At 41.8% G+C, this 72,089-nt stretch overlaps 1 protein-coding gene across 1 annotated transcript; it reads left to right on the top strand.

The window, feature by feature from the left end:
- Window positions 1-29,701: 29,701 nt before the first annotated feature.
- Window positions 29,702-71,253, top strand: LOC139381848 (uncharacterized). Its single transcript, XM_071125663.1, has 8 exons — window positions 29,702-29,818; window positions 37,225-37,336; window positions 37,845-38,034; window positions 39,718-39,780; window positions 39,862-39,969; window positions 46,092-46,220; window positions 64,467-65,911; window positions 66,002-71,253. The coding sequence occupies exons 2-7, from the start codon at window positions 37,236-37,238 to the stop codon at window positions 65,199-65,201; spliced, it is 1,326 nt and encodes a 441-aa protein (XP_070981764.1). The 5' UTR covers window positions 29,702-29,818; window positions 37,225-37,235; the 3' UTR covers window positions 65,202-65,911; window positions 66,002-71,253.
- Window positions 71,254-72,089: the final 836 nt, after the last annotated feature.

Raw genomic sequence — 72,089 nt, 5'->3', positions numbered from 1 at the left:
TGCTTAACACCCGTCCGTCCTACAATCTAAACTAGATGCCCTCAATCGCTCACAAATTATCAAGGAACCCACCAGGTACAACCCTAAATTCGTAAACATGGACACCGTCATAGATATTATCCTGACCAACTTGCCCTCCAAATACACCCCTGCTGTTTTGAATAAGGATCTCAGCAATAACTGCCTCATTGCCTGCATCCGTTATGGGTCCGCGGTTAAATAACCACCCCTCATCACTGTCAAACGCTCCCTAAAACACTTCTGCGAGCAGGCCTTTCTAATCAACCTGGCCCGGGTGTCCTGGAAGGATTTTGACCTCATCTCGTCAGTAGAGGATAACTGGTTGTTCTTTAAAAGTAATTTCATCACCATCTGAAATAAGCATGCCCCTTTCAAAAAATGTAGAACTAAGTACAGATATAGCCCTTGGTTCACTCCAGACCTGACTGCCCTCGACCAGCACAAAAACATCATGTATTGTACTGCATTAGCAAGTTGCAATATGGTCAGGAACCAATACACGCTGTCAGTTAGGAAAGCAAAGGCTAGCTTTTTCAAACAGAAATTTTCATCCTGTAGCTCAAACTACAAAAGGTTTTGGGACACTGTAAAGTCCATGGAGAATAAGAATAGCTCCTCCCAGCTGCCCACTGCACTGAGGTTAGGAAACACTGTCACCACCGATAAATCCACAATAATCGAGAATTTCAATAAGAATTTCTCTACGGATGGCCATGCTTTCCTGCTGGTTACCCCAACCCCTGCCAACAGCTCTGCACCCCCCACAGCTACTTGCCCAAGCCTCCCCAGCTTCTCCTTCACCAAAATCCAGATAGCTGATGTTCTGAAAGAGCTGCAAAACCTGGACCCGTACAAATCAGCTGGGCTAGACAATCTGAACCCTCTCTTTCTAAAATTATTCGTCACCATTGTTGCAACCCCTACTACTAGTCTATTCAACCTCTCGTATCGTCCGAGATTCCTAAAAATGTGAAAGCTGCCGCGGTCATCCCCCTCTTCAAAGGGGGTGACACTCTAGACCCAAACTGTTACAGACCTATATCCATCCTGCCCTGCCTTTCTAAAGTCTTCGAAAACCAAGTTAACAAACAGATCACTGACCATTTCGAATTTCTCCGCTATGCAATCTGGTTTCCGAGGTGGTCATGGGGGCACCTCAGCCAAGCTCATGGTTCTAAACTATACCATAGCCTCCATTGATAAAAGTCAATACTGTGCAGCTGTCTTCATCGACCTGGCCAAGGCTTTTGACTCTGTCAATCACTGCATTCTTATCGGCAGACTCAACTGCCTTGGTTTCTCAAATGACTGCCTCGCCTGGTTCACCAACTACTTCTCAGACAGAGTTCAGTGTGTCAAATCTGAGGGCCTGTTGTCTGGACCTCTGGCAGTCTCTATCGGGGTACCACAGAGTTCAATTCCCGGGCCAACCCTTTTCTCAGTATATATCAACGATTTCGCTCTTGCTGCTGGTGATTCCTTGATCCACCTCTACGCAGACGACACCATTCTGTATACATCTGGCCCTTCTTTGGATACTGTGTTAACAAACCTCCAAACGAGCTTCAATGCCATACAACACTCCTTCCGTGGCCTCCAACTGCTCTTAAATGCTAGTAAAATGAAATGCATGCTCTTCAACCTGCTCGCCCGTCTAGCATCACTACTCTGGACGGTTCTGACTTTGAATATGTGAACAACTACAAATACCTAGGTGTCTGGCTAGACTGTTAACTCTCCTTCCAGACTCATATTAAGCATCTCCAATCCAAAATTAAATCTAGAATCGGCTTCCTATTTCGCAACAAAGCCTCCTTCACACACGCTGCCAAACATACCCTTGTAAAACTAACTATCCTACCGATCCTCGACTTTGGCGATGTCATATACAAAATAGCCTCCAACAATCTACTCAGCAAACTGGATGCAGTCTTTCACAGTGCCATCAGTTTTGTCACCAAAGCCCCATATACCACCCACCACTGCCACCTGTATGCTCTCGTCGGCTGGCCCACGCTACATATTTGTCACCAAACCCACTGGCTCCAGGTCATCTACAAGTCTTTGCTAGGTAAAGCTCTGCCTTATCTCAGCTCACTGGTCACCATAGCAACACCCACAAGTAGCACGCGCTCCAGCAGGTATATCTCCCTAGTCATCCCCAAAGCCAACACCTGCTTTGGCCGCCTTTCCTTCCAGTTCTCTGCTGCTAATGACTGGAACGAATTGCAAAGTTGGAGACTTATATCTCCCTCACTAACTTTAAGCATCAGCTATCTGAGCAGCTTACCGATCGCTGCAGCTGTACACCGCCCATCTGTAAATAGCCCATCCAACTACCTTTCTCATTCTCATATTGTTTTTATTTACATTTACAGGTACAAAAGTATCTATATCCACAGTAAAAACGAGTCCTATATCGACATAACCTGAAAGGCCGCTCAGCAAGGAAGAAGCCAATGCTCCAAAACCGCCATAAAAAAGCCAGACTACGGTTTGCAACTGCACATGGGGACAAAGACCGTACTTTTTGGAGAAATGTCCTCTTGTCTGTTGAAACAAAAATAGAACTGTTTGGCCATAATGACCATCATTATGTTTGGAGGAAAAAGGGGGAGGCTTGCAAGCCGAAGAACACCATCCCAGAAAGCATGGGGGTGGCAGCTGTTGTGGGGTGCTTTTCTGCAAGAGGGACTGCTGTTGGGAAACTGTGAAGCACGGGATGGCATCGTCATGTTGTGGGAGTGCTTTGCTGCAGGAGGGACTGCTGTTGGGAAACTGTGAAGCATGGGGGTGGCATCGTCATATTGTGGGAGTGCTTTGCTGCAGGAGGGACTGGTGCACTTCACAAAATAGATCATAGGAATGAAAAGTGTGTGGATATATTGAAGCAACATCTCAAGTCATCATTCAGGAAGTTTTAGCTTGGTCGCAAATGGGTCTTCCAAATGGACAATGACCCCAAGCATACTTCCAAAGTTGTGGAAAAATGGCTTAAGGACAACAAAGTCAAGGTATTGGAGTGGCCGTCATAAAGCCCTGACCTCAATCCTATCGTAAATGTGGGGGCAGAATTGAAAAAGCGTGTGCGAGCAAGGAGGCCTACAAACTTGACTCAATTACACCAGCTTTGTAAGGAGGAATGGGACAAAATTCACCCAACTTATTGTGGGAAGCTTGTGGAAGGCTACCTGAAACATTTTACCCAAGTTAAACAATTTAAAGGCAATGCTACCAAATTCTAATTGAGTGTATGTAAACTTCTGACCCACTGGGAATGTGATGAAAGAATTAACATCTTAAATAAATCATTCTCTCTACTATTATTCTGAAATGCCACGTTCTTAAAATAAAGTTGGGATCCTAATTGACCTAACACAGGGAATTTCTACTCTGATTAAATGTCAGGAATTGTGAAAAACTTAGTTTAAATATATTTGGCTAAGGTGTATGTAAACTTCCGACTTCAACTGTACATAGGTTGACACAAACAGTACAAACATCTTCTGAGCATGACTACTAATCTTAGGAAAGTTTTGTTCATTGAGAGATGCATAGAACCTCGTCTATGACGTTGTTTTGAATAGTTCTCCAATCACTGCATTAGACTAAAGATCGATAAGCTCAAGTTGTAGGTCAGTGGAAGTATTATCAACAAGGTGAAAGAAAGGAGAGGAAACCAACCGCATGTCATTTTCCAACACTCTGATATCCTCAAAATGAATAGTAAACTCACCATTCAAAGCATGCAGCAGTGATGTATACTTGTCCCGCTGGTCATCTGAAGGGGAACAGACTAGTAGTGTCAGAATATGGGTGAGATTGTTGGCCTCTACTTGGCAGGTAAGGAGGAGTAATATTCCCTTGAAGGCTTTGACAAGGTTGTAAGCACCTTCCCCAAACTCAGCCATTTCACGTTTGTGTGGTAGGGGAGATCTGAAAGACACGACTATCTCTTCCAACAGTGAGACAAACTACCTGTGGTTTAAAGATTTTGCTCTTATGAAGTTTACCACTTTAGTGACTGTATCCACAACATGACTCATTTTCACAACACATTTACAGAGCAAATCCTGATGAATAATGCAATGCAGAAAAATATTTGTCTGATTTGGGTTCAGCTCAGCTACTTGATCTTGTATCCTTTTCAAATGGACAATGTTTTTTCCTGTCAAGTTTGGGCACTCATCTGTGGTCACAATGAATAACTTTTCAAAACTCAGTCCCAGCTTTTCCACACACTTATTAACCTCCAATGAATATTTCCCTGTGGTCGTGCTGTTCATTGACTGAAACAAGCTCCTCTGTCATTTCAAGTCTGGGGTTATGCCTCATAAGAATATCAACAACTGTGCCGTGTCACGTGCATCACTGCTCTCATCCAGGGCAAAGGAGAAAAAGGTGAAATCCTTTACCTTGTCTTTCAACTGTCGTTCCATATTCTCTGCGACGTCCTCAACACGCCGTGTCACTTTTCTTCTTGACAGAGAAATATTTTCAAACAGCTCTTTCTTGTCAGGCAAAGTATTGCTGCAGAGTCAATTAAAAATTATTTAATGAAATCGCCCTCAGCGAATGGCTTGCTATGTTTGTTGTCCAGTCCTCTGGCAGTCTCTATGGGGGTGCCACAGGGTTCAATTCTCGGCCCGACTCTTTTCTCTGTATATATCAATGCTGCAGGCGATTCCCTGATCCACCTCTACGCAGACGACGCCATTCTGTATACTTCTGGCCCTTCCTTGGACACTGTGCTGTCTAACCTCCAAACGAGCTTCAATGCCATACAATACTCCTTCCGTAGTCTCCAACTCCTCTTAAACGCTAGTAAAACCAAATGCATGCTTTTCAACCGTTCACTGCCTGCACCCGCACACCCGACTAGCATCACCACCCTGGATGGTTCCGACCTAGAATATGTGGACATCTAAAGTACCTAGGTGTCTGGCTAGACTGTAAACTCTCCTTCCAGACTCATATCAAGCATCTCCAATGTAAAATCAAATCTAGAGTCGGCTTTCTATTCCGCAACAAAGCCTCCTTCACTCACACCGCCAAACTTACCCTTGTAAAACTGACTATCCTACCGATCCTTGACTTTATACCACCCACCACTGCGACCTGTATGCTCTAGTCGGCTGGCCCTCACTACATATTCGTCGCAAGACCCACTGGCTCCAGGTCATCTACAAGTCCATGCTAGGTAAAGCTCCGCCTTATCTCAGTTCACTGGTCACGATGGCAACACCCACCCGTAGCACGCGCTCCAGCAGGTGTATCTCACTGATCATCCCTAAAGCCAACACCTCATTTGGCCGCCTTTCGTTCCAGTTCTCTGCTGCCTGTGAATGGAACGAATTGCAAAAATCGCTGAAGTTGGAGACTTTTATCTCCCTCACCAACTTCTAACATCTGCTATCTGAGCAGCTAACCGATCGCTGCAGCTGTACATAGTCTTATCGGTAAATAGCCCACCCAATTTACCTACCTCATCCCCATACTGTTTATATTTATTTACTTTTCTGCTCTTTTGCACACCAGTGTCTCTACCTGTACATGACCATCTGATAATTTATCACTCCAGTGTTCATCTGCAAAATTGTAATTATTCGCCTACCTCCTCATGCCTTTTGCACACAATGTATATAGACTCTCTTTTTTTCTTTTTTCTACTGTGTTATTGACTTGTTAATTGTTTACTCCATGTGTAACTCTGTGTTGTTGTCTGTTCACACTGCCATGCTTTATCTTGGCCAGGTCGCAGTTGTAAATGAGAACTTGTTCTCAACTAGCCTACCTGGTTAAATAAAGGTGAAATAAAAAAATAAAAATGTTTAGTAACTTTGTGGGACAGTACATAGCTAGCTCTCGCAATTCCGTTGTTTGCTGAATGCAGTTAGGTGCAGCGTCTGGTTGCTCCTCTGTATAAAGGTGAGACTCTTACAAACATGTACATGTACATGTCGGTTGTTTGTGCTCTAGGACACCCACAGGCCACACAAGACTAATCTGAAGGTCCCCCAGTACCAGTTGAAAACATGTATGGAACTACAGTTTAAATGGAGACTGTTTAGTCCCAAAAATAAAGGGTTAAATACATGTAAAAAAAAGCATATATATACAGTACAAGGCAAAAGTTTGGACACACTTTTCTTTATTTTGACTATTTTCTACATTGTAGAATAAATAATTAATAATCAAAATTATGAAATAACACATATGGAATCATGTAGTAACCAAAAAAGTGTTAAACCAATCAAAATATATTTTCTATTTAACATTTCCCAAAGTAGCCACCCTTTGCCTTGATGACAGTTTTGCACACTCTTGGCATTCTCTCAACCAGCTTCACCTGGAATGCTTTTCAAATCATTCTTGAAGGAGTTTCCACATATGCTGGGCACTTGTTGGTTTCTTTTCCTTCACTCTGCAGTCCAACTAATCCCATTCCATCCCATCGCAATTGGGTGTGGAGGTGTGCTGGATCATTGTCCTGTTGAAAATAAAATGATAGTCCCACTAAGCTTAAGCCAAATGGGATGTCGTATCGCTGCAGAATGCTGTGGTACCATGCTGGTTAAGTGTGCCTTGAATTCTAAATAAATCATTGACAGTGTCACCAGCAAAGCACCGCCACACCATCACACCTCCTTGTGCAAGCTTCACGGTGGGAACTACACATGCAGAGATCATTATTTCACCTACTCTGCATCTCACAATGACACAGCGGTTGGAACCATAAATCTTCAATTTGGACTCATCAGACTAAAAGACAGTTTTTCACCGGTCTTATGTCCATTGCTTGTGTTTCTTGGCCCAAGCAAGTCTCTTCTTCTTATTGGTGTCCTTTAGTAGTGATTTCTTTGCAGCAATTTGACCATGAAGGCATGATTCAGAGAATGTCTGTTTAGAGTTATCATCTGATTGAAGCTTTACCACATTCACCACAGCTAAATGGTTTCTATCCTGTGTGAGTCAGAATATGTTTGTTTAGAGTCATCTTTTGATTTAAGCTTTCCCACATTTACCACGGCTGAATGTCTTTTCTCCTGTTTAGAGTCTTGTTCTGATTGAAGTTCTTGCCACAAATGTGGCTGGTGCAGGTTTTCTTAACGTGACAGCATCGGACATGCTCCTTCAGTTTACAGGTGGAGTTGTAGTATTTTTTGCCAAAGTGGCATTCGCTGGGTCTCTCCTTGGCACGTGCCTCTGCAGGTCAGTTTCCAGAGCAAATGTTTTGCCACATTCATGGCAGCTGGGTTTGGAAGGGTGTTTCTCCTATTGTGGGTGAGGATCAAATGGTTTATCACTGCTTCCAGATGAGCTGTAGCTGGAGGCATTCTTTTGATTATTTGGAGGGTCACAGGGATTGTCAAAACCCTTTAGTTTGGTCACAGGGCCAAAAGGTTTAAGATCCACTGGATTAGAGTCACTCTCTGTTCTTTACAATCTGGGTTTGAGAAAGAGTCAACGACTGTAGTGGGTCCTCTTGATCACATTACATTTTCACACAGGGAAGCTTGCATATGAAGTTTTTGTTATCAGAGAACTCTTGAAGCTCCTCTTCCTCCTGACTGGTCCTGTGATCCTCTTTTTGCTCTTTAACCTGTATGAGCTCTTGGTCCTCCTGCCGCAGACTGCTGCTCAACTCCTGCTCACAGTGCTACTGCTCAGGAGCGACAACCTCTTCAGAGACATGGAAAGAAAGCTACATGGAGTCCTGAGGGAACAAGAGAAGCAGAGGTTATCTATACAGCCTGAATGCACAATCTACTTTCAAAATGGCTTTTGTGACACAGACAACCTTTTAATCAAAAACCATTTCTTATCCATTGATGAAATGTTGATAATTGTACTGCCCTACCAAGCACAAAGGTAGTAAGTGCTCATTCTGCCTCTATTGTATTGTGTTTTGGAGAAAGTGGGAGTCATAGTAGCAGTAACTGCAAAAAGTTACTGTGAAACCAAGGTAAATAGCAGTAACTATAATTTTATTTTGACAGCGATACAATTGAACCTGTATGACACTGACTGACAGATACACACACACACATACAATGCTAATCTAGCAACACAACATCATGGCACAGCATTCCCGGGGGAAAATGATGGTTGAACTTGCTCTGAAACGCCGACGTTGGTAAGAACTAGCTAGCTAAGTAGATCAAAATGAAGTTAGCTATCTAGCTAGTGAGCGAGCATAGACTAACCTGCTCTCATAAGAGGAGATCCACAAATGATACTAGCTTCAATCTATTAGCCGTATAAATAATTATATTCTGAAATGTTATCTGATGGTTTCTATGAATCATTACACCATACACACGATTTCTAGCAAGTGACTTCAATACTAGGTTTTATTTCTGTAATGTCCATCCATGCAATTTGTTTTATTTGTAAATAAAGATGCACAGCTTAGAGCCTTTTTGGGAGAAGGTATGAAATGAATAAATTAACTGATTTATGACCATGAAAATTAACATGATAATGTTTTAACAAGTTAAAATCAATATTGATTATATCCTATAATTATAGAATAGAATAACTGAAAAGGATTATGATCATGTCTGCACAACACAAAATGTCAATATTAATAATTATCATCCCTGACAGAAAATATTCATTAGGGTGCATGTTCCTGATTATTTTCTCTATTTATTTCAGTTGATTGTGAGGGCCACATTCCAACAAAAATTCCTGATCTGCCCCCTTCAACTGAAGTCACAGTGTCAACACTATTTGAAGAAATAGAGAACCAGTGGGTGGTCTCTGACTCCTTAGACATCAGTCTACTAGATGAGAAATCAATTGCCGATGAGGATAATGAGGATTATCATCCACCTTCAGAGTTGGATGTTCCAGCACAAGTGACATCTGAGTCCATAGACAAAACTCCAGATGTACTATCAAACAAGAAATCCAATATTCCACCAATGGGTAAGCCATGTGGTCCCAAATACAAGAGGCAATGTACTCAGAATATTTCAGAGGTTAAGCAAAAGGAAATATGGGAAATATATGGGAAATAACAGTATTTGGAGATGAAGTATAAGGAGAAGAGGACATGGATCTTCCACATGGTGGCACAGCAATCTAAGAGAAATATCACTGCTGGCGCTGACAGTCGATGCAGCAGGTCGTTGGTGTACCATCTCCCAAACCAGAGCGGTTCTGCACAACAAAGTGTTTTTTCTGACAACATTGGGCTACCACCCCAAAAGTGACAAGCTGATTGTCACGATGATGGGCAAGTCAATCGGCACCAAACTGATTCCACCAAAGGATCATAGGGGAAAGAAAGCTTCAGCGAGCAAATTGAACATGAATCCAATCCTGTTATACATTGAGTCCTTCCATCCCCAAATCAGCCACTACAGAAGAGAGCGCACCTCTACCTACCGAGTGACGTCAATATTCGGTTCATGCATAATGACTACAAGGAGTAGAACAATGATGCCAGCTGCGTTTACGAAACCTACTGTATCGCAAGGCAGTAAAGGGAAGGAACATCAGCTTTATGAAGCTTGGAGAGGAAGAGTGCAAGCCATCATCTGAAGATGGAGCACATGGAGAATGAGGCCATGGAAACCCAAGCCTGCCAAGCCACTAACATCACTGGTGAGTGTTGTCAATGCTGACTCAACTTTTATGGAGGAAATCACCCTCAAGTTCTTCGAGCCGGGACACACCTTCATGAGTGCAGACAGTTTCCACCATGGTGTGGAACAGGAAGTTAAAGCTTGACCTGGAGATTTGGCATATGAATTCATATGTGGTAGCCACTTCCATATGTGGTAGCCGCTTCCAACGCAGGCAGGTTGGAGGTTGTTGAAAATAAAAGAAAAAGGAAAACATCCTGGCATGTAAAGCTGGCCATTATTCCATCGTGAAGCTGAAGATGGCAGCAGCACCAAAGATGGCAGAGATGGCTGAGATCCAGGTGAGGCGTGGATCCAGGAAACTCTTCTATGAAGTCTCCCATGAAGAAAAGGACTTCACAGAGCTTGACTTTATCATGAAGAAAGTCACTCTAGAGACACCCTCGGCACTACAAACACAGGATAGAGGGATAGAAGAGTGGAAGAAGATGGACATCACCAAGCTGTGTTCTCTGATGCCTGCAAATCGAAGGCAGTTCTGGAATGCCTTGGCTTTGCTGAGGATGAGCACTGAAGATGCTTTACTTAAAAATGAAATGTTACTTAAATTAAATGTAACTATTCAGCATTTTATCAATTGTAGCTAAATGTCATTTGTGTCCTCTTATTAATATTATGATAATGTAAATATGTTTAAAATGAATTCTTAAAGCTGTTATTTATTCGAAATTGTCTATGTAAGATTGATAAATTGATTTAATGTTTTTATTAATTAGCAATCTCATTGTAATATTTTTTTAATTAGTATTACCTTATCTCATACTTCTATCATATTCCATCATTTTATATTACAAGATAGGTAATCATTTAATTTAATTAAAACAATTGCAGGACTGCTTTTCACATGTATTCTTATAACAAGACATAATGTGACTGACGCAGAACCCACATCTCCATGTAAACGCAACTGGTATCTTAGTGGAAGACACACAAAGGATGGCTTCAACTCTGTTACACTGTTAGTAAATACACTGCTCTTTTATTAATAGCATAAATGAGAAGTATAGTAAACTAACAAATGAAAATGGCAGATGCTGCTCTTTGAGTTATTACCCTTTAATTTTATAACATATCATGCCAAGGAAGAAGGCAGTGACTGCAGTTTAAGGCTCAAAGGACATGTCAGGGTCAATATGAATAAAAACTGTACTCATAGTAAGGCAACATCTCCAATGATCTTCCTAGAATTAATTTGGCTGGACAATTAAAACATGTTGAAGCCATTTTTCTCAGTTCCATGCTATGAGCCAGCAGCATACCACCCTCCATCCTGGTCCAGGACCAACCCATAGGTACTCCTACAGTTGAAGTCGGAAGTTTACATAAACTTTGGTTGGAGTCATTAAAACTCGTTTTTCAACCACTCCACAAATTTCTTGTAAACAAACTATACTTTTGACAAGTCGGTTAGGGCATCTACATTGTGCATGACACAAGCAATTTTTCCAACAATTGTTTAGAGACAGATTATTTCACTTATCATTCACTGTATCACAATTCCAGTGGGTCAGAAGTTTACATACACTAAGTTGACTGTTCCTTTAAACAGCTTGGAAAATTCCAGAAAATGATGTCATGTCTTTAGAAGCTTCTGGTAGGCTAATTAACATCATTTGAGTCAATTGGAGGTGTACCTGTGGATGTATTTCAAACTCAGTGCCTCTTTGCTTAACATCATGGGAAAATCTAAAGAAAACAGCCAAGACCTCAGAATTTTTTTTTAGACCTCCACAAGCCTGGTTCATCCTTGGGAGCAATTTCCAAATGCCTGAAGGTGCAATGTTCATTTGTACAAAAAATAGAAAGCAAGTATAAACACCATGGGACCACACAGCCATCATACCGCTCAGGAAGGAGACGCGTTCTGTCTCTTAGAGATGAACGCACTTTGGTGCGAAAGGTGCGAATCAATCCCAGAACAACAACGAAGGACCTTGTGAAGATGCTGGAGGAAACTGGTACAAAAGTGTCTATATCCACAGTAAAAACTAGTCCTATATGGACATAACCTGAAAGGCCGCTCAGCAACGAAGAAGCCACTGCTCCAAAAACGCCATAAAAAATCCAGACTACGGTTTGCAGCTGCACATGGGGACAAAGACTGTACGTTTTGGAGAAATGTCCTCTTGTCTGTTGAAACAAAAATAGAACTGTTTGGACATAATGACCATCATTATGTTTGGAGGACAAAGGGGGAGGCTTGCAAGCCGAAGAACACCATCCCAACCGTGAAGCACGGGTTTGGCAGCATCATGTTGTGGGGGTGCTTTGCTGCAGGAGGGACTGCTGCACTTCACAAAATAGATGGCATCATGAGGGCGGAAAATTGGGCTGTACACTTTCCAATAGTCTCTCATTTACAATTTGACAAGCATTTGATAATGATGCGCGGAAGGTCGCCGAGTGGTTAGAGCATTGGGCCAGTAACCGAAAGGTTGCTTGATCGAATCCCTGAGCTGACAATATAAAAATCTGTTGTTCTGCCCCTGAGAAAGGTAGTTAACCCATTGTTCCCCGGGTGCTGTGGATGTTGATTATGGCAGCCCCCCACACCTCTCTGATTCAGAACTGGGGACATTTACTTTTCATCAGCCAACAAGATCATTAGGCCTAACGAACTGCAAAATCACGAGCCTATGTCAGTCTGAGCTCTCATGAAGTGTTTGATTAGATGTTTGAATAGATTCGCATTGATGTCAATGTACTAGGCAGTTAGCAAGTTTGGTAGCCTACTAATGACCATCAGCAGCGTCAGAGCTTGGAGAAGCCTAATTACCGTGACTAAACGGTCATGTGTGCCATCATGCGCTATCGTACATAAATTTATTTTGTCCCCCTACACCAAACGCAATCACGACACACAGGTTAAAATATCAAACCAAACTCTGAACGAATGACATTAATTTTGGGACAGGTCGAAAAGCATTTAACATGTATGGCAATTTAGCTCGTTAGCTTGCACATGCTAGCTAATTTGTCCTGGGATATAAACATTGAGTTGTTATTTCACCTGAAATTCACAAGGTCCTCTACTCCGACAATTAATCCACACATTAAACGGTCAACTGAATCATTTCTAGTCATCTCTCCTCCTTCCAGGCTTTTTCATCTTTGAACTTATATGGGGATTGACATCTACACTTTCATAGTATTACCACGACGACCATCAAAACATATCGTCTTTCAATCACCCATGTGGGTATAACCAATGAGGAGATGGCACGTGGGTACCTGCTTCTATAAACCAATGAGGAGATGGGAGAGGCAGGACTTGCAGCGAGCTCTGCGTCAGAAATAGAACTGATTTCTATTTTAGCCCTTGGCAACGCAGATGCTCGTTGGCGCGCTTGAGCAGTGTGGGTGCAATAATGATGGATTTCTATATTTATTTTGCGACGCTCACGCACTCGACGTGTCTGGTCTGGTCAGCATGTTACTCTCCCTAAATCTCTCTTTTGTGCCCAAGTCAGTATCATCCTACTGTCCTTGGAAGTGAAGTTGTGCTCTCATGAATCTCTCTAAAACTCTTCGTGCTCAAAGTGACCCTCTATAAGTCAATAAGCCCTTTGCAGCAATGGACGCTTAGATTACCCCACATTACACACTTTATAGAACCACAGAGAAGGGTCATATCCATTTGGCTAGAGCCTGAGAATTGGGTTTGGGGGAAATGCATTAGTTCAAGAGCAGTAAATGAGTCGAGTAATTGGATTACAAAGGAGTGCTATCATTGTAGAGGTAGAGGGCATATTTTATATCTAAAGGACAGGCTAAGTGCTTTCCATAAAGAACTTCAGTGTAGGATAGGGTCATCATAATGCCATTGTGGAGGCGTTGCAGAGGCACACTCACACATATGGTTGGTTAGTCCAACTTTATTCAGAGATACTGCAGTGGTCTTGTATGAAAGAAACAATTTAGAACTCTTAAGTATCTCACGCTGCAGTAAGCCCTACTGTGCTACATTTTCTTTTCTGGGAATGATTGTCAATTAGAGTAAAGATCTATTTAAAGAGCTTGATCTGTAGGTAGATCTGAAGACTCTATTGAGAGTTATTGTAAACATAATGTACATGTAGTGAACATGCCATGGTATGTCAGAGGATATTTCTGTGACAGCTACTGATTTGAACATTTCCTGTTTCGGACTCATCCCAGCATACTGGGAACATTCCCAGAACATTAGTTAAGATTCCCGTTAAGTTCTAGTTAGGGTTTTAACATTAGGATGATAACATCCCAAAAACATTCAAATAATGTTTTTGATAACAATATTCTCCTAATATTCACACAAATCTGTAACAACCACCACTAAACATTTCCCAAAAGTTCTCATTAGGTTTCCAAGTAATTTATTAACACAATGTACCACTAATGTTTTTCCCAGCAAACCAAAAGTTCCCAGAACATTCCTTATGTTGCGGCAAATGTTCTCATGTCACAAAAGCTGTCTAGTCATGTTTATGATTATGCAAAGTTTACATAAAACAATTCCCCAAAGTTGCAAGGACTTTCCCAGAACAGAAATTATGTTTATTTGCAATGTCATTTATTGTGATATTCATGAAGGTAGCACAGAACATTTTATAACATTCATAGAATATTGGTTTTAGATTTAACATTGCTCCATTGATGTTCATACAATGTACATTTGACCTTGTCTTGTAGGTGCTCATAAATGTTTTATTTAATTATTTTACCTAATATTACCACAACATTCTCAACATATAAATGTGTAGCTCCTTAAAGCAGATTGGAATACATCCGCATTATGTTTCTCTCCAGATTTGTGGATGTATTGTAGGCCCACTAGAAGCTGATAGACACGCCATTTTAGATTAATTCATTTTAGATTCATTCATAGGACATTTGTATAGCATTTAATCATACAAACAAAATGTTTACACTTTGTGTTGACAATCTGCAAATGGGGTTTGAACCTGCAATGTTTTGTTCGTAAGCCAGGGTTTAAGAAGGAATGTCTTCTTAACTGCAATTGTTTCTCAAGTGTAGACTTATGAAGAAAGTTAAAACCTCTTAAGTCTACCCCCTCCTTTTTCGAACATTCTGTTAAAAATCGCGCAACTTTTCAGCGTCCTGCTACTCATGCCAGGAATATAGTATATGCATATATGATTAGTATGTGTAGATAGAAAACACTCTGAAGTTTCTAAAACTGGTTAAATCACGGCTGTGACTATAACAGATCGTGTGTTTCATTGAAAAGCGCAAGAAAAACTGCTCTCTGAAAGCTAAAAATTATTTCCATGCGTCACTTTCATGGGTTGTTAAAAGGGCACAAAATTAATTATCGACCTGCATGCAATTCCTACAGATTCCACACGATGTCGCCATTGTCGTCATTTTCAAGGGACTTTTTCAACTAACTGGATTCCATTTCTTCCGGTCTCCACCAGGATGTTTTGAATGTGCACATTGGCAGCCATTGATTTGAAAACGAGGAGCTATTGAATATACATCGCCCTGTAATCATTTTGATAGATTATAAACGTTTACTAATACCTAAAGTTGGATTACAAAAGTATTTCGAAGTGTTTTGTGAAAGTTTATCGTCGACTTTTTTAATTTAAAAAAATGACGCAGCGTTTAAAAACAATGTTTTTTTCTGAATGACACAGCTTCCATAGAAAGCTATTTTGGGTATATATGGACCGATTTAAACGAAAAAAAGACCCAATAGTGATGTTTATGGGGCATATAGGAGTGCCAAGAAAGAAGCTCGTCAAAGGTAATGAATGTTTTATATTTTATTTCTGCGTTTTGTGTAGCGCCGGCTAAGCTATATCTTTGTTTACATCGCATTCAGGCATTTTGAGGTGTTGCATGCTATCAGATAATAGCTTCTCATGCTTTCGCCGAAAAGCATTTTAAAAATCTGACTTGTTGGCTAGGTTCACAACGAGTGTAGCTTTAATTCAATACCCTGCATGTGAATTTTGATGAAGGTTTGAGTTTTAACGAGTACATTTAGCATTTAGCGTAGCGCATTTGCATTTCCAGGTGTCTACTTGAGACATCTGCGTCTCAAGTAGGAGCAAGAAGTTTTAAGCAAAGTTGCTATTCCTCAAAAAGCTTATTGAAAATATTTCTCCTTTTGCAAAACAATAAGAATAAATTAGATTCTTGAAAATAAATGTATTGGAATGGTTATTGGACATATTTAGGGCAGTGAGAGAATAAGCTAATGAAAGCAATTTAACAATTCACTCACAGACTTCATCTGAAAGTTTCAGTGTTGATTCTTTTAAAACCAAGAACATGTTTTAGAACAGTAATTTCAGTAAAAAATATGCTAGCTAGATAGCTACAGTATCTCAATTTTAAGAATAAAAAAAATTAAAATAAATGATCCTTTATTTAAATCATTAAATCGTAAGATATTGTTAAGGAATTGCACTTTACCGCCTTAGTTTTATTACGCAAACTTAAGAAGCTTATTAACAAAAAAATACGTTTGGAAGTGCAATTCCTCAACAATATCTTAAGATTTAATGATTTATTTACGAACTTCTCAAATAACTTATCTTCTTAAGGTGTTTGTTGCTAGTTAACCGTTTTAGCTATCTAGCTAGCAATGGCAATCATGTTTGCATATTGCTTACTTTTCTAAAACATTTCCTTGATCTAGGATAACCATGTCAAGCGTCTCAAAGTAGGAATTATGTTGGATGCCAAAAAAAGTATATTTACATTTTTACACAATGTCGTTTTTTAGGGTTATTCTAAATTCTGCATTTGACTGGATTTAGACTGAACATCTGGACGAAATGAAGACATCTATTTTCATAGTTATTTTCATTAGAAACATGTTTAAAGAATATGTGGGATTGAACCTGCAATCTTCAGCTCTGCAACCAGATCATTAACCCTCTGCGCCACCATGGAATACGTGTGTGTGTGTGTGTGTGTGTGTGTGTGTGTGTGTGTGTGTGTGTGTGTGTGTGTGTGTGTGTGTGTGTGTGTGTGTGTGTGTGTGTGTGTGTGTGTGTGTGTGTGTGTGTGTGTGTGTGTGTGTGTGTGTGTGTGTGTGTGTGTGTGTGTAAAATATGGTCAATAAGGGCACAAAACACAATTTGAGTTATTCAGATGTTCCCATCTTCTTCATATGCTGTTTGTTGAAATTAGTTGAGATTGATATTGAAATGGCTGCATTGGTCCTTTAAATCCCCAAAATGTTATTGCATTGAACCTGGATTCGTTTTTGTATATTTATTATGTATCATAATCTTTCAGAATGGGTATTGCATGAATTTGTATGTGTTTTGATTAACCTTTTCACACATACCAACAAATGGGTGTGATCATTCTACAGTGGTCCCTGGAGCATACGCTCAAACCAGTGTGATTAGAACGCTTATTGAGAACGGCCAGTTTCGAATGATGCAACAATCAGCATTTGAGCTGGCCACACTGTTTTTTTCGCAGAAACATTTTGCACAAACACAGTCCTTACAAAGTTATGTCCAGAATGTGACGAGTTTATTTTTGGATGCAATGTTCAGACATTCACAGGAGTATCTATAGCATAGCACAATCATCCAAACCAGAAAATGTAGGCTACATTTGTCCTAGCGCTAACTGAGGAAAGATTGACATAACACAAGTGGTCATATTTATATAACTCTCGGCTGACAGAAACTACAATATGAATGAGCTAATAGCAATTACTATTTATAATTAACCACATCACGGGTGAGCTCACCATTGATCAAATAATTGAGTGAAACATTTTCTAGAAATTGAAAGTAATCCATCAATGGGTAGTTTGTGCGCACAGCCATACTTGTTTTTTCGCATCAACCAAAGATAATAAGAGCAGACAAGATGAGTTTGGGGTCTGTTTACATATTTGAATGCATGTTGAAGGGGGTGTTAAGCATGTGTTCCGGAAGTTTACCCGAAAGATGAGTGAACCATTCCTTCACCTCATTATGACATATTTGGTCTGACAGACGTTTACGTGACATCCAGAATGCATTGTATAATGTCAACAAACATGGCGCCACACATATCTGGCAAATAGCTTAGCATTAGCTCATTATAATCAGAACCACCTTCAAGAAAGTATTTTACACACATCATAGGTTTCCATTACAATCTATGCAATAATCAGAATGCATTATTTGTCACCAGTACTTGAAAACATGCGAATAAAACTGTAAATACATTATGCTCCATACATACATCGATACATACATACTGTATGCACCTACAGTAGAAACGACAACACAATATACATAAAATAAAGAACTTACTTTGATACTTTGAACTTACTTTGATTCTATGTGAATTAATGAGGAGGCAGAACACACCTCAATTCAAACTGTTGTTAGAAAATACAACTTGTTAGAAAATCATTTTAAATTGACAAGTTGAAACATAGCCTATAGATAATTAGCAGGCATCCCCCATCATAGCACTGAGACTGCACTTGTGAAGGTGGTAAATTACCTTTTAATGGCGTCAGACCGAGGCTCTGCATCTGTCCTCGTGCTCCTAGACCTTAGTGCTGCTTTTGATACCATTGATCACCACATTCTTTTGGAGAGATTGGAAACCCAAGTCTACACGGACAAGTTCTGGCCTGGTTTAGATCTTATCTGTCGGAAAGATATCAGTTTGTCTATGTGAATGGTTTGTCCTCTGACAAATCAACTGTACATTTCGGTGTTCCTCAAGTTTCCCTTTTAGGACCACTATTGCTTTCACTATATATTCACTATATATTTTACCTCTTAGGGATGTTCGAAAACATAATGTTAACTTTCACTGCTATGCGGATGACACACAGCTGTACATTTCAGTGAAACATGGTGAAGCCCCAAAATTGCCCTCGCTAGAAGCCTGTGTTTCAGACATAAGGAAGTTATTTTAAACTCAGACAAAACAGAGATGCTTGTTCTAGGTCCCAAGAAACAAAGAGATCTGTTGAATCTGACAATTAATCTTGACGGTTGTACAGTCGTCTCAAATAAAACTGTGAAGGACCTCGGCGTTACTCTGGTCCCTGATCTCTCTTTTGACGAACATATCAAGACTGTTTCAAGGACAGCTTTTTCCATCTACATAACATTGCAAAAATCTGAACATTTCTGTCCAAAAATGATGCAGAAAAATGTATCCATGCTTTTGTTACTTCTAGGTTAGACTACTGCAATTCTCTACTTTCTGGCTACCCGGATAAAGCACTAAATAAACTTCAGTTAGTGCTAAATACGGCTGCTAGAATCCTGACTAGAACCCCAAAAAATGTATCATATTACTCCAGTGCTAGCCTCCCTACACTGGCTTCCTGTTAAGGCAAGGGCTGATTTCAAGGTTTTACTGCCAACCTACAAAGCATTACATGGGCTTGCTCCTGCCTATCTTTCCGATTTGGTCCTGCGTACATACCTACAAGTGCGCTACGGTCACAAGACGCAGGCCTCCTAATTGTCCCTAGAACCTTTAATCATAGGTAAGACATTTAAGTTGTTTAGCATAGTCCATTTGTAACTCCACTCACTACTTGAAGCTGTAGAGTCTGTCTATTTGTGTTGCTGGTATTGGCTAGCTTAAAGTTTCAGTCAGTAGCTAGCTAGCACTCACTCATGAGGATGCTTGTAACGCATGAAAGGGGCATGAGGGAAGCCCTATAATATAATGTTTTTCTAAGTAGTGAGAACACTTTGGAGCAGGCAATTTTGAAAAGTAATCTTTAGACATGTTTTTACTTTTATTAAATGTAGTTTTGTAACTGACTAAAACTAGCAGACAACAACAAAAATGAGTTTGAAAAATATAGTTTTTGCTGTGAGCCAATGGGGTAACCTACAGCGCCATCAGAAAGTATTCATACCCCTTGACTTATTCCACGTTGTTGTGTTACAGCCTGAATTCAAAATGGATTAAATACATGTTTTTCTCACCCATCTACACCCAATACTCCATAATGACAAAGGAACATTCACCCTCTTCTTGGTAAGCAACTCCAGTGTAGATTTGGCCTTGTGTTTTAGATTATTGTCCTGCTGAAAGGTGAATTAATCCACCAGTGTCTGGTGGAAAGCAGACTGAACCAGGTTTTCCTCTAGGATTTTGCCTGTGCTTGTTATACCCCTGAAATGGGGAAATATAGATATAAATCACACGGAGGTATAGCTTCGGCTTCCTGTCACTTGTAATGATGGTTGTGATATTCAGTGTTGGAATGGTTAAAGATGATAGGCAAAGGTTACCCTATTTTTAATCTTAGTTTTTCTACAACAGCAAAATTCAAAAGACCTATGAAATCGTGACTTGTCCAAATAATCAGTGATGAAAACAAGCATCCTAGAACAATGCTCCTCATTAGTTGTAGTATCCCCGCAGACTGTTGACAGATGCTACTATACCATTTATGCTATGTGCGTCTGTCCACAGAGATAATTAGCTCACAGGCTCATTTTTGTACTGTTGAGAACACAAGCAGTGCTCTCTTTCACAATTTACATTTGATCCAGCTATTCCAGTCAGGAGATATCCTGCCCTTTGTCTGCCCATTAACCCTGCATTCAGACACTCGCGGCATAAACCTTCCAATAAGCAGAATCTAATCATAATCTGCAATGACTACCCTGAAGAGTGGTAATTTTTTCCGCTTTGCCCAGCTATTTTCTCTTCTGGTGACTTGTTTTCTGCTTCCCTCAGCCAACCCAAGCCAACCGGAATGTGTTAGAGGGACAGTGGTCAGGCGAGATTGGTTTAAATTCATGCACATTTAAAATGGGAAGAAGTGGGACATTAAATGCACGCATTCAGTTGCAGAAGCGGAATCTGATACTAGTGCGTAAATACGAGGTGAGAGCAGCAGAGGTTGGTCAGGATTTATGCTAAAACAGAAGACAAGAGGAGTTAAGACATCTCTCGAACTACAATACATTACTTGAATCGACTACAGTATTTATAGACAGGGCTAAAGTAGTGAGAGTATTTGGTGTGTATGATCTGATACTGTGTCTCTGTACTTGGCCTGATGGAATTGGGCCTTTCATAATTACAACACCTCAAACATCTCTGCCTCTTCTGTCTATTTTCATCCTCCTGTCATCTTGCTGCTGATGCTATGTAGATGAGCAAGAGAGTGAGTCCTATTCCTCTCTCTTTTCAAAATCCTATCTACTGTAATTGAGCCGTACAACCTGGCCACAAGCACCATTCTGCTTTGCCTATCTCACTCCTTTATTTTCTACGCTTTTTCCCTCTTCCTTTCCCCCTCTCTCTTCGCATTACCCTCTGGCTTCATTATGCCTCCTTCAACCAGGTGCACCATTCTTTTCTCTCTCTCTCTCTTCTCCCCCTCACCTTCTGTAGGTATGTTTGTTTGTTTCTGAACACCATTCTTTCCTTGTGTAGAAAGCTGAATACCTCTCAGTCTAGTGAAAAATGTCTATATTAACATCAGCTAAGGTGGAGATTTCTGGTGCAGTTGAGAAATCAGTTGCCAAGTACCAGGAGGAAATATCTCGATATAAAGAGGAGAATGAACGGCTACGGAGACTGCTGTGGATTATTTTTGTTAACCTTTATTAAACTAGGCAAGTCAGTTTAAGAACACATTCTTATTTACAATGACATCCTAGGGTTAACTGTACCTTGTCAGCTCGGGGATTCGATCCACCAACCTTTCAGTTACTGGCCCAACGCTTTAACCACTAGGATACCTGCCGCCCCTATGTAGAACTATGCAGAACAGGGTTGTACGTAGATATACTACTATCTAGCTACAGTTTTACTCAATTTACAAACTGTTTACAGTTACCAACATTTCATAAATTCTTAAGAAATTGTTTCTGATTTAAAAAGTTGCCTATGTCACAAAAGCCACTTAGAAATTGTGCACTTATGCATGTCTGAAGGCTGTATAGATAACCTCTGCTCCTCTTAGAATAATTAATGTGGCAGGTTAGGATAACTAGTTAGGAGAAATAGAAGGCTCCACCTTCCCCCTTCTATTGTTTAATGTCATGTTTGGATGTTTGTTGTCACTGTGATGTTTTCTTTGTAAAGTGAAAATAAAAGAGTGAGCTAACAAAAGCCGTCATATTTATCCAACTCTCGGCTGATATAAACCATAATATGAATGAATTAGTAGCAATTCATATTCCCAATTCAGCACATCACTGGTGATCTTACCAGTGATCAAAATAATTGAGTAAAACACTAAAAGCCGAAAGTAATCCCACGATGGGTAGAGATTGTGCATGCCGCCATGTTTGTTTTACTGCGTCAACAAAAGATAAGAAGAGGTGACAAGATAAGTTGGATCTGTTTGCAGTATACATGTTAAAGGTGAAGGGGGCGAGTCAACTACCATCATTCACTTCCGGAAGTTTACTCGAAAGATGAGTGAACCATTCCTTTACCTAATTTTGCTATAACATCTTTGGCCTGACAAACGTTTACGCGATGTCAACAAACATGGCTCCACAAAAAGCCGGCAAATAGCTTAGCATTAGCTCATCATAACCAATACAACCTTCAAAAAAGTATTTTACACAAATCATATCTGTCCATTACAATGTATACAATAATTACAATGCATAATGTGTCACCAGTACTTAAAAACATGAATAAAGAAATTATTACCACACAAACCATTTTCTGATAGTGATTTATTGATAGTGCCATGTACTGGTGTTATGATACTGTTGCCACAGATGTTTTTTTTAATGTTTCTACCATTGTGGCTAGAGTAGCTTACAAGTACTCTATCTGGTGGTTGACAACTGTAGCTGTTGTAACTTTAATGTGTTACAGAGTTAAGTTAATTAATTGAGCTGTATCTAAATACATTTCTTTACAGTAATTTACATATGTAATTGTATTGGTTAGTATTGAATTACGCTTTTGACCGCAAGTTCCAGAATGCCTTGTGACAGGAATGAGAGAGAGAAGGCGCCAGTTATGCTCAGGTGTAAAGTGATTAAGCTGACCTTTTCACTAGCATCTTACTTCCATTTCTCTGTAGGATCTAGTTGTTAAATGTAACGTGAACAAGTATTATTACTAAAATAAGCTTTGATATCAAACCCGACGTCCCGAGTCATTACTTTGAAGACAGTTATTTTAAAATGTTGGAATTGAGTACATTGTTGGAATTGCTATCAGCTAAGGAGGACAGTTTGTTTGAACTTCATCGTGGAATTGAACAGTTAAGCATTCAGTGTAGACATTGCATGCTAGGACTACTTTAATACACATATACTCTAAGTGAATTTGGCCCAATACTTTTGCTCCCCTAAAATTGCGGGACTATGTATAAAAAGTGCTGACATTTCTAAACGGTTCACTCGATATGGATTAAAATACCCTCAAATTAAAGATGACAATCTGCACTTTAACCTCATAGTATCATTTCAAATCCAAAAAGCTGGAGTACAGGGCCAAAACAAAAAACAATGTGTCACTGTCCCAATACTTTTGGAGCTTACTGTATCTTTTGTGATGTTCCCACCAGACTGTTCCCATAACCTAACGAAACATTCTGGTAAACTTTAAAAAACAGACAAAATGTGTTCTATGAACATTCTTGCAAAATCAGGTGAATTATTTTGCACCTTAAAAGAGACATTGTAGAATAATCTGCACAACTGGACAGTTTTTGTATTTTGGGAACATATATTTTGTCATGTCCCCAGACTGTTTCCACAACCTTATGAAACATTCAGAGAACATTTAAAGATCAGGCGAATATTTTATACAACAATTCTATAATCAGTTTTTGTGTTATGAGAACATTTGCCTTGACCACAGAAACAATTTTGTCAATTTTAAACAATGTCTTAAGCCCCTCTAGACTATAGTAGATATATGTGTGTTTGTATTTGTACCCACAACTGCCTTATTGATCAATAATATACCCAAACCTTTGTATTTTATATTGGTTATAGTTTCCTTTTGCATTGATTACATTTCTGGGTAAGGCAGACTGAAGCTCTGGATGTTTTTTACAGAGGTCTGGGTTGTGGGGGACAGCTACACAATATAATGATCAAGCTAGTTTGGGTCATATGAGGTAAGATGTGTGGGCCTCAGCTAACCTCAAATTCATATCTGAACAGACATAATATGATTATGTTTTTGAACAAGTTGTGTTTGTTTGAAGTTTCAGTTCAATTGAATGGGGGTTGAATGGGCCATGGCTTTTCCTTTGGTTTATTATTCTGCATTGATCGCCTCACAGGGTGCAGATTGAGAGGGGCAGGAGGGAAAATAAGGGGGAATAGAGGTTGACTCACTGTGGGACACAGAATAGTGCTGGAATTCCCATATTATGTTACAGTCCCTATACACAACCAGAGCAAAAAGCATCCTGAGTTGATGTAACCAAAATGTGAATAATGTGTAAAGGGCAATTCCGCAGTCCTGGAATTTAGCTGATAACAAGGTGCCAGGGTTCGGGTCTAGAAGCAAGGATCAGACTGCTCCTACAGTTTTGCTTTGTTACTGCAGTTTAACTGAAGCCCGTCCACAGACATTTCCAAAGACGGCCACATAGGGAAGTAGACTTAGAAAATTCCTAATAAGACATTTTAGTCATCACTTTTGTGCACAAATCATCCATTGAATTATTCAAATAATTTTCACTTAGGCAGAATTTTTTTTCATCTCTCACAGTCAAAGACATTAACATTTAATTTTCATCCAATGTCTGCCTTGTTTTTGGATGATGTGAGATGTCATAGTTGCTTGCGCTGCTCATTGTGCACACTGAGTGCTATTGTGTATGTGATGTTGGTCCGTATAAACCGGATGCAACATGGATATCCTGTTAGTGATACCTTCACGCACCAATCCCTCTAGCGGGATCGATTTGACAACATCCAGTGAAATTGCAGAGCGCCAAATTCAAACTACAGAAATATCTATATTCAAGGTTCACGCTTAACAAGCTTAACTTGTTCTTCTTGTTAATCCAGCCGCAGTGTCATATTTCAAAAGGCTTTACGGCGAAAGCAGACCATGCGATTATCTGAGGACAGCGCCCCCATACAAACACATGAAAATAATTTTCAACCAGGCAGGTGGCGACACAAAAGTCAGAAATAACAATATAATAAATGCCTTACCTTTGAAGATCTTCTTTTTTTTGCAATCCTGAATGTCTCAGTGACACAATGAATGGTCGTTTTTTTAAATAAATTCCTTCTTTATATCCCCAAAATGTCAATTTATTTGGTGTGTTTGATTCAGAAATACACCGGTTCCAACTCGCCCAACATGACTACAAAGTATCTAATAAGTCACCTGTAAACTTGGTCCAAATATTTCAAACAACTTCCTAATCCTACCTCAGGTACCCTAAAAAATAAATAATCGATCAAATTTAAGATGGGATAAATTGTTTCCAATACCGGATAAAAAAACAACGTGATGCGCGTTCCAGTTCACATGCAACAAACAGTAGAGTCCACCTGGAGTGACACTTACAAAGAATAGCCATACTTTTTCATTTCTCAAAATAAAAACATTGAACAATTTCTAAAGACTGTTGAACTCTAGTGGAAGCCATAGGAACTGCAACCTGGTTCCTATTAAATAGGGCTTCCCATAGAAACCCATTTGGCAATACTATGCCTTCAATTGTTTTTTTTTCCCTGGATGGTTTGTCCTCGGGATTTCCCCTGCCAAATCAGTTCTGTTATACTAACATACATTATTTTAACAGTTTTAGAAACATTAGAGTGTTTTCTATCCAAATCAACCAATTATATGCATGTCCTAGCTTCTGGGCCATAGTAACAGGCAGTTTACTTTGGGCACGCTTTTCATCCGAACTTAAAAATACTGCCCCCTATCCCTAAGAAGATTTAAACTTAAAAAAGGCAGAACATTTACCGCACTATTCAGTTCAAATGTATTTTAAAAACCTTTTCTGGAAGATGTGATCTAAGACCTCTTTACTTATTCCACATTTTTAAAATAGAAAATGGTTAACAAATGTGTATATGCATTAATTTTATAAAAACATATAGACTAGCTTTCATTTGATACCCAATTTGATATACTCCTGTGAACTTCACGTTGGTGCTCATGGGTCCTTTTACATGGAAATGACCTAACCTCAATCGATTAAATATTTGAGCAATGTGTGACCTCAATTGATGAAATATCTAACTATATTTAATATATATGACATGAGAGAGAGATAATCACACTATTCCTATAAATTAGTGGCCAAGAGTCTTAATCTGCTAAGCAGGTTTAGCACCACTGTTTGGACCACCACTGGAGCTAGCTTCATTTCTAATGGGGACCTGCTGTGCTACTGTGGTTCTGCTGGACCCCCCAGTCCTCTGAGTTTGGCTGATGGTTCAAACGTCAGAGTGCCAGGGAAGCCTTTTTCTCCACTTTTTGGGGTAGATTATGAGGCCCGCTCTGCATCCTAGCTGAAGCCCGCCGGTGTGAAATCCCATTTCCTCTGGTGCAACGTGCCATGACTAAGACCTTCTCCACATAAGGGACTTCTATAGAGGAGAGAGAGGGGAGAGAGAGGGGAAAGAGAAGAGAAGGTGTGCAAGGGCAGAGGGGGAGAAGAGAGAGGTGAAGAGAGTCTGGAGTAAAGAGAGGAAGAGGATGCAGAAAGGTAAAAAGGGAGAGTGAGAGAAGTCAAGAGAATGATAATAGGACTAAGAAATGAGCAGTGGAGAGATCACAGGAGAGAAAGTGTTTGTGCATGTGTGTGTAAGGAGGCAGACCGGCTGGAGAGGTGTCTAAGGTACCTGAACAGGAGGATGGTTAACAGTTGCAAATGGTTTTATTTATTCATGTATTATTTATTTATTTATTTTCAAGCAAAGGTGAATGGCTTGGTTTTGTGCCAGAGCCCCAGAAATCTGAAAAATCAACATGTTAATAAATGAGAAAAAATGAATAAACTTCAAATTACTTCAATAAATATGATAAACTCATTGATAACCTTAATCCTTGCACTGGGCGAAGCCCAGCCTCCCCTCTTGGCACTCCAGCTCTAACTGGACCTGCTTGGTCTTATATCATGAAGATGTTGAACAAACCAACATATCAAATAACTTCAACATTCGCCAGTTTACATGTTACATCATTATGATTTTCATATGTAAATCTTTATAATTTAAATAATGTTGACAAATAATATCAAACTTCATAATGGTCTATGTATAAATACACAGGATCACATTTCACTATTAATTTATTGGTTTATTTGGATCCCCATTTTATTTTTTGCGGAAGCAACAGCTATCGTTCCTGGGGTCCACTACTGACTTGGACTAGCCCACCATCAACAGTGGTGGGAACCCATTCATGAAAAGGGGTTGAATGCACCATCACTTTCTTTACAACACGCAGGACGAGACAAAGCGAATGGAATGCACATCAAGGTAAGTACACAGCTCAGCTTCTGAATGAATACAAATGCAGTTAGCGATCAGACATTCACATACAGAGCACAACATAATGACTTCATAATATTAGGTGATCAGTCTAACAATGGACGACAGATAAAATGTGTTGTCTGTTCTGTTACACCTTGCTGTGTGCCCAGGCTCCAAACACGCATATGGCGCTCTGCTGCACATTACACACATCTGCTCAATAAACAATGAAATAGTACCTTGTATTTCAAAATCATTTCTAATGGATGGTGATGAGGATGAGAACCATTACAGTGTGGAAGAAAGACTGAGTACTGTTCAGTTGGGACATAAGTATGGATCAGATATTGTATGTTCTTTTTCTGTTTTGTATCATGGTTCCCTGCTTTCCTTACCTTAAATAACACATCATCCATTGATGACCACCAACCTCCATTTTATGGGCACATCTTCAATCGCTATTTATAAAAATGTTCATCTGATGTACAAAATTGCCTTGCAATTCATCCTTTGAATAGCATATCGAAAGCAAAAAGGTCAAGAGTACAAATCAATACTTCAAACTTTAACGTATAAATTTGTACTCTAGGCCTCTTTGCTTTTAGGTGTGCTACGCTTTGAATTCAACAACAAGCAGTATAATCAGAGTACAAACTATTTTAGCTGTAATAATTTGACCTGCTCGCTGTCACATTGTTATACTCATTCAAGAGGGATGTTCCTTTAGAGAAATGAATGTGTCTGCTAATCTTTTGTTGTCTCCGACTCTGCGTCTTGTTGTTTTAAATGTCAACCGATGTTTGTGAGGTACAAAACGAGAAGTGTGAGCGTAGAAATTTGGCCACTACTTGTTCACTTTAGCAGACAAAAACTGTCCTAATCATGCTTTTTCAGATGGGGGCATTGTGAGGTGTTTTTTTTTACATACCCCGACATCCTCTAGAATCTCTTGTAACAATCTCTTGTGAAATGATAGGACAAACAGTTGGGTTAAATGGCTTGATTATTGTCCTAGATGATGGATGTGTAAACATAAAGTGAATCAAAATTTGAATTTTTATTGAAACCAACATTTGTCTCTCTCTCCTCCCTCTCTTCCACTATGCAGGACATTCTGAACAACCTGGACCACCTGGAGCCAGCTGACCTGGAGGATTACGACCTCCTGCTGGATGTGAACCTCCCCGAGGAAGGCTCTCTACACAATGGTGAGAGGACAGACAATAGTGGCTCCAGGTGCAGTCACATACAGTGTTGATTGACCTCTACCTTCACCTTTCTCCAGACTTGGTGCTCTTTAACAATATGATTGGTTCAGGAGAGCCCTAATCATTACAATGAAAGCCTAATCACTGTGATCAGATCCGGTCACCTTTTGAATGTAGCTCTTCATTGCACTGTGTAATTGTAATCATGTTTCCTTTCCATGTTATATCTAATCATGACACATTCCCTAACCCTATAACAAGTGCTGATTAGGTATCAAGATAAAGTAATTCCATGTATCGTTTTGGTAAATATACTTTTATTCTCAGAGACAGCATAATTGTCTTTGTGTGAATTTATGGGTGTGGATGGGCATGCATGCATTTTATTACTATTTATCGGACATCAACCGTGAATCGTGGGTAAAGAAGTCTCTCAACTGTATTGTGAATGCAGTGCTGACAATGCTATTCATGGGTAATGTAATTCTTTCTACTGCTCTGAATAGACTTTGCCCAGTGTCAGACCACTGACCAGTCTTGCCAAGGGATTGCTAACAAGGGTCCCTTCATGACCCCAAAACGCACAGACAAACCCAGAGCTTATGTAGTCTTCACACACACACACACACACACACACACACACACACACACACACACACACACACACACACACACACACACACACACACACACACACACACACACACACACACACACACACACACACACACACACACACACACACACACACACACACACACACACACACATTACTGGGGCAGCTGCCCTTTAATTAGAACTAGCTAATGACAGACTATATAAACAGTCACAGCCTTGTTTTTCTGTTTACAGAGTGCTACAGTGAGTGTGTTGAGTGAGTGTGACAGGAATGTTCACTCTGAAAGAATGTGAATGTGAATCCTTTTTGGGAAGAGCCTGTATTTATAGTCCTGTATGTCATAGCGAAGAGTCGTAGCTAAGGGAGAGGAGAGCAGAGAGAGGGTCCAGCCAAGCTCAGCCTTTTGGGGTAGGCCTAGAGAGAGTGGAAGAAGGGAGGGAGATTTACTGTTGCATAGTTTTAGGCTCACTCTCCTCCCCTTCCACCCTCCTTTCCATTGACACGCAGGCTGTGCCAGCCAAGCAGGAAGGGGAAAGGAAGAAGGGAGAAGGGAAAGGGAGGCCCTGCTATTTTCTCCAGCAGGCAGGCTCTAGCTCCAATGACAGGAGAGGCCCAGTGGTCTCTTCCCTCCCTCCCCAAGCTGGTGACACCCAGCCTGGCCACGAACACAGCCACCCCAGCCTCTCCCTCCCTCTCTGGCCCCAGCTCCTAGAGAGTTTCTCAGAAAACAGGGTGGAGGAGTTTCTCTAGCCCTTTAAACAGCTGACTGACACTTTAGCCCACACTGTTTTCTCACACTTTCTTTCTCACACTTTCTTATTTTCAGTTTTGTACTGTTGAGAACGAGTTTATGGATGTAGCAGAGAGTCTTGGAATGTAGCTGAGCTGACTATTTGGACAGGGTCGTCATCAGTTGCGGTATGTGGAGAGAGGCTGGATAAAGTATTTACTGAGTCCTCAGCTGAAGAAAGTGGTCGACTTTCTGTATTCTTTGTCCTTTGTTTTGCACCAAATCATGGTACAACTGCAGTAAGATTCTGTTATTTAAAGACGGGCAATCCATTTTATGCAGTCTGTCTTTTTGATGTTGTCTCGGATCATTAATGGCTTGTTTGAATAGTGTTGCCAAATATTTATGTCCCTTCCTTTCTTGCTCTGTTTGAAAGGGAAATTGCGTGTCTGTCTGTGTTTTGTGGGTGAGTACGAGTTTGTTAAACTTCTCTCTTGATGTTTTCCCCTGAGAGTCCTACTGACTGTCGGCCTTAGCTTGAGTCTAGAACTGCCGTCTTCTTTGGTTTGATGTCTTATTCAGTACAAATCATACTTCAAGCAATAGAGCAATGTGTGAATGTTTTATGAGATGAAGAACTGCTTAAAGAATCCTTATTTTGCTATGTGATTGTATTCTGACTTTCTGAGTGTGTGTGCTTGTTTGTGGGTAGGTGTGTGTGTAGGAACAAATAGATGTCCTCTAAAAATCTAAACAAATCAAGTTGTCACATGCTTCTCAGGGTTCTACACAAGCTTTTTCCACTGGTGCTTTTCCAGTTGGCAGCAGCAGCGCATAACTTGGTTGCACCAATTTTTATATATACAGTGCCTTTGGAAAGTATTCAGACCCCTGGGCTTTTTCCACATTGTTACGTAACAGCCTTATTCTAAAATGGATTAACTAAACACTAATCCTCAGCAATCTACAAACAATAACACGTAATGACAACATGTAAACGTTTTTTGTAATTTAGGGAAAATTATGAAAACTTTAATAAAATACCTTATTTACATAAGTGTTCAGCTCCTTTGCTATGATATTTGTTGATTATCCTTGAGATTTCCTTGAGGTTTCTACAACTTTCTTCCGGCGCCGACAGAGATGGCCGCCTCACTTTGCGTTCCTAGGAAACTATGCACATTTTGTTATTTTATGTGTTATTTCTTACATTGTTACCCCAGGAAATATTAGGTTTTATTACATACAGTTGGATATAAGCGAAACGTCAACTCACCAACGTTACGACCAGGAATATGACTTTCCACCACCCAGGACAATGGATCGGATCCCAAGCGGCTACCCAAAACAACGGCGCTACAGAAGGGGCAGACGGAGCGGTCTTCTGGTCAGGCTCCGTAGACGGGCACTTCGCGCACCGCTCCCGAGCATACTACTCGCCAATGTCGAGTCTCTTGACAACAAGGTAGACGAAATCCGAGCAAGGGTTGCCTTCCAGAGAGACATTAGAGATTGTAACGTTCTTTGTTTCACGGAAACATGGCTCAGGATACGTCATCAGAGTCGGTACAGCCACCTGGCGTCTTCACGCATCGTGCCGACAGAAACAAACATCTCTCTGGAAAGAAGAAGGGCGGGAGTGTATGTCTTATGATTAACGAGACGTGGTGTGATCATAACGACATAAAGGAACTCAAGTCCTTTTGTTCACCTGACCTAGAATTCCTTACAATCAAATGCCGACCGCATTATCTACCAAGAGATGTCTCTTCGATAATAATCACAGTCGTGTATATCCCACCCCAATCAGACACATCGATGGCCCTGCAACAACGTCATTTGACACTATGTAAACTGGAAACCACATATCCTAAGGCTGCATTTATTGTAACTGGGGATTTTAACAAGGCTAATCTGAAAACAAGGCTCCCTAAATGTTATCAGCATATCCAATGAGCGACCCGGGCTGGCAAAATCCTGGATCATTGTTATTCTAACTTCCGCGATGCATATAAAGCCCTCCCGGCCCTCCTTTCAGAAAGTCTGACCACAACTCCATTTTGTTGCTCCCAGCCTATAGAAAGAAACTAAAACAGGAAGCGCACATGCTCAGGTCTGTTCAACGCTGGTCCGACCAATCGGATTCCACACTTCAAGATTGCTTCGAGCACATGGACTGGGATATGTTCCGCATAGCGTCGGACAATAACAATGATGAATACTCTGATTCGGTGAGCGAGTTTATTAGAAGTGCATCGGTGATGTTGTACCCACAGCGTCTATTAGAACATTCCCCAACCAGAAACCATGGATTGATAGCAGCACTGAAAGCGCAAACCATTGCTTTTATCATGGCAAGGAAACCGGAAACATGACCGAATACAAACAGTGTAGCTATTCCCTCCGCAAGGCAATCAAACAAGCTAAGCGTCAGTATAGAGATAAAGTAGAGTCGCAATTCAACGGCTCAGACACGAGAGGTACGTGGCAGGGTCTACAGTCAATCACGGACTACAAAAGGAAAACCAGCCCCGTCGCAGATCACGATGTCTTGCTCCCCGAGAAATTAAACAACTTCTTTGCTCGCTTTGAGGACAACAAAACCAAAACCAAACCAAAATCTGCAGGCTCTCCTTCACTGCAGCCAAAGTGAGTAAAACATTTAAACGTGTTAACCTTCGCAAGGCGCTTCCTCAGAGCATGCGCAGACCAGCTGGCTGGTGTGTTTACGGACATATTCAATCACTCCTTATCCCAGTCTGCTGTTCTCACATGCTTCAAGAGGGCCACCATTGTTCCTGTTCCCAAGAAAGCGAAGGTAACTGAGCTAAATGATTATCGCCCCGTAGCACTCACTTCCGTCATCATGAAGTTCTTTGAGAGACTAGTCAAGGACCATATCCCCTCCACCCTACCTGAAGAAACTCCCCAAATGCAGGTGTGCCAAGCTTGTAGCGTCATGCCCAAGAAGACTCAATGCTGTCAAAGCTGCTTCAACAAAAGTACTGAATACTTATGTAAATGTGATATTTCAGTTGTGTGTTGATTTAGAGGGAAAAAACATTTTAATCCATTTTAGAACAAGGCTTTAACGTAACAAAATGTGGAAAAGTCAAAGGGTCTGAAAACTTTCCGAAGGCAATGTGTGTGTGTGTGTGTGTGTGTGTGTGTGTGTGTGTGTATGTATATTTATCATATATTTATTATTTCAGCTTTTATTTATTTAATCACATTCCCATACACTCAATTAGTATTCGGTAGCATTGCCTATAAATTGTTTAACGTTTCGGGTAGCCTTGCACAAGCTTCCCACAATAAGTTGGGTGAATTTTGGGCCATTCCTCCTGAAAGAGCTGGTGTAACTGAGTAAGGTTAGTAGGCCTCCTTGCTCAAACACGCTTTTTCAGTTCTGCCCACAATTTTTCTATGGGATTGAGGTCAGGGCTTTGTGATGGCCTCTCCAGTACCTTGACTTTGTTGTCCTTCCTTCCATTTTGCCACAACTTTGGAAGTATGCTTGGGGTCATTGTCCATGTGGAAGACCCACTAGTGACCAAGCATTAACTTCCTGACTGATGTGTTGAGATGCTGCTTCAATATATCCACATACTTTTCCTACCTCATGATGCCATCTATTTTGTTAAGTGCACCAGTCCCTCCTTGCAGCAAAGCACCCCCACAGAATGATGCTCCCCCCCCCCCCGTGCTTCACGGTTGGGATGGGGTTCTTCGGCTTGCAAGCCGCCCCCTTTTTACTCCCAACATAACTGTGGTCATTATGGTCAAACAGTTCAAATATTTCTCCAAAAAGTATTATCTTTGTCCCCATGTGCAGTTGCAAACCATAGTCTGGCTTTTTTATGGCGGTTTTGGAGCAGTGGCTTCTTCCTTGCTGAGTGGCCCTTTCTGGTTATGTCGATATAGGACTCGTTTTTACTGTGGATATAGACACTTTTGTACCGGTTTCCTCCAGCATCTTCACACGGTCCTTTGCTGTTGTTCTGGGAACGATTTTCACTTCTCGCACCAAAGTAAGTTCATCTCTAGGAGACAGAATGCGTCTCCTTCCTAAGCAGTATGACGGCTGGTTTGTCCCATGGTGTTTATACTTGTGTAATATTGTTTGGACAGATGAACGTGGTACCTTCAGGCGTTTGGAAATTGCTCCCAAGAATTAACCAGACTTGTGGAGGTCTACATTTATTTTCTGAGGTCTTGGCTGATTGTATTTGATTTTCTCATGATGTCAAGCAAAGAGGCACTGAGTTTCAAGGTAGGCCTTGAAATACATCCACAGGTACACCCCCAATTGACTTAAATGATGTCAATTAGCCATTCAGAAGCTTCTAAAGCCGTGACATAATTTTCTGGAATTTTCCAAGCTGTTTAAAGGCACAGTGAACAGAAGTATGTAAACTTCTGACCCACTGAAATTGTGATACAGTGAATTATAAGTGAAATAATCTGTCTGTAAACAATTGCTTGTGTCATGCACAAAGTAGATGTCCTAACCGACTTGACAAAACTGTAGTTTGTTAACAAGAAATTTGTGGAGTGGTTGAAAAATGAGTTTTAATGACTCCAACCTAAGTGTAGGTTAACTTCCGACTTCAACTGTACATAGACACACACACACTGATAATGACCTGGCCTGTGTCCCATATTGTGCCTGCATTCCATACAAGATTAAACATTCAGGTAAATTTGCCTGTGGCGCACTGGGCCAGTGCCAACTGAAATCTACTGGCCCAAATGTTAAAAAAATCTGACCAATAAGCAAATGATGGGTGCATAATTTCAATAGCAGGTGATTTTAGATTTAATTTGCGGTCTGAGAAAATAATCTATACAGGTTTCATACAGACAAGGGCTTTTCAAGCACTTAAATTGTAATTTAAGGACCTACATTTTATATGTAATTGTTGTAATAGCCTATAGATTTTTAAAAAACTCCCCCCAATATGTATGCAAAAAAGTATGCATTACCACTTTAAGAATGCATTTTTTATATCCTAAATGGTATTAAGTTTTGATTTTCACCTTATTTTTTACGTTCTAAAATGTCAGAGTAATGTGAGCATTGGGGGGGTGTAAAGTGTTGGTTACATTTTTTTATTTTTTATTGTGGGGGGTGGTCAAGGTGAGGAAGAGGATTATTTAAAGCTGGTTCCACGTTTGGGGTGTCAGGACAGAGAGCTTGGTCTGGGCTCAGCGGGAACTGCCCTCCCGTAGGGGTGGGATGGCCAAAAGACCTGAGGTGGCGGAGTGCTCAGATTGGGGTGTAGGATTTGAGCATAGCCTGAAGTTAGTGAGGTGCAGTTCCTCTTGCTGTTCTGTAGGTAAGCAGCATGGTCTTGTAGTGGCTGCGAGCTTCGACTGGAAGCCAGTGGAGTGTTTTCGGAGGAGCGGTGTGATATGAGAGAAATTGGGAAGGTTGAAAACCAGGCGGGAAGAAGCATTCTGGATAAGTTGCAGGTGTTTGATGGCACAAGCTGGGAATTGTTCAATGTCATCCATATAGCAATGATAGGAGAGACCATGTGAGAATATAGAGACAAGTGACTTGGTGACTAGAGAGAAAAGGGCCTAGAACCAAGCCATGAGGGGACACCAGTCGTGAGAGTACGTAGTACAAACACAGATCCTCTCCACGTCACCAGGTAGGATGCAATACAAGAATGTGCAGAGCCTAAGACGCCCAGCCCTGAGAGGGTGGAGAGGAGGATCTGATGGTTCATGGTGTTGAAGGCAGTGGATAGATGTAGGAGGATGAGAACAGAGGAGAGATAGTCAGCTTTGGCAGTGTGGAGAGCCTCCGTGACACAGAAGAGCAGGTAAGGCTAGGTAAGTACCTAGCAAAAAGACAATACTAGACCACAACAGATAAAGACAAACAAATGATACTTATCACTCCTGGAGATATCAGGAGTCCTCTAGCTACAGAATGAAGCGCAAAACCCTTCAATTGAAATGTTAGGAAATGAAAACGCCTACGTATCTCAGAAAATGTTATCATAAATTAAATGACTTCAATGACTTTTCAAGGATCAAAGCGCCTGCTTCCGCCATCAAGCTGTACCGGAGCGCCAAGTCTGGGACTAAAAGCCTCCTGAACAGCATCTACCCCCAAGCCTTAAGACTGCTGAACAGTTACTCAAATGGCTACCCTGACTATTTGCATTGATCCCCTTTTTATTTGCAATGACTCTATGCTGGACTCTACCCACACATACTACACTACTACACTGACATTCCAACATACAGTTACGTCATTTAGCAGACGCTCTTATCCAGAGCGACTTATAGAAGCAATTAGGGTTAAGTGCCTTGCTTAAGGGCACATTGACAGATGTTTTGTTAATTTGACTCAGGGATTCAAACTAACAACCTTTCAGTTACCGGCACAACGCTCTTAACCACTAGGCTACATATACACACATGCACGCACACACACACTACCTACGCTCACACACAAAACACACACACATGCATATTGATGCCAAACACGCACACGCACACTCACACAAAGACACATTTAAAAAACTTTCACACTCTTCCCAAATGCTGCTGCTACTCTGTTTATTATCTATCCTGATTGCCTAGTCACTTTTATCACTACCTACAGTACATGTACATACTGTACTACCTCAACTACCTCGTGCCTGTGCACATTGACTCAGTACTGGTACTCCTTGTACAGTATATAGTCTCGTTATTGTTATTTTTTGAGGTTACTATTTCCTTTAACACTTTTAGCAACTTACTTTTTAACTCTGCATTGGTGGGAAAGGGCTCATAAGTAAGCATTTCACGGTAAAGCCTACACCTGTTTAATTCAGGGAATGTGACAAATTACATTTGTATTTCATATTCAAGGTAGGCTATTCCATGATGACTGAATTGTGCATTTCAAATATTCAACCAAGACTTTGAATTTAATTGGTTTGCATACCCATTCTTGCCTTAGCATTTACTGGTAGATATCATAACTTTGAAAATGTTTCCTACCGCTGTCGGGTTTCTCTCCACACAACAACCAGCTGTTTGAGAGCTGTGTGCTGTTCTGCCCGACAGATTACCTATAGACTGTATGTGTGCTGCGTGCGTGTTTGAATAAATGATGATGATAAAAAAAAGCGAATTGTGAACAAAAAAGGAACGTGACCAGGTAAAAATAAATATATAGATATATTTTTTGACCAAATCAAATCAAAATGTGTGTTGCACTGCCAAGTCAAATGGTCGCAAATGCAACTGTTTTGGTCACAGTATCGAACCCAGGTGTAGATTAACAGTGAAATGTTTCTCATTTTCCAACAATGTAGGGATAAAGATAAGCTCATGAGGCAATATTTGTTTGTGTGTGTATAGGAGTCTGTTTACATGCAACATATAGGACCACTGCCCCCAGACACACACACACACACACACACACACACACACACACACACACACACACACACACACACACACACACACACACACACACACACACACACACACACACACTCACAGACACACACACACACACACAAATGTCTTAGATTCTAAGCTAACTCTTGGATGACCGTGACCTCTCTTTCTCTCTGTGAAGACGCTAACGGGATGTCCCATTTTGAACGCTCAGAGAGGGGGGGACGACAAGGTCACTGGAGGAGAAGGCAGCATCACTGGAATGGACCGGATCACTTCCACAATGACAGCAGGTGAGAATGAATAGCTATCCTACAGCATGAAAATGGTAAAAATACCAAACATAACATAGCATGCTAGGTGTGCTATATTTAAGCAATAAGGCACAAGGGGGTGTTGTATATGGCCAATATACCATGGATAAGGGCTGTTCTTACGCATGATGCAACGCAGAGTGCTGTGGTATGTTGGCCATATACCTCTAACCCCTGAGGTGCTTTATTGCTATTATAAACAGGTTACCAATGTAATTAGAGCAGTACAAATAAATGTTTTGTCATGCCTGCGGTATATGGTCTGATATACCACTGCTGTCAGCCAATCAGCATTCAGGGCTCGAACCACCCACTTGGTAATCGTGAATATGAAGCTCCAGGGTGAAATGATTTACAAAAAGCCAGAGTGCATTTTGTAAATTACTTAATTTGCCCATTTACACCTAGTCAATGTGGCAAATATAAATATCTGACTGCCTCTCTCCCCCACCCCCCCACCCCTACCCACTCCCACTCCCACTCCCAGGGATCCAGTGTTCCAGCATTATGATGGTTATGCTGGCCCTGTGGGGTTCAGGGTAGGCCCCCGGCCCTTTCCTCCCGTAGGGAGACACAATGGACACACGGGGGCGCTGGACGAGCTCACACTCAAACATATGGCCCAGGACTGCAGCTCAGTGAAAAACCAGCTGCTTACACTCAAGAGTTTATTACAGGTAACACACACTCCCTCAAAGGCTTGAATGTAGTCCACGGGAACTCAATGTAATTCCAATCTAATCACTCTGTTGAGTTGAGCTATGACTAAGCAAGTGGAAATCATATCTTGTAACTGTTGTCAGCTCCTTTTACAATTAAATAGATTTAGCATCCAATAAAATGTAACTTTAGTAGAATAACTATTATGTCAAGGTTTGAGTTTACACTTCGCTAGACGGAGGCTGCTGATGTTGTATCAAGCAGTAGCTTTATAGGAGTTTATCACACATCCAGGTGGGAGAAGGCTTCTGAAGTTGAAAGGCAGTAGAAATCTGCATTGCTGCCACATTGACCCTCTATGCCTACTTGTGAGGATGTAGCAGAGATACACACTGAATCTCTCCTACATCTCCTTAGATGGAGAGATTTCTGGAGAAGAGAACTGGTTTGATATGATGTAATCATAGAAAATATCTGCTGGCTTTACTGTGCTTTACTGAGAATGTCACATGTCTCATGTCCATGGCTTGCGAGTGAGTGACTGTGGCACATGGTTTTATTCTATGTGTCACTCATCTCCTCTTACCTCTTACTACGACCCTGCTCCTCCCTTGTGGGTTACCTGTGGTACCTAATCACTTAATAGATCTGTCGGTATCAGATGACACATTCCATTTAACACACACGCACACACACACACACACACACACACACACACACACACACACACACACACACACACACACACACACACACACACACACACACATTGTGTGATGTGACGTGTGAGACAGCTAATCAGTAGTGTCCAGCCTCGGACTGTACAGCGTCTCATGTCTGGCCCTGTAGGACCCCAATATCTACCTTAGTGTCAGGCAGGTTGATATTGGCTTTGGCCTCACAGCCCTCAACAGATTACATTCCTCCAAAACAAGTCAACTGTGCCCCAAGATTATCTCTGACATGACATGACAAACACATATCGACACACAGTTCACTTTCTGTGATGGTAATTGTATTTGCTTGTCAGAGCTGTGATTCTGTTCATTATCTCCAAAAAGGTACATCTTTAATAAGGACCAAAGGGATAAATGTGAGTTATCTGTACCCATGTTTGATTCATGTTCATTTGATATTTGACCTCTGACTGTAAAAGAAGTGCTGTTGCTGCTGGTAATAGTCATCTAATTGACAAAGTCTGTTTGTTTTCTTTAATTAACAGGGTAGTTTGGCCTTGAGCACCAAACAGTTTGTTGGCCCGCCCATTAGTTGTTCTCTTTTTAATTGTTTCTTTGGAGCTGTGATGTTGTGCTCTGGGCAGCAGCTGTAAAATGCATCTCTACTTTAGTCATAATTGATCTATCTGAGCTACAAGCAACAGGCTGTATCGGTGTACCTAGCTGACTATAGGCAAGCTAGAGCGTCCAAAAGCAGAAAATTACAGTTATTTGGGGATACACAGTGAACATGTCCCTCTGCTTGAGAAAAGTTATTTTTATGTCTACCAAACTGCTTCCAGGTACTTATCAGCCATTCTACATAATAATCTACCGAAGAAGCTCCCAACTATGTAGCAATTAGTAGTATCATTATAATAACATATAAAATACAATATACCTACAGCTAGTTCTCCTTTCTGCCCAGCATAGTACAGTTCAGAATACTGAATCTTATGTTTTGTGTTTTTTCTGTGTTTGTAGATGGATGACGGTGGCCCAGAGGTTGTTGAGGGCGGTGAAGAGGATAACAGCACGACCCTACAGGTTGGAAAAACACTATTTCGGACATTGAGCCAAAACAAGTAGCATTGTTAAACTAGAAATTAACCACTGTGCGTTTTTCAGTTGGAGGAGCTAATGAAGGAGGTGTGGAAGCTCAGGGAGGAGCTGAGGAATAAGGAGAGGACAATCGCTCAGCTCACACTACAGCAACAGCAGCTACAGCAACAGGGGGTGAGTCTCCAGGAGGGGTCAGCGAGAGGACGGCAGTCATTCTCTGCCAGTGCACGACAGCTGCTTAGTGCAACATTGGGTTATGTGGGAGTTGTGGTTTTACTTATACTTTAGTCAGACACCTACATATGTGGGAATGGTAATCTCAGTTCTGTTAGCTTTTACCTGGATCCATCAGTGTTGTAACGTTCATTAGTGTTCAGGGGCTAGTGGTCTCGTTAGGCAAAAAAACAGACTGTCCACTGACGTTATTCAAATTCTCCATGTACAGTAATACCAAATGTATGGAAGCCCTGAAGCCCAAGGCAAAACAAATACATTACAAATGTGGACTCATTTGAACAACTTAGTATCTCGTTCAAATTACATAGTTTTCTCGTTTGAATGACTTAGTAAAAAAATTAGTGTCAAATTAGACCTCATTTCTTATGCAGCGTGTCAGTCAGTGTAATGGTTGCTGCAGCCATTCATTCGCTGATTCCACCCATTGACAGTTCTTTGATAGCCTAAAGCAGGGCTGCTTTTTAATTCCAGATCATTTAAGTGGGCGAGTGTGAAGAGCGTAATTCGAGAAGATTTGGAAAATGGTGACGCCTTCTCTCCCGCACCTATTTTGCTCTGGTATTGCTCAGCCACAAGCTCTGGGCATGCTTTTCCTAGCATTTTTTGTTTCCTTTTTCACTATCACTTTTAATTAGGCCTATGTGGTTGTAATTATTTAGCCTATCCCACCCACATTAGCCTATATCTAGTTTATATTCTACTTTCTAACATTAGGATATGTCATTTCTATTTTGAAGGACTTCAAATGTATTAACGCATGTTTCAGGTAGGCAATACATAGGCTGCTGTAAAATGTAGAAACACCATAATATAATAATAATATATTTAATGAAGCTAAAATTTCATAAATAAATCTTAAATGATAAAGGCCAGAATCAGTTTATTTTCATAAATGAAAGGGAATAAATAATCTCAAACTGCAACGGTCAAATGATTTGCACACAGAAGCAAGCGCCACCAAGCATCACATGTGCATTGAGTATGGGAAATGCGCTCTACAAATTAAATATTTATTATGACACAAGGCGAGACCCAGATGCAGACTCAGGAGGCAGATGGTTAGAGTCTTACAATGTTTATTAATCCAAAAGAAGTAGGCAAGAGAATGGTTGTGGATAGGCGGAAGGTCAAAACCAGATCAGAGTCCAGGAGGTACAGAGTGGCAGACAGACTCGTGGTCAAGGCAGGCAGAATGGTCAGGCAGGCGAGTACAGAGTCCAGAAACAGGCAAGGGTCAAAACTTGGAGGACTAGAAAAAGGAGAATGCAAAAAGCAGGAGAACGGGAAAACCGCTGGTTGACTTGGAAACATACAAGACAACTGACAGAGAGACAGGAAACACAGGGATAAATACACTGGGGAAAATAAGTGACACCTGTAGGGGGTGGAGACAATCATAGGGACAGGTGAAACAGATCAAGGCATGACAATATAATAATAATTATTATTATTAAGACAGAACAATGCACATGTGAAAACTTAATTACATAAAGGAATATTATTGTAAATCTAGCCATAATATAAACAAGTGAAAGGAGAATTTAATATATACTGAACAAAAATATAAACGCAACATGTAAAGTGTTGGTCCCATGTTTCATGAGCTGAATTAAAAGATCCCAGAAATGTTCCATATGCACAACAAGCTTCTTTCTCTCAAATTTTGTGCACAAATTTGTTTACATCCCTGTTAGTGAGCATTTCTCCTTTGCCAAGATAATCCATCCACTTGACAGGTGTCAAGTGCTGTTTAATCAAGAGGCTGATTAAACAGCATGATTATTACACAGGTGCACCTTGTGCTGGGGATAATAAAAGGCCACTCTAAAATGTGCAGTTTTGTCACACAAAACAATGCAACAGATGTCTCAAGTTTTGAGGGAGTGTGAAATTGGCATGCTGACTGCAGGAATGTCCCACAGAGCTGTTGCCTGAGAATCATGTCATAAGCTGCCTCCAACGTCATTTTGGAGAATTTGGTAGTACGTCCGCAGACCAAGTGTAACCACGCCAGCCAAGGACCTCCACATTCGGCTTCTTCACCTGCGGGGTCGTCTGAGACCAGTCACCCGGACAGCTGGACCCTATTGTGGGGAAAAACTCATTTTGATTGGCTGCGTCTCTGCCCAGTCATGTGAAATCCACAAATTAAGGCCTAATTTATTTATCTTAAATTTACTGATTTCCTTATATGAACTGTAACTCAGTAAAATCATAGAAATTATTGCATGTTGAGTTGATATTTTTGTTCAGTATATTTCAAAAGCCTGAAATTGAAAAATACATTGAGATGAAGCCAATCCCGTGTGTGGATTCTATTTCCCGAAAATGTTATTGTGCCATTTATTTTTTGGGATTGAAGAAAGAAAGCAAGTTGGTGGCCAGTACAGTGCAATACACTTTTGTGAACTATTTACAGACAATATATACAAATTAAAACATCTAGAAGCAAATCAGCCTGAATATCAGGAAGCACAACTGCAACAGGTTTCGAGTCGACTACTAATTCATAAGCACATCTGAAACGGTTCTTTAGAGATTGCAACCCCTCTGTCCTCTATGTTCATTCCACATGGACCTATTGACCCAGCTGTGGATATGTACTACAGAGTGATGCATAAAGACATATCCAAGTTGGAGGCCTCTATCCCCTATTTCAGGAATAACTTTACGCGCTCTGAGAAACAAGCCCTTAAATCTCCAGAATGTCACCTCTATAGTCATCTGCCCAGCGGACATGGGAGGCACTGTTACTTTACAAGACTGCACTGTCTACGAGACTGAAGTACTCAGGCAACTGAATGATCAAACATTCTATAAGAGACGCATTACAAACACAACAGCTTTTGGCTGTAATCTACAGTCACAGACGGCATGCAAAATGGTGGTATTACCAAAAGAGAACACAGATTATTGGTGCGTAAAAACAGCTCCACACCAGTAATCTACAACCTAAATCTCCAAAGGGACAGGAAGAATCTTCTTTGCGATATCAGTCCAGGTTTGGCAGAAGGTATGAAGATCTCTACTCCGTAATGTGACACATTTGTTTACCAAAGACCAATTAGACATTAGTTCAACTATTTCCCGCTAATAAAAACAACTCCACTCAACGTTATTGTACATATCATCCATGCACACCTCAGACATTTTTTGCCCAGTAGGTGGCTTTTGACTCCTGGTAGCTTGAGATGTTTGAAATAGCCTTATCAGTCTGCGTCAGCCTGCACAAAATAGTAAGGTAATAACTGTTTATTCATTGTTTTATTATTATTATTATTATTGCTACTGCTGTATGAGGCTATACAACTGCCACAGCAAGTTGATCGCTGCAATGCAAGGATTTTCTTTGCCACCCATCTGTCAAATCCATCCATTGCTCACGGTTCTCCCTCTCAAGCACTGCTTCTTGAGGATGCATTCCAAAAGTGTGTGTGTGTGTGTGTGTGTGTTGGTGTGACAGTGTAAGTATGTGTGATTGTGTGGGTAGAGTCCAGTGACTGTGCATAGAGACAAATTGTCAGTGAAAATAGTCTGGGTAGCCATTTCATTAACTGTTCAGCAGTCGTATGTTATGGCTTGGAGGTTGTTGTCATCGGTGCTATTGAAAATCAGAGAGCTTCCTTAAGTTTCAGTAAACAATTAGCATACTCTTTAAAGATGAAACAAAGTCATCTTTTTATTTAGATGATTTAAAGTATTTGTTCCTGTTATTGTGAACCATATGATATAACAAGTTAAACCTTTCAATTGAAGGCCTATCACAAACCTCTTTTTGTATTCTGGTAAGCTAATAAAAACGTGTTGTTTGCAGCATGAACCAGCCTATTATCTCTGAAGTTCATTAATGTATTGGTGATGAATACTTTAGCTGTATGTTTAGGCTGCTATTAAAGTACTCATATAGGCCACTTCTCTGTCAGACTGACAGACGCAAGATATCTATACCTCCCTAAATTGGTTCTATTGATGTAAAATGTTTGTTTACCTCTTGTGTTGCACACATTTAATTCTAGCTCACAATCAAGGATGGCTGTGTATTCCTTCCAGCAGTAGTGAAGTGTAGACTATGTAGCCTTGTGATACTGCCCTACTGGACTCTGTGTCGGTCCCTACTTAAATGTAATTGATTTTTGAGAAATAACATCCCACACGTGGGGGTGGCTTCATCTCAATGTATTTAAAATGTTTGTATTCAAGCTTTTACATTTGTGTTTTCCTGTCTATATAATGCTAATATTTTTTTATTTGTAGGGTGCATTCCCCATGCCCAGTGCACATGTGAAGCTTGTTGGTGCTTGCTTGTGTGCACAAATGGTTTGACCTCTGCACTTTGACATGATTTATTCCCCTTTATTTATGAAAAGGAGCTGACACTGTCCTTTATTATTTACATATATATGTTTTAGCTTAATTAAATAGATTTATATTATGGTGTTTCTATATCAAGAAAAGCAAACATTAATTTTACAGTAGTCTATGTCCTGCCTACCTGAAACATCTATAATAGATTACCTTCAAAATAGAAACAACATATCCTATTGTTAGAAAGTAGAATATAAACTAGATATAGGCTACTGTAGGTGGGGTAGGCTAAATAATTACAACCGAATAGAGGAAATGAAAAAATGCTAGGGAGAGCATGCCCAGAGCTTGTGACTGAGCAATACCAGAGCGAAATTGGAGCCGGGAGAGATGCTGACACCATTTTTAAAAATCAGCTTGAATTACGCTCTGCTCTGCACTCGCCCACTTACATGCTCTGGCATTCAAAAGCAGCCCTGTTTTAGGCTATCAAAGAACTAATGAATAATCACATTAATGGAATCAATGAAGGAATGGCTGTATCAAACCATTACACGGTCTGAGAAGCTGCATAACAAATGAGAACTAATTCGACTAAATAGCAATTTTTTTACTAAGTCGTTCAAACGAGATACTAAGTAATTGGAATGAGATGCTAAGTCGTTCAAACGAGTTACAAAGTCGTACAAACAAAATAATTCCAAGAGTATGTTTTTTTGTTGTTTTTGGCCTTGAGCTTCAGGGCCTCCTTACAGCAAAGTCAGGTACAGTAATAGAAAATGTCAGAGCAACATCAATGTTCCAACCTCTCCAGCTCTCCCAATTCCAATAAGAATATCCCACATAGCATCTTCTCTCCCTCACACTTCTGCCACCTCTAACACACACTCAACCAGTGTCTGGATATTTGCACATCTCTGTCTGAACTTTAAGATCTGAGAATGGGAAAACGCAAGATGGATAGAAAAGATGGAGAGAGGATGAACTGCAGTAGGGAAGGATTCTGATTGAAAGGGATAGACAACAATAAAGAATTACCAAGGACACAGAGAGAAAGATTAAGGGAGTTATGTAATGGAATATTAGATGAGAGCCAGATAAGGAGAGATAGAATAATAGAGGGACGGGGAGAGAGAGAATAACAGAGAGACAGATAGATAGAATAATATAATGAGCCAGATAAAGGGAGAAAGAAATGCTGAATTCTCTGTGGGGTGGGCTGCCAAAATACTTTAAGTTTTGACGTTTGAGTTTGTGTGTCTGCTTTGTCAGCAGTTGATGCAGAGCTGCAGATGTTCTGTCATTAGCAAAGGGTGGTTGGTGGTGTTTTTTTGTTGTTTTTTTCTCTGAGGAGAGAGACAGACGTGGGTATGTTGAATTTGAATGTAGCTTAGCTCTTCATTGATTATGAGGTTGGATTGTATTGAATATTAATATTAACCTCACCTCACTCAACACTGGGGCTCCTGGAATGAATACATTGTTTAACGACAAACTGTCAATTACCAACTGATCCACTCCTATAATCCAAACTTCAAAACCCACTGGGGATGACCTACAAGCTCGTAGAGTTAATAGGGTCTACTAGTTATGTCTAGACTAGAGACTGTTTTTGTATCTTCATTAGAACCCAAAGACTCAGAAATAAGTTCCACTCATGCAGTTTTTGAATACCAACTCACCCTAGTAGATCATTCATTTGTTATTGTTATTTTCCTGATACAGTAGTGGTAACTCTCTCTCTCCTCCCCCAGCCTGCTCATGCTGCCCAGTCCGGGAGGGGTCACTGCCACAAGAGGACACAGTCACTCGGGGGGGACAGACGAACTCACCACGACAAAGCCACACAGACCTCTTGGAGAGGACAAGGACACAGCCAAGCGGTGAGTATATATATATATATATATGATACACCTACAGTATATACTGTATATCTGGAGAGTGGAGACCTAAATCCAGTTTGTCTCCAATCTGTCCACTACTGCGTCCACTACTGTGTCAGTCATCAAGCCAGTCCATCACCTATAGTCCCCACCCTCACACTATCCCCCATTCAACTTACTCTCTCACCTATCACTGGTACTACATTGCCCAATCCCCCCTTCATACTCCCACCCCATCACCATTTCCCTATATGGTGGAATCACTTGATGGATGGTGAGACTGACTGTGTGCTTGAGACAAGCCGTCAGCTCTCAGCCATGTACAGGTGTAGTGACTTCTTTTTTCTTTCATCCTCTGTCTGTCTCCATCTCACTTAGTCTTTCCCCATTTAATTATTATATTTCCCCATCTGATATACCCTCTCCCTTTCTGTTGCTTTCTTTTTATCCACTGTTACATTTGGTTGTGTGATGGTTTTGCTTCTAACTCTTTGTAGGGAAACACAGTCGATAATGATAACTTTGACATTGTCCAAATTGCTCTGAAAGGTTAGGAGGAATATAGTGGTTTATGATGAGTAGAGGAAAAAAGAAGAGTGTAAACAAACAGAAATCAGATGACAACCGCAGGGTGTTTCTCTCTCTTTTTTCTCTTTATTTCAGACAGTATCAAAGTTACAGGTTTCACACTGTTAACTAGGGTTTTGGCAATGTATGGAATGACAGATCGTCCCATCGTCCTCTCCGAACATTGCGGAGCACGGAGGGGTCAATTGGCTGGAAGAACCATAGACATTAAAACCAGTAGGTAGTGACATCATCCACATAATCTTATGGAAAACTCCCGATGGCTCATGAAGCCTGAAGTATTTGAATTTGAAGCGTGCCATATTGCTGAAAAGGGCTGAATGGCACTAACAAGTTGCTACGGATCATGGTGAAAGTTTCCGTAACTAGCAAAGGATCATGGTCGACGAACAGTAGTCGTTTTCATCCTGCCTAAGAGAGTCAACCAACCAGGCACGAGCCTCTTCGTAGCCTGTGATTGGTCTGTGTTATCAAGTGGTCCTGTGGGTCGACAAATGTAGTAGACAGAATGGATCACTATTTAATGAAATATCTAGATTTGTAGCAAACTTTTAAATAATTCACAGCGGGGATTGAACTTGATCATAGCTTTAGAGCCCAAAACATCCGTAAATTTTTGGGGGTTTAGCCTTTCTGGCAATAGTAATTTACATACTGTAGGCTTTCAATGGCAGACCAGGGGATTTTGCACTGCTGGGTTGCTACAGTATGCAGTCACTAGCAGAGCTTGTGACTTCGTGCTCCAGACCGGACACTGGGTGCCTGGGAAGAACACAATATAAAGGACACATTGGTTATACCAGAACTGTGATTTGGTGCATAATGTCATTCTTCTTTTTTAAATTGTTACAAAAGCCACAATAAATAATCTCATTGAATCAATGTTCAAACAAAAGTGTTAGACCTAGTTACTTTTTAAACGATTCCAGGCTGCAGAATGATTTTCAAAACGGGGGACCTATGTTTCTCTTGTCCATAAAAATACTCCGATATACAGTGGAGCAAAAAAGTATTTAGTCAGCCACCAATTGTGCAAGTTCTCCCACATAAAAAGATGAGAGAGGCCTGTATTTTTCATCATAGGTACACTTCAACTATGACAGACAAAATGAGAAAAGAAATCCAGAAAATCACATTGTAAGATTTTTAATGAATTTATTTGCAAAATATGGTGGAAAATAAGAATTTGTTTACTTACAAACAAGCAAGATTTCTGGCTCTCACAGACCTGTAACTTCTTCTTTAAGAGGCTCCTCTGTCCTCCACTCGTTACCTGTATTAATGGCTCCTGCTTGAACTTGTTATCATTATAAAAGACACCTGTCCACAACCTCAAACAGTCACACTCCAAACTCCACCATGGCCAAGACCAAAGAGCTGTCAAAGGACACCAGAAACAAAATTGTAGACCTCCACCAGGCTGGGAAGACTGAATCTGCAATAGGTAAGCAGCTTGGTTTGAAGAAATCAACTGTGGGAGCAATTATTAGGAAATGGAAGACATACAAGACCACTGATAATCTCCCTCGATCTGGGGCTCCACGCAAGATCTCACCCCGTGGGGTCAAAATGATCACAAGAACGGTGAGCAAAAATCCCAGAACCACACGAGGGGACCTAAAGAATGACCTGCAGAGAGCTGGGACCATAGTAACAAAGCCTACCATCAGTAACACACTACGCCGCCAGGGACTCAAATCCTGCAGTGCCAGACATGTCCCCCTGCTTAAGCCAGTACATGTCCAGGCCCGTCTGAAGTTTGCTAGAGAGCATTTGGATGATCCAGAAGAAGATTGGGAGAATGTCATATGGTCAGATGAAACCAAAATAGAACTTTTTGGTAAAAACTCAACTCGTCGTGTTTGGAGGACAAAGAATGCTGAGTTGCATCCAAAGAACACCATACCTACTGTGAAGCATAGGGGTGGAAACATCATGCTTTTGGGCTGTTTTTCTGCAAAGGGACCAGGACGACTGATCCGTGTAAAGCAAAGAATGAATGGGGCCATGTATCGTGAGATTTTGAGTGAAAACCTCCTTCCATCAGCAAGGGCATTGAAGGTGAAACATGGCTGGGTCTTTCAGCATGACAATGATCCCAAACACACCACCCGGGCAACGAAGGAGTGGCTTCGTAAGAAGCATTTCAAGGTCCTGGAGTGGCCTAGCCAGTCTCCAGATCTCAACCCCATAGAAATCTTTGGAGGGAGTTGAAAGTCTGTGTTGCCCAGCAACAGCCCCAAAACATCACTGCTCTAGAGGAGATCTGCATGGAGGAATGGGCCAAAATACCAGCAACAGTGTGTGAAAACCTTGTGAAAACTTACAGAAAACGTTTCAACTCTGTCATTGCCAACAAAGGGTATATAACAAAGTATTGAGATAAACTTTTGTTATTGACCAAATACTTATTTTCCACCATAATTTACAAATAAATTCATTAAAAATCCTACAATGTCATTTTCTGGATTTTTTTTTCTCATTTTGTCTGTCATAGTTGAAGTGTACCTATGATGAAAATTACAGGCCTCTCTCATCTTTTTAAGTGGGAGAACTTGCACAATTGGTGGCTGACTAAATACTTTTTTGCCCCACTGTAGTTATATTAGCCTACCTTTAAAAAAATTATATTATAGCCGTATCAAGTGTAGGCTATTGTTATTTCAACTTGATCATCTGGGTAATCACATTTGTGACATTCTTTCTTCCATTAAGATAGTTTCTGACAGTTTCAGACTCAGTTTCAAAACACAGGATTTCACTTAGTAACTATAGTATAACCTGTCTTAGCTAAATCAGAAAAAAAACTAAACAATGGCTGACGTGGTGGGAAAGAAAGCACGTCTTCGCCTGTTTGACAGTTCTTCGGTTTCAGGCTGAATGACAGAGGTGAGCCAAAAAACCTGACCCAAATCACTTGCAGAATATGCTAAACGCTTATCAGGGCAAAGGATGGACAGACTACAGACCCCTGTCACCCTGCGGAGTTCACAGGTGCAGATGCTGCTGGCGTTCCTTGATATAAAGAATGTTATAAATCATTTGACTGTATATTTATAATTTGTACAGTTACATCGGCAAAAGGCATAGCCTAAGAATAATAGGCTTATTGGTTTTTACCCTAAGCCAATATTCAGTCAAGTGTTATAAAGAATGGTATTGGCTAAATAATTGATTTTATCTGATTGCTGTGGACTTTTATATAAATTCACCACTTGTAAGCTATCCAAAATAAAGTTGTTCGTGAGAAAACTCTGACAAATCCCCCTCCCCCCCCCTTTATTGGAAAGACTGCTGCGGGGAGTTTAAGCACGATTGCCAGTTGCTAAATTCAAGGACATTAATAAACACTTTGACAATATTATAGATAGTAGTTTATTTATTGGCAAAGTAACAGCAACTTTTATTGACAGCAGCCAATGTGTAAGCCTAAATTATTGTCTATTTGTTTGAAGGAGGGATTTTCTGACTGTACAATTTATGTTGCCTAGACTTAGGTCAAGAAATGCAGAAGGGTATCAGGTTTGCTTAAACTTCCTATTCGATTAGTCTATCTTGTTTTGTTCTCTGTCGTTATTACAGTACTATGTTTTTATTTGGTCTATTCAAACAACTTTATGAGATGGAACTCTGTTAGGCCTATAGATTCATCCGATGGTTGATCATGATTAGGGGAATAGGGAGAAAAAGGGAAATTTATATTTTGAAACAATAAGCCAGATCAAGGAGTGTCTGCTACAAAAGGCCCATGATCATCCGACATTGGAGAGGAGAGGAATGTGGGGGAAAAACACTTTAGGCCCTATCTGACATTCTGCGCTGCTTTGGTACTCTCCTCTCTTTCTACAATCTAAATTGTTCTCTTGCATTATGTTAAAGATCCAGTATGTAGCTTTGTGCAATACCAGAACAAATCCACATAGAAATAAGAGTAATATATTACATGATTAAAAGTATGTGAATACCTGCTCGTCAAACATCTCATTCCAAAATCATGGGAATTAATATGGATTTGGTCTCCCCTTTGCTGCTATATGCTCTTCTGGGAAGGCTTTCCACTAGATGTTGGAACATTGCTGCAGGGACTTGCTTCCATTCAGCCACAAGAGCATTAGTGAGGTTGGGCACTGATGTTGGGTGATTTGGCCTGGCTCAAAGTCAACGTTCCAATTCATCCCATAAGTGTTCGATGGAGTAGAGGTCAGGGCTTTGTGCAGGCCAGTCAAGTTCTTCCACAACAATCTCAACAAACCATTTCTTTATGGACCTCTCTTTGTGCATGGGGGCATTGTCATGCTGAAACAGGGAAGGGCCTTCCCCAAACTGTTGCCACAAAGTTGGAAGGACAGAATTATCTAGAATGTCATTGTATGCTGTACCATTAATATGTCCATTCACTGGAACTAAGGGGCCTAGCCCGAACCATGAAAAACATCCTAAGAACATTATTCCTCCTTCACCAAACTTTCCAGTTGCCACTATGCATTGTGGTCGGTATCGCTCTCCTGGCATCCACCAATCCCAGATTTGTCTGTCGGACTGCTAGATGGTGAAACGTGATTCATCACTCCAGAGAACACTTTCCCACTGATCCGTTTTTACGCGCTATGCACTTAAGCACTTGGCGGTCCTGTTCTGTGAGCTTGTGTGGCCTACCACTTTGCTGCTGAGCCGTTGTTGCTCCTAGACCTTTCCACTTCACAATAACAGCACTTATAGTTGACCGGGGAAGTGCCAGCATGCATGCGCCTGGCCCCCCACAGGAATCGCTATTGCGCCATGGGACAAGGACATCCCAGCCGGACAAACCCTCCCCTAACCCGGACAACGCTAGGCCAATTGTGCACCGCCTCATGCGTCTCCACTCAGTAGCTCCTCTCCACTCAGGAAGAGTTGGACGTGGCTCTCATCCCCTCTATTCTTATGGTAGGTGCTGGGAACTTTACACACTGTAAGAAGTAAACATTAAAACAAAGAAATGCGAAATATTAAGGTTAGACACTGGGCCCAGACATCAATTCAACGTCTATTACACATTGGTTCAGCGTAATTTCAATGAAATGACGTGGAAACAACGTTGATTCAAACAGTGTGTGCCTAGTGGGTAATCAAGTCATACTTCAAACAGTAAGTTAACAACTGAGCACACCTTACACAGTAGTACTACTAACCTTGCATTCATTTATTTGCCATACTGAGAAATACATACCTTGTCTGTGACATACAGCCCACTTGGATCTTCTTTGAGGAAGTAGGGGAGGAGCAAACTGGCTGCAGTGATCTTCAGACCTTAAATTGGACGGTGTGTAATAAAAAGACTGGATTAAAGTAAACATAATTAGAACGGCTGCATACTGTAAAGGCTACATGAGAAATGTCATGACAGATTATTGGAACCGAGGTCAGAGGAGCAGACAATCAATTACATAACTAGAGATGGTCTTGTTATGCTGCTGGAAATGTTATGGAATTAACCATGTGGGAATAAACTATCAAAGCCAGCAGATTATTATGGTCTGGGTAGGCACAATGGTGTAAAAAGTTTTTTTAGTGTGTGAGTACTGTGAGTAGGAAAATGGAAGCCTTTATATATCCCTTCCCTGTCTCGTCTCTCAATGAGGAACACTTTTGAATGAGCGCTGTGCACACATCCACGTATTGTCAGGTACACTATATATACGAACGTATGTGGAGACCCCTTCAAAATAGTGGATTCGGCTTTCAGGTGTATAAAATTGAGCACACAGCCATGCAATCTCTATAGACAAATATTGGCAGTAGAATGGCCTTACTGAAGAGCTCAGTGACTTTCAATGTAGCACCGTCATAGGATGCATCCTTTACAACAAGTCAGTTCGTTAAATTTATGCTCAGCTAGAGCTGCCCTGGTCAACTGTAAGTGCTGTTATTGGGAAGTGGAAAAGTCCAGGAGCAACAACGGCTCAGCTGCGATGTGGTAAGCCCACACAAACTCACAGAACGGGACCGCCGAGTGTCCCAAGTGCGTAGCATTTAAAAATCTTCTGTCCTCGGTTGCAACACTCACTACAGAGTTCCAAATCAGATCCATTTTTCATTTGTTTTGTCTCGTTTTCCCACACACCTGGTTCTCATTTCCCTCATCATGTGTTGAGTATTTAACCCTCTGTTCCCCCCATGTCTTTGTGTGGTATTGTTTATTGTAAGTGCTTGTGCACATTTTGTTTGACTTGTGCGCGTCGGGTTATTGTGCCCATACTTTGTATTTCGTATGCCGTTGGTTTTACTATTAAACTGCTCCGGCTATTATCAAGTTCTGCTCTCCTGCGCCTGAATTCACTGCCACCAGATACGCACTCCTTACAGGTGTAAAGCTCACCGCCATTAGACTCTGGTGTCAAGTTCGTTGTATGGAGGAGACCAAGCCGCAGCGTGATATGCATACATTCTTCTTTTAATGAAGGAAGAACACTGAACAAACTAACAAAATAACAAACCGTGAAGCTATATAAACGAGTGCTGACAGGCAACTACACATAGACAAGAACCCACCAATACCCAAGGGAAAATGGCAACCTAAATATGATCCCCAATCAGAGACAACGATAAACAGCTGCCTCTGATTGGGAACCAATTCAGGCCCCCATAAACCTACATATGCCTAGACTTACAAACACCCTTAGACATACAAAAACCTTAGACAAGACAAAACAAGCATACAGACCCTCGTCACACCCTGACCTAACCAAAATATTAAAGAAAACAGAGATAACTAAGGTCAGGGCTTGACATCTGGATCAGTGGAATCGCGTTCTCACGCTATACCATCTGTCAGTCTGACTGACGAATCTGGGATTGGCGAATGCCAGGAGAAGGCTACCTGCACAAATGCATAGTGCCAACTGTAAAGTTTGGTGGAGGAGGAATAATGTTCTGGGGCTGTTTTTTATGGTTCGGCCAAGGCCCCTTAGTTCCAGTGAAGGGAAATCTTAACGCTACAGCATGCAATGACATTCTAGATGATTCTGTGCTTCCAACTTTGTGGCAACAGTTTGGGAAATGCCCTTTCCTGTTTCAGCATGACAATGCCCCCATGCACAAACGAGGTCCATACAGAAATGGTTTGTCTAGATCGGTGTGGAAGAACTTGACAGGCTCCACTGTGCCCTGACCTCACTGTGCTGTGCTGTTGTGCGCTGCCAGACTCCGTCAGTGCAGTCAAGTTCAAATATGCTAAATCTGACTTCATGATGTCGTCACTATCGACAATGACTAGTCAAATATCGACGATAGCTGTCAAACATCGTCGATAGATGATGCAATCATAATCGCCCAACCCTACTGTTAACTCAATGCAGTGATTAGAGTGACATGGAGAGAGACAGAGTATGTTTGTGCGTGCATGGAGGTGCAGGATAGATAGAGTACAGAGGCAAGGAGAAGATGCCTCTGAACAAAGGGCTTAGTAAACAGGGGAATGCCGAATGGCCTCATTAAAACAAACAAGCAAACAAGTGCTGGCAGGAAGACTAATCGAATGCAAAACCTTGTGTTTCATCAGACCAAGACAATAGGCTAATTACTGCTACACCCCCCCCCCCCCCCTCTGTCTACCTCTCTCTCTCTCCTCCTCCAACTTTCTCTCTTTTATTTTTCTCTATCTCTCTCCCTTCCCCTTTCTTTCTTTCTTTATTTCTTTCTTTCTTTCTGTCATTATCTAAGCTGTAATCAGACACAATGCTCTTGTCATTCTGTCAGCAGGAGGTTGGTTTGTAGAGGGAGAGGGAGCGAGAGAGAGAAAGAGGCAATGACAGAACAGCTTGTGTCCAGCATTCTAATCTAGAATGATGGGTGGTTTTCACAGAGAGGTCCTGACATTAGTCCCCCATACCGCCTCTCTCTCCCACCCCCAGAGATTCCACACTCACTGCCCTGCCCACAGCTACCACCAAAACTCTGCTTTGAAAATCAACTTCATAATATCAGACAGGTGCAAATGTAATTGTGACTACCGAAGTAAAAAGTAATGTTCAGACCTTGGTTGTATGTCTTGTTATTTTCCTCAATCTAGCTGAAAGTCCTTCTTGTAGTGAATGATTAGGGGAGTTAAGTAAGATTTATCAAGCCAGCCATGACATCCTTCAGGACACTGCTAGCAGAGCTGCTAATGCCTTGACAATTTATAATGAGCAATGACAACATGCTCCTCAAATAAGGACTCACACCAGCTTGTAAGATGAAAGGGGAAGCTAACGCTTTACTAGCATAACGGCTTATGCTTTACTAACACTTAATTACGAGAAAATCAACAACAATATGCACAGTTTCTGAATGCTTCACACTGACATGTTAAGCATGCTAATGACATCATGATGAAAGTCAAATCCGTCTAATAACTCTGGTAGAGTTCAAGGTAGTTTATAGAGTTAGCCTACGTGTGTGTTTGAAACTTTCCATACAAAACACCATTATGATTATTGCTAGTTCTTAGCTCGTACTTCCTAATGAAAGAGAATCCCATACTACCTTACATAAAGGGTTCCTTCTAGACCTGTCAGAACTGGGAAGTAGCTACGTATTCACACCAGAATGTAAGATAAAGACAGGAAAGCTTGCCCTGAGCTGAGACAGCCCAATGAAAATTCCAGCCACTGTCAGTGCTAGGCTCTCTTTCCCAATTCAAACCTTCCTTTCTGCAAATTAAGCTGTGGCAGGTGGCAGCACAGAAGGGCCCTGCTGTAATTGTGTAGTACAGAAAAAACAGGGAGGAAGTCGATCAGAAACCTCATTTGTCCTCCACTTCCCTCACTGCGGTTGTCTCTGAAATTGCTCGGGCATCCCAGAGAGTCCAGTCTCTCTCACTCTGTGCCTATGCGTCCTTCTCGGTTTGAGGAGATGTGGCCAATTTAAGAGCAGCACCAAACAGTCATGAGAAGGAGATTACCTGTTGACAGTCAAGAAGAGCCTCCACTCTTCTTCTACACAGGATGATTTTATCTTTATGCACAGTTTGGGTTTGTTCAGGTGGGATTGAGCCGGTTATTGAGGACAGGCATTCACCCTCACACACAGACAAACAGTCGGTCTGATTCTACAGTGTTAAATGTAATAGACTGTGGGAAAGAGAGTGAGTGAGAGAGACAGAGATGGAAAAGAAAGGAATGAGATATTGGAGGGAGGTTCACATAAGAACCTCATGCATTTTCATTTGTATGCCTTTCAAAAAGGGAATATGTTTGCATTAATATCCTAGAGCAAGGAAATAGAGAGGGAGAGGTAAGCATGGTAACAGTGTGTGTTTTTCTGGGACTGTGTGTGTGTGTGTGGGGGGGGGGGGGGGGTCTTTGTTTGTATGACAGTATGTGTTCCTGTTTATGTGCTGTTTGTGTACTGTATGTGTGCGGTATGGTGACTCTATACTCTCACATGTATAGGACCTATCTCTATATGCATGTACAGTAACAGTCCACAGTTTGGACACACCTACTAAGGGTTTTTCTTTGTTTATTCTATTTTCTACATTGTAGAGTAATAGTGAAGACATCAAAACTATGAAATAACACATGGAATCATGTAGTAACCAAAAAAGGGTTAAACATATCAAAATATATTTTATATTTGAGATTCTTCAAAGTAGCCACCCTTTGCCTTGATGACAGCTTTGCACACTTTTGGAAATCTCTCAACCTGCTTCATGAGGAATGCTTTTCCAACAGTCTTGAAGTTATTACCACATATGCTGAGCACTTGTTGGCTGCTTTTCTTTCACTCTGCTGTTCAACTCATCCCAAACCATCTCAACTGGGTTGAGGTCAGGTGATTGTGGAGGCCATGTCATCTGATGCAGCACTCCATCACTCTCCTTCTTGGTCAAATAGCCCTTAGACAGCCTGAAGGTGTGTTGGGTCATTGTCCTGTTGAAAACAAATGATAGTCCCACTAAGCGCAAACCAGATGGGATGGCATATCGCTGCAGAATGCTGTGGTAGCCATGCTGGTTAAGTGTGCCTTGAATTATAAATAAATCACTAACAGTGTCACCAGCAAAGCTCCCCCACAACATCACAACATCACACCTCCTCCTCCATGCTTCATGGTGGGAACTACACATGTGGAGATCATTCATTCACCTACCCTGTGTCTCACAAAGACATGATGATTGGAACCAAAAATCTCAATTTTGGACTCATCAGACCAAAGGACAGATTTCCACCGGTCTAATGTCCATTGCTCATGTTTCTTGACCTAAGCAAGTCTCTTCTTCTTATTGGTGTCCTTTAGTAGTGGTTTCTTTGCAGCAATTCAACCACGAAGGCCTGATTCTTGCAGTTTCCTCTGAACAGATGAGATGACTCTGTTTACTTGAACTCAGTGAAGCATTTATTTGGGCTGCAATTTCTGAGACTGGTAACTCTAATAAAATGATCCTCTGCAGCAGAGGTAACTCTGGGTCTTCCTTTCCTGTGGCGAACCTCATGAGAGCCAGTTTCATAATAGCGCTTGATAATTTTTGCGACTGCACTTGAAGAAACTTTCAAAGTTCTTAAAATGTTCCACCATGACTGACCTTCATGTCTTAAAGTAACGATGGACTGTCACTTCTCTTTGCCTATTTGTACTTTTCTTCCAATAAATAGGCCTATCTGCGGCCTATACCACCCCTACCATCACAACACAACTGATTGGCTCAAATTAATTAAGAAAGAAAGAAACTCCACAAATTAACTTAACATTTAACTGTTAATTGAAATGCATTCCTCATGAAGCTGGTTGCGAGAATGCCAAGAGTGTACAAAGCTGTCATCAAGGCAAAGGGTGGCTAATTTGAATAATCTAAAATATATTTTGATTTGTTTAACACTTTTTTGGTTACTATATGTTTCCATGTGTGTTATTTCATAGTTTTGATGTCTTCACTATTATCCTACAATGTAAAAAATAGTAAAAATAAAGAAAAACCCTGGAATGAGTAGGTGTTTCCAAACCTTTGACTGGTACTATACGTCATACCTCCATTGTCTTTTCTCTGTGCAGGGTTTGCTGCCCACCCCCTTCTTCTCCCCCGGGCAGGGTCTGCCCCGCACCAGCATGCCCCAGCGCAGACAGAGTGAGTCACTACCCCCCCGCCCCCCGCCCCCGTTGCCTTATCTGCTTCCATTATCCCCTGTCTCTGCCCCCCTTCTCTCCATCATTACCCCCTTCCTCTATGTGATCTACCCATTGCTTTCATCAGTGAAGTGGATGAGTGATGTTCAGTTCATTCACCTGAACAAAGTGTGTGTAGGGAAATCAGTAGGTAGCATGGTTGAGTAAGCAAAAGCAGTGGGTAGTTTTTGTAAATTGACTTGGATCGTTATCTGACACATCTCAGCGTAAAGTAACAAGCCTAGCTAATTACTTGGATGAGTTTATGACACCCAAATCAAGACCTCGTCTTTTATCTACAGTACAATTACTACATGGTAATAGTGAACAGTTGGTTGTTTATCATTTACTTTAGCAAGTTCCTGAGACATTTTCATGTACAATGAAGCAGACTAGCAATCACAGTGCATAAATTACATTCTTTTGATGTTTCTCTACAGGGCTCTGGTTGGGCATCATCCAAAGCATAACAGTTGGGATTTGGGGCGCATTTCCACAACCACGGCAGTCTATTGGCTGTGTTTAATTAGATTTGACAATAATAATGGGCAACCCCGCTGTCAATCAAAGGGGTGCATTTGTCGGGTTTGGCATCATTGACACTTCAAGGTCCTAATTCAACTAGAGTCTTAGGAGAGAGAGAGAGAAAGAGAGAGAGAAAGAGAGAGAGAGAGAGAGAGAGAGAGAGAGAGAGAGAGAGAGAGAGAGAGAATTATGCATGCAGTCAAAAGAGAAGTGAAGTGACTCATGTTTCTCAATGGAGTAATGTTGTTGTGGAGCTCCTGTTGTCAATGCTAGATGTAAACAACTCGGTTGGGGTTTCTTGCTTGTACAATATTGGATTTTAGAGAGGAGAAGTGTGGGCAGGAGTTAGGATGACATGAATACAGTAGATGCACTGGATGGCCAAATGCCCTGGCTTCTGAGCTTGCACTGGATTGAGCTTGTTTGCAATGAACTATTTAACCCTTGAATTCCGGTGTGATGTAAGTGTGTCTGTCCTTTTCTGTGCCTGATTGGGAGACTGAGTCAGTATGATGGAGTGGTCAAAGTACTTGTTTGTAAAAATGTGGATGCCATTGAAGATGTCATCACTCATTGATGCAATTGCTCCTTTTCAGCTACCCAACTCTACCAAACTCTGTTAACCCTGTTTTAACAGTGTCTGCATGCGTGTTTGCATGCATGGAAGCGTGCGTCCTAGACGTGTGCGTGCATGTCTGTACTGTGCATACATGTAAATGTGTGTGTGTGTCTCTCTTCCTCTGTCAGTCTGCTTTCTGCTACTGTGCCTTATCTCCTATCTCTCTCTCATTCCATCTATAGAGTGATTTCAGTGCCAATTTGATTTGAATTGCATAATTTTGCATTTGTATTAGGATAATCATTTAATATTTGTGGATTCGTAATGTACAAATTTAATCATTGATTTCATAAATTGAAGAGCGTACCGTAAACTCACTCCGTAGCTAGCTTGATATTTTTAGATAGCTCAAACGGTTAGTACATTGTCAAGGAGGGTGGTCATGTGTGTTTGTGATGCAGAGGTCCTGAGTTCGAGAGTCCCCCAAAAAATGTAAATTCAACATGCCACATTGGCTTCAGAAACCACCAGAAGCTTCTGTTTTCCACATAACACATTTGATTCTATCTGTTCTCTACCATTCATGTCTGGCAAATTACCAGGATGTTGTCTCAGGTTTTGAATCTGAATTTGAAAACTGAATCTGAATGCATCTGAAAAGTTGAATATATAGTATAATGACTCGCTAGGCGTGGCTGATAGAAAGGCATTGAGGAGAAACAGACAGAATTCCAATACACAGGGGCACAGCATAAACCAGGGTATTTATTCAAAATAAAGGTTCACAAAGCTGGTTTTCAAACATTAACTGAAAACAAAACACTCTCCCACTTTACTTAACTGAACCTAGAGTTAGCCTTAACTTCAAAATGAAACAAGCTGGGCTGCTACCCAGCTTACCAACTTCACTTGTAGTCCGGTCACTTCTTCTTGCGGAGAACCCAATGACCAGGACGTCAAACAAATGTCTGTAGGGCTCAGCCTCCGGCGTCCACCAAGGGCTCCCCTGTGCTGCACTGAAACAGCCCCTGAAAATGTGCAGCCTAACGAGGCAGAGTGGCCTCAGGTCTGGGCGTAGCCTACAATGCTGGTTGTGGGGCTTGACTGACACTCTAAACAGTGGCTTTCCCCGGCCACATCACAGAGGGCACCACAATAGTTTGTTAACTTGACAATTAATGCAAAAATTATCAAAGACAGCCTCCCGGGTGACGCATTGGTCTAAGGCACCAGAGACTCTGGGTTTGAGCCCCGGCTCTGTCGCAGCCGGCCGCGACCGGGAGGCCCATGGGGCGGCGCACAGTTGGCCTAGCGTTGTCCGGGTTAGGGAGGGTTGGCCGGCAGGGATATCCTTGTCTCATCGCGCTAGGTGTACGGTGTTTCCTCCGACACATTGGTGCGGCTGGCTTCTGGGTTGGATGCGTGCTGTGTTAAGAAGCAGTGTGGCTTGGTTGGGTTGTGTTTTGGAGGACGCATGGCTCTCGACCTTCGCCTCTCCCGAGTCCGTGCGGGAGTTGTAGCGATGAGACAAGACAGTAACGACTAACAATTGGATACCACAAAATTGGGGAAAAAAAATCTAAAATTATCAAAGACTCCAGTCACCCAAGTCATAGACTATTCTCTCTGCTTCTGCATGGCAAGCGGTACTGGAGTGCCAAGTTTAGGTCCAAAAGGCTCCATAACAACTTCTATCCCCAAGCCATAAGACTGCTGAACAATTAATGGCCACCCGGACTATTTGCATTGACCCCCCCATTCCTTTGTTTTTACACTGCTGCTATTCGCCGTTTATATGATCTCTACCATTTTGAAACTGAATATATCATTATTGAATTTGAATATTCAATTAAATTGAAATATCATTTTTAAATTGAATGCAATATTCATTTAGTTTCAAATCATGAAAGACAAGTTACATTTATGAATTCAACGATTCAATTGTGCATTACAAATACAAAAATATTACTTTCAAATTCAATATCCTAATACAAATTCAAAATGATGGAATTCAATTACAATTTGAGTTGGTACTGAAATTACTCCATACCATCTCTGTAAGGGCGTTCGTCTGTAGGAGGAAGAGAAGCGGACCAAAGCGCAGCGTGGTGGTTATTCATGTTTTAATAAATCGCTACACATGAACAAACTAACAAAAACAAGAAATGTGAAAACGCAAAACAGTCCTATCCTGTGACACCAAACACAGTGACAGGAACAATCACCCACAAACACACAGTGAAACCCAGGCTACCTAAATATGGTTCCCAATCAGAGACAATGACGAACACCTGCCTCTGATTGAGAACCATATCAGGCCGAACATAGAACTAGACCAAAACATAGAAAAACAAACATAGACTGCCCACCCAACTCACGCCCTGACCATACTAAATAATTACAAAACAAAGGAAATAGAGGTCAGAACGTGACAGTACCCCCCCCCAAAGGTGCGGACTCCGGCCGCAAAACCTTGACCTATAGGGAAGGGTCTGGGTGGGCGTCTGTCCGCGGTGGCGGCTCTGGCGCGGGACGCGGACCCCACTTCACCATTGTCTTAGTCCGCCTTATTGTCCGCCTCCCTGGCTTACTCACCATGACCACCCCTCTCAATGACCCCACTGGACAGAGGGGCTGCTCGGGACAGAGGGGCAGCTCGGGACAGAGGTGAAGCAGCTGCTCGGGACAACTGCTCGGGACAGAGGGACAACTGCTCGGGACAGAGGGGCGATAGCAGCTCGGGACAGAGGGGCGGCAGCTGCTCGGGACAGAGGGGCGGCAGCTGCTCGGGACAGAGGGGCAGCTGCTCGGGACAGAGGGACAGCTGCTCGGGACAGAGGGACAGCTGCTCGGGACAGAGGGGCAGCTGCTCGGGCGGCCCCTGGCCGACTGGCGGCACAGGCGGCCCCTGGCTGACTGGCGGCACTGGCGGCCCCTGGCTGACTGGCGGCACTGGCGGCCCCTGGCTGACTGGCGGCACTGGCGGCCCCTGGCTGACTGGCGGCACTGGCGGCCCCTGGCTGACTGGCGGCACTGGCGGCCCCTGGCTGACTGGCGGCACTGGCGGCCCCTGGCTGACTGGCGGCACTGGCGGCCCCTGGCTGACTGGCGGCACTGGCGGCCCCTGGCTGACTGGCGGCACTGGCGGCCCCTGGCTGACGGGCGGCACTGGCGGCCCCTGGCTGACGGGCGGCACTGGCGGCGCTGGGCAGACGGGCGGCACTGGGCAGACGGGCGGCACTGGGCAGATGGGCGGCACTGGCGGCGCTGGGCAGACGGGCGGCGCTGGGCAGACGGGCGGCGCTGGCGGCGCTGGGCAGACGGGCAGCGCTGGGCAGACGGGCGGCGCTGGCGGCGCTGGGCAGACGGGCGGCGCTGGCGGCGCTGGGCAGACGGAAAGCTCAGATGGCGCTGGGCAGACGGGAAGCTCAGATGGCGCTGGGCAGACGGGAAGCTCAGATGGCGCTGGGCAGACGGGAAGCTCCGATGGCGCCGGACAGGCGGGAGGCTCCGGCAGTGCTGGACAGGCGAGGCGCACTGTAGGCCTGATGCGTGGTGCTGGCACTGGTGGTACTGGGCCGAGGACACGCACAGGAAGCCTTGTGCGGGGAGCTGCTACCGGAGGGCTGGGGTGTGGAGGTGGTGACGGATAGACCGGGCGTGAAAGCGTACTGGAGATCTTGAGAGCAGGGCTGGCACCAACCGCCCTGGCTGGATCTTCACCCTAGCCCGGCAGATGTGGGGAGCTGGGATGTAGCGCACCGGGCTAAGCACGCGTACTGGGGACACCGTGCGCACAACTGCATAACACGGTGCCTGACCAGCACCACGCCCGCCACAGTTAGCACTGCTAGGAGCACTGTAGTGCTGAGATGGCACAGGACGTGCAAGGCTAGGGAGATGCACAGGAGGCCTGGTGCGTGAGGCTGGCACAGTCTTCACCAGACCCCTCGCACGCACCTCAGGATGAGTATGGAGAGCTGACCCCGGTGCCATTAAATCCCTGACACGCTCCGTCGGGCGAATGTCGTGCCTCATGCACCAAACCAGCAAGTCCCTCATATCACTCTCCTCCAATTTCCCCATTAACTCCTTCACAGTCTCTGCTTCGCTCACCTCCAACACCAGCTCTGGTTCTGAGCTCCTCCTTGGCTCCTCACGATAAACGGGGGAAGTTGGCTCAGGTCTGACTCCTGACTCTGCCACACTCCCCCTGTGCCCCCCCCCAAGAAATTTTTGGGGGTGACTCTCGGGCTTCCATCCGCTCTGCCGTGCTAGTTCCTCATAATGCCGCCTCTCTGCTTTTGCTGCCGCTGCTGTTGCTCCTGCTGCACCAGTCGCTTCTCCTGCTGCTGCTGTTGCTGCAGCCTCTGTTTACCACGCCGCTTGGTCCTTGGTAGGTGGGTGATTCTGTAAGGGCGTTCGTCTGTAGGAGGAAGAGAAGCGGACCAAAGCGCAGCGTGGTGGTTATTCATGTTTTAATAAATCGCTACACATGAACAAACTAACAAAAACAAGAAATGTGAAAACGCAAAACAGTCCTATCCTGTGACACCAAACACAGTGACAGGAACAATCACCCACAAACACACAGTGAAACCCAGGCTACCTAAATATGGTTCCCAATCAGAGACAATGACGAACACCTGCCTCTGATTGAGAACCATATCAGGCCGAACATAGAACTAGACCAAAACATAGAAAAACAAACATAGACTGCCCACCCAACTCACGCCCTGACCATACTAAATAATTACAAAACAACAGAAATAGAGGTCAGAACGTGACAATCTCTCTCTACATCACTGCCAAAGCGTGGTAAAGTAAGCGTTTCCCATCTCTCTAACCTCTACCATCACCCTGGGCCCTGCACGCTGGCATGGCATGACATGGCACGATGAAAGCATGCCAGACGTTGATGTGCTGTGGGTTGATTTTGGAGTCTACCTAGTGTTCCTGCCAGACCTCCGATAACTATAGTTTTTAAATATGCTTTGTGGAAAGTAACTATTTAATGGGGGGAACACATAATTACTTTGGAGGTGACTATTTTAATTAAGATCCCAAAAAATGGCTACTTTTGAAAACTATTTGAATACAGATCTCAGAAAATGACTACTTTTTCAAAAATATTTGAATACAGATTTGAGAAAGCAACTACTTAAAAAAATATTTGAATACAGATCTCAGAAAGTGAATACTTTAAAAAAATATTGGATTGAATGACTTTAACTAATGGTGGGTTGTGTCTGGAACAGAAACTATTGGATTAGCCTCCTTCAACTAAAGGCAGGGATGTATCAGGAACTGCATAAAGAGATTGAATAGAGAAAAAATGTATATTCCATTCTATCTGACAGAAGTTCATATGTGATGTACACAATATATTTATATCTCAACATTCTCAGTGAATTGATAGTAATGTGTTTATTTTTGTTTTTCATTCATAGCCACAAATACAGCCTTCCAGCCCCAGCCACCACGAGCACCTCACCCAAGAAAGACTAGTAAAAACAGCCCACACCGAGGGCCACAGTGACCCCCAGAGAGGGAGGAGGACCAGGGAAGATGGATCCCACTGCACAGACTCTGACCCACCCACTGGAAGCCCGGCCATGGGTGTGGACACTCCACCAGTGCCTGACCCAGATGAATTGAGTGTGCTGCTTAGCACCCAGCTCAACAAACATATCAGAGAGTGGCCTGGAACCACCCCCAGTCCCACCCAGGGGCTTGCTGCAGCCAGCAGCCCAACCCCAGGAGCTCTGTCCAGGCCAGAGGGAGGGCAGCGAGCCTCTCCATTGGGGCCACAGGGCCCTGGCTGCCCTCGCATCCTGCAGCCGCCACGCCTCCACAAGCGTGTGTCCATCCCGGCTCTGCCTCAGGGGGGCACTAATGGCTCTCTTCTTCGATCGGAGTCTTCAGCGCTGCTGGCCAACCACAGGACCAAGCAGCTGCCGCCTCCCTCCAGGGGCCTGCCCTGCTTCAATTCTGGTCCCCAGGCGGTGAGCCCGTCTCTGGACCACGGGGTGCTCGCTAAGCCCCGCGCTCTGGGGGTCAGGAGGGACCTTGGGAGAACCAGCCCTCCTAGCCCTAATCTGGAAATGCCAGACCTGGGACTGCTCAGAGCCAGAGTCCTGGTTCCCCCCAGCCTCTCACGCATCCCAATGCCAAAGATCCACTGAAGTGCTCACATGAATCAAACATGACATGTTATATACTGTATAACATCCCTCCTCTTCCACCTCCTCGTGGTTCCTGCTCACCATGTGTGTGTCCATATGTGCGTGTGCCCACAGCTCCTTATGGACATTCAGGAACTGCCCTTAACTATTGTTTGAACTTCTGCTGAACTGAACAGAATATGTAGCATAGTCCTGTCTTAAAATTTACAAAATGCAAAGGTACAGTGCACATCTATTCAAAATGGCACCTACAGGTTATGACTGAGATACACTGAAGGACTGTTTTATCCTTTATAAAATGTCCAGTCACTTGCTAAGCAGCCTTTTATTGCACATTGTCCTATGCAGAAAAAGAATGACTAACATTCATAGTTTCTCTTTGCTAATCTCTCACATGTACTGTACATGTTTTTTGAAAGAATGTTCCACTCAACTCTACTCAAACTCACATGGGTCCTTCCATTGAAACAGCAGCACATGGTTTGACTACAGGCTTACATGACCTCAGAAATGTTAAATTCCTCCCAGAGCGTAAAAAATGAATGAGAGAAAAAAAGCAGATTGGGGAAAGAAATAAGGAGTGGAGTTTTCTGCTTAAACAGGGAAATGGGTTTAAAGAACAATCGTTCACTAGAAAGTTTAAAGTATTTCCTCTAGAGTATGTCCTTCCACTAAACTCCCTGATGTACCTCTTTCAGACCAAGTGACAGGTACCACTAAACTCCCTGGTGTACCTCTTTCAGACCAAGTGACAGGCACCACTAAACTCCCTGATGTACCTCTTTCAGAGCAAGTGACAGGCACCACTAAACTCACAGTGAACTCCTGAACACTGAGTAACATAGGTTTACCATATAGTATCTACTAGATAGTTTTGGTTCGGTAGTGGACTGATTAAGACAACATTATTGAACATCACAGGTTTTTGTGTGTTTTGAGTTATCAGGGCTAAGTTCAGTTTGAGGATTTGAGGAGTTTGAGGGTTGTGTTTATCTCCTCTTCAGAACAATGGTTAATGTTTGAATGCCTCTAGAAATGGAGAGTGTGTTAAATGGTTTCTGACAGAGACTATGGCAGCTTCCATGCATTGGGGCTATGGCTGTAGGTTTATGACTGTGTCACTCTCTGTTTTACAATACCCAATAATACAAACTACACATGCACACATGAAAAAAAAGCATACACACAATTCTGGAGAGTCCCCAGGGACATTGATCCACCTGTCCCCTACGGAAAAACAAGATGGCTGCCTCTGTGTGTGTGTGTGTGTGTGTGTGTGTGTGTGTGTGTGTATGTGTGTGTGTGACCAGGTTTCCATCCAACCTTTTTATGCATGTAAAGTAAATGTCAGATAAAACATTTCATGACAGGAATGATGAAACCTTTCCAAATGTCGACAAAACTAAATACGCAAATTGGGATTATTTTGGGTCGGTAAAATTAATTATGTGAGAAATGTCTGTTGACACACTTTATGCCAAAATATGTACTGTTGGAAGTCAGAAGTTTACATACACCTTAGCAAAATACATTTAAACTCTGTTTTTCACAGTTCCTGAAATATAATCATAGTGAAAATTCCCTGTCTTAGGTCAGTTAGGATCACCACTTTATTTGAGGAATGTGAAATGTCAGAAAAATAGCAGAGAGAATTATTTATTTCAGCTTTTATTTCCTTCATCACATTCCCAGTGGATCAGGAGATTACATACACTCAAATAGTATTTGGTACCATTGCCTTTAAATTGTTTAACTTGGGTCAAACGTTCCTGGTAGCCTTCCACAAGCTTCTCACAATAAGTTGGGTGAATTTTGACCCATTCTTCCTGACAGAGCTGGGGTCAGGTTTGTAGGCTTCTTTGCTCACACACACATTTTCAGTTTTGCCCACAATTTTTCTATGGGATTCCAGGTCAGGGCTTTGTGATGGCCACTCCAATACCTTGACTTTGTTGTCCTTAAGTCATTTTGCCACAACTTTGGAAGTATGCTTGGGGTCATTGTCCATTTGGAAGACCCATTTGCGACCAAGCTTCTTGAGAAGTTGCTTCAATATATCCATATAATTTTCCTACCTCATGATGCCATTTATTTTGTGAAGTGCACCAGTCCCTCTTGCAGCAAATCACCCCCACAACATGATACTGCCACCCCCATGCTTCACGTTTGGGATGGTGTTCTTCGGCTTGCAAGCCTCCCCCTTTTTCCTCCAAACATAATGATGGTCATTATGGCCAAACAGTTCTATTTTTGTTTCATCAGACCAGAGGACATTTCTCCAAGAAGCACAATCTTTGTCCCCATGTGCAGTTGCAAACCGTAGTCTGGCTTTTTTTATGGTGATTTATGAGCAGTGGCTTCTTTCTTGCCGAGCGGCCTTTCAGGTTATGCTGATATAGGGCTCGTTTTACTGTGGATATAGATACTTTTGTACCCGTTTCCTCCAGCATCATCACAAGGTCCTTTGCTGTTGTTCTGGGATTGGTTGCACTTTTTGCAGAAAAGTAAGTTAATCTCTAGGAGACAGAACGCATCTCCTTCCTGAGCAGTATGGCAGCTGTGTGGTCCCATTTTCCCATGGGGGGAGGGGCTGTCAGACACTAGTGTGGGTACGCTAGTTTTTGTATTGTCGAGGGTTTTTTGTAGGTCTAGGTGATTTGTATGTCTATGGTGGCCTGATATGGTTCCCAATCAGAGACAGCTGTTTATCGTTGTCTCTGATTGGGGTCATATTTAGGTAGCCATTTCCCTTTGGTGTTTGTGGGATCTTGTCTATGAGTAGTTGCCTTTCAGCACTTGTTTGTATAGCTTCACAGTTCGTTTAGTTATTTATTTAGTTAGTTTGTTCAGTTTTTCATTCTTGAAATAAATTAGAATGTATGCATACCACGCTGTGCCTTGGTCTCCGTCATACGATGATCATGACATCCATGGTGTTTATACTTGCGTACTATTGTCTGTATAGCTGAACGTGGTACCTTCAGGCATTTGGAAATTGCTCCCAAGGATGAACCAGACTTGTGGAGGTGTACAATTGTTTCTGAGGTCTTGGCTGTTTTCTTTTGACTTTCCCCCATGATGTCAAGCAAAGAGGAACTAAGTTTGGCCTTGAAATACATAAACAAGTTACACCTCCGATTGACTCAAATCATGTCAATTAGCCTATCAGAAGTTTCTAAATCCATGACATCATTTTCTGGAATTTTCCAAGCTATTTAAAGACGCAGTCAACTTAGTGTATGTAAACTTCTGACCCACTGGAATTGTGATACAGTGAATTATAAGTGAAATAATCTGTCTGTAAACAATTGTTGGAAAAATTACTTGTGTCATGCACAAAGTAGATGTCCTAACCGACTTACCAAAGCTAAAGTTTGTTAACAAGAAATTTGTGGAGTGGTTGAAAAGCTAGTTTTAATGACTCCAACCTAAGTGTATGTTAACTTCTGACTTCAACTGTATATAATGAACATCATACTGAACGAGTCACGCGATGTCACACAATGACAAGTTGTGTGGTCCTCCCACTACAAGTCTTCTGGAAAGTATGCAGAGTATTAGGCTACAGATGAAATATGTCATGATTTACTTCACCTGGTGGTGAAAGTGGTGATGAGCAAGGTGATGAGCTTGATGCTCTTTTCCAATAAATATCAATGGTCTTATTCTGGTGATATGATCATCGATCCTTGGCTGCCATTTGACAAATAAAAATAATTTATATTTTGTCCATAATAATCTGATAATTTAGGCTATAACCGCACTGTATCTGCGAGCTGTTGGCGAGAGTGGGTGCACTTGCTGTATAACACAAAAAAAAATGTAAGGAAACCATCAGTAGAGTTGAAAGTGGGATGGAAACACATTTCATTTCGGTATATGGGAATTTAACTGAAAAGGGTATTTTTATGTGCACTACATCATCACACAGCCTTTTATCGACAACAAGTCAATATGATGGAATCACATCTCTGGTGGGAAAATGCGCATATTGTTTTTATTTCGATTTTAGAATATTCACATTAAAATTTGTCGCCAATTGGATGGAAACCTAGCTTGTGTGAGAGAGAATATTTGTGTACCATGGTGAGATGTCTTCCCATGCCATACAGACCTGTCAGTCAACACTGCTTGGTAATGCCAAACAGATAAATCAATAAGAGAGACACAGAGAGAGATGTGTGTGGTACGGTCCAGAGAATAGCCCAAAAGTATCACCCTGCTGTGTGTGTCTCTAGACACACCAATCTGGCGGTGTGTGTGTGTGAGAGATGTATAATATATGCCGACAGACCACAGAAATCATGCTAGGGAGGAAGGGTAGTGCTGTTCTGTCCATGAGCCATTCAATAGCTTTCATCAATAATTCTAAAGCAGGAGTCTAGCTAGCTCAGGGGTGTCCAACAGGTCGATCTCGCAGCCCGCCTGGGAGTAACCTGCCAAACAAACTGTGAAATCGCAAACTGTCATAAACAAATCTCACAAAATATCAGACACTGCGAGGTCCCGGGTACTATCCAATCAAAGCCACATTGACTTTATTCCACAGCTGGTTAGCAACAATTGGCATAGAAAGCCAAACATAACACAATATTTGCCAATTCATTTCCATCAAGTCTGTGTGGTGCATGCTTAGGGCAATCAACTTTTCTAACCAGTTAGCGATGCTAATGATAGCCGTCTTGAGTGTAGACAAAAAGGCTTTTCCCAAAACATTTCTCTATTAAATGTTATTGCAAAGTATGTCTACCAGACACAATGATATCATGATTATTTGTATAAACTGGGTGGGCATTTGATTTGCAAACTCTGCAGTGATGTGCAGTAGGCCTACAGCAACGTCGCTAGCGAAACACATTCCTCTCTTGCTAGGTGCACACACAAACATTTATATTAGTTATTTTTTGTCAAAACCTCAAAAATTGTATACTGATGTGATTTATATATTGGCATGGACTCTAAACATCCAATTGTGTGGGTCCTCCATAAGTTATTATAATTTTGAGAGTGAAACAGAAAAGGATAGAAAGGAAATACAAATAAATGAGTATCTCGCAACATTTTTAAAAGTAGCTCTAATGTCAGAAAATGTTGGAGACCCCTGAGCTAGCTAAACCACAACAAAGAGCCCAAAAATGCAATAAAACAAGTTAAATGAATTTGCCATTTATAGCACATTCTCTTTAGTGGAGAAACTAACAGCCTGTTTTGTACCTTGTGTTAGTTAATGGGACACCGAAGGGGCATGGCTGCCTGTCTATCATCATTAGGATAGTATACTTAACTATTTTTGCAGTTATTGCTAAAGAATACTGATTTAATGCAAATGAGCAGGTTAAATTTAGGACAGGGTTGTCCCCTCTGCTGTTTTGATGTCTGTCCAGATTTTGGGCTTACACTGATCACATGTCAAAAAATATGGAGGGTTAATTAATATTCGTAAGTCTACCTGCACTATTTATGCGTCAGGACTGCAATTCCCTCCTGTTTCCCCACTACTTACGTATACACCACTATTATTTACACACCCCTTACCTCACTTGTAGCAACGTTTTACACAGCCTTTAGCTCATTTGCTGATTAATGACTTATTATGGTGTAATTGTAACCTTAGAGAGAGGTATTTGTGTGTCTTAAATATTCACAAAAACAATACATTTGTAGTTCCTGTATTTCATGTCAAATCACTAAACAGCTCCATCCTGCTGTATTGCATTGTCCCATTGTATAACGTGCAATACTGTATTGAATTAAGAACTATATTAACCGATATCGATACTGATATTGAAGCAACGCTATGTCTAACAACTGTTGCTAACCTTTATGCAAATGATAAGAGAAGGTCAAAAGCTTAGCTATTCAGAGATGCACTGTAAATGATGTAGGTGAGGCTGACAGAACACTAAACTGGAAATAGGCTACTCGTTTTTTTAGTTTTAGTTTTTAGTTTTTAGTTTTAGTTAGATGTTTTCCTTTCTCCCTGTTTTTACTGCACTGACATTCTCTCTCATCAAGGTTGTGCGAGACCACAATAAAGGCTCTACCAAACTTGCCAAGTCTGTTTGCGTCATACCCTCAAGCAGCAAAAGATGTCAGTTTCTTGTTTTGCAGGGTTGCACTTCTTCGTGCTATAAAGCTGGTAGCATCAAACCCTGTTCATGTGGGCCATTGTTGTTTGTTGCTCGTTTTCATCCTGACCTTTTCATCAACTGATTCAAACCTGCCATGCCAGATATGTGGATGTCAAGTGACATTCATTGATATAATACTATGGGGTCAATTTCTAACCATATGACTTCAAAATAAAATAAATTGTGGACATGAAAAATAAAGTAGAGAATGTACACATTATACTTTTGAGGATGGGTGAAATAATGGATGTTAAAATCAAAAACCAAACAATTGAAAGCAAAATGTATAGAATTGAAAACAAAAATAAGACATCAAAACCCCCAAACTTCACTGTTGAAGTTGAGACTGGTGTTTTGCAGGTACTATTTAATGAAGCTGCCAGTTGAGGACTTGTGAAGTGTCTGTTTCTCAAACTAGACACTCTAATGTACTTGTCCTCTTGCTCAGTTGTGCACCGGGGCCTCCCACTCCTCTTTCTATTCTGGTTAGAGCCAGTTTGAGCTCTTCTGTGAAGGGAGTAGTACACCGCATTGTACGAGATCTTCAGTTTCTTGGCAATTTCTTGCATGGAATATCCTTAATTTCTCAGAACAAGAATATATTGACGAGTTTCAGAAGAAAGTTATTTGTTTCTGGCCATTTTGAGCCTGTAATCGAACTCACAAATGCTGATGCCACAGATACTCAACTTGTCTAAAGAAGGCCAGTTTTATTTATTCTTTAATCAGAACAGTTTCAGCTGTGCTAACATAATTC

This window comes from Oncorhynchus clarkii, chromosome 23, assembly GCF_045791955.1.
Source record: "Oncorhynchus clarkii lewisi isolate Uvic-CL-2024 chromosome 23, UVic_Ocla_1.0, whole genome shotgun sequence".
NCBI lineage: Eukaryota > Metazoa > Chordata > Actinopteri > Salmoniformes > Salmonidae > Oncorhynchus > Oncorhynchus clarkii.
The sequence above is the reverse complement of the archived record's forward strand: the minus strand, read 5'-3'. Positions and strand labels throughout refer to the sequence as shown.

Excerpts from the sequence above, each read along its gene's own strand:
- LOC139381848 (XM_071125663.1), top strand. The coding sequence starts at position 37,236 with ATGTCCCATTTTGAACGCTCAGAGAGGGGGGGACGACAAGGTCACTGG. Across the intron at positions 37,337-37,844 it reads CACTTCCACAATGACAGCAG|GGATCCAGTGTTCCAGCATT; the intron begins GTGAGAATGAAT and ends TCCCACTCCCAG. Across the intron at positions 39,970-46,091 it reads AGCAGCTACAGCAACAGGGG|CCTGCTCATGCTGCCCAGTC; the intron begins GTGAGTCTCCAG and ends CTCCTCCCCCAG.